This window comes from Callionymus lyra, chromosome 4 (genome assembly GCF_982586985.1).
Source record: "Callionymus lyra chromosome 4, fCalLyr1.hap1.1, whole genome shotgun sequence".
NCBI classification, from domain to species: Eukaryota; Metazoa; Chordata; class Actinopteri; order Syngnathiformes; family Callionymidae; genus Callionymus; species Callionymus lyra.
In genome coordinates, this window is record NC_141821.1 from 27,615,224 (window position 1) to 27,687,312 (window position 72,089).

Genomic DNA, 72,089 nt, shown 5'->3' on the forward strand with positions numbered 1-72,089 from the left:
AGACCAGCTCCTTGGTCTTTGAGGTGTTCAGCTGCAAGTGGTTCCTCTCACTCCAGTCCACAAAGTCACGTATCAGACTCCTATACTCGTCTTCGCTGTTGTCCCTGATGCATCCAACAATGGCAGTGTCGTCAGCATACTTCTGACGAGACTCAGCTCTGAGTTGTAGCAGAAGTCTGAAGTGTAGATGGTGAAGAGGAGAGGGGCCAGTACTGTCCCCTAAGGTGCTCCTGTACTGCACACCACAGTGTCAGACGTGATGTCCTTCAGCCTGACATACTGTGGTCGGTCAGTAAGATAATCCGTAATCCAGGAGACCAGACCAGGGTCCACATGCATCTGTGTCAATTTGTCCTGCCGCAGAGTGGGCTGGATAGTGTTGAAGGCACTAGAAAAGTCCAGGAACAGGATCCTCACTGAACCGCTTCCTTTATCCAGGTGGGAGTAGGTCCTATGCAGGAGGTGAAGGATGGCATCTTCTACACCAACTGCTGGCCGGTAGGCAAACTGCAGGGGGTCCTGCGCGTGCTGGACTTGTGGCCTAAGATGTTTGAACACCAGTCGCTCCAGTGTCTTCATCAGCTGCGAAGTCAGTGCCACCGGTCTGTAATCGTTCAGCACGCTCGGTCTGATCTTTTTTGGGACTGGAACAATACAGGAAGTCTTCCACAGAGTTGGTACTTAGTACCTAGGCTACCTTGGTACCTAGCCGTAGACTGAGGTTGAAGACATGCTGGAGTGGCTCAGCTAGTTCAGCAGCGCAGGTCTTTAGCAGTCGAGCAGACACCTTATCAGGACCAGCAGCCTTCCCTGGACGAATCCTCCAAAGTACATCCTGTACCTGGAGTGAGGTGAAGCTGGGAAGTGGTTGTGTGGAGCTGGGGGGGCACAAGAAGGTGGGGCAGGTCTTGAGGCGGGCAGCAGTGAGTGTGCGGTGACCTGCTCAAACCTGTTGAAAAAGTTGTTTAGTCCATTTGTGTCCTCCACCGTGTCCACTGCAGTCAGAGAGGCCTTGGTCTTGTGTCCAGTGATGGTTTTAACACCATCCCAGACCTCTCTTATTTCTTCTCGGCTCAGCTTCTCCTCCAACCTCCTCCTGTAGGTGTCCTTTGCCTCCCTCAAGCATCGCTTCACCTCCTGCTGAGCTGATCTCATGGCGTCCCTGTCCCTGCTCCTGAAAGCCACTTTCTTCCTGTTAAGGACATCCTTGACCTCCTTTGTTACCAACGGTTTATTATTAGGGTGACAGCGGACAGTCTTAGTAGGTTCAAGCAGAAATTTAAATAATCCGTTAGACAGTGTGTCTGTCCCTCGATGTCCTCACCATGAGACCTCAGCAGCACATCCCAGTCTGTTGTTTCAAAGCAGTCTCTGATGGCGTCCTCCACAGCTGGTGTCCACTTTCTGATTGTCTTAGTGGTCACAGTCTGTCTCTGCACCAGAGGAATGTACTGTGACTGAAGGTGGACCAGGTTATGATCGGACCTTCCAAGTGGAGGAAGAGGTTTGGCTCTGTAGGCATCCTTCAAGTTGGAATAAAGAAGATCAATTGTCCTGTTATTCCTGGTGGGACAATCCACGGCCTGATGGAAAGTAGGCAGAGTAGAGTCCAGGTTGGCATGATTAAAGTCTCCAGAGATGATGATAAATGCGTCAGGATGTTGATTCTGAAGTCGAGCTGTCATTGTGTGGATCTTCAAAATCTTGACAACACAAGACTTTCTTCACAGTAACGTGTCCCGGGCTACACCAGCGTTTATTCACGTACATGATCAGACCTCCTCCTCTGCGCTTCCCACAAGCGTGTGTGTCTCTGTCCACTCTGACGGTGCTGAAACCAGGCAGCTCCACGTGTGAGTCCGGAGTCAGCTGAGTGAGCCACGTCTCTGTGAAGATCGACAAGCTCCTCTCTCTGTAGATCCGCTGGTTGTTGAGGGCAGACAGCTCGTCGATCTTATTTGTCAGTGAATTGACGTTCCCCATAGTGATCGTTGGGACAGTGTTGCCAGTGAGGGCAAGCTCTGCAACTGGTAGATGAAAAGTTTGTCTTTAAGGTGATGCCTCAGACTTTCAGCCAGGTCTCTACTCTCCCATTTCTGAAGGAATCCAAGATCCTCCTCCTCCAGTTCACGGTGTAGCATCGAAAGCAGGAGGATAACTTTTGATCCCGACACCCTTTTTTCTTCAGAAGGCTATCCAGTTGCCTCATGGAATGGAGACAACACCTAGATAGACAGATAGATGTAAGATAGAGTAAATAATAAATGAAAGTGAATTGGGTACCTTAAGACATTCTGCTATAATTTAACTGCTTTCTGAAGAAATTGGTTGGATATCGGTAATGCCCACCATCAGATCATATATCCTTTGGAGCATCTGGTAGGTGCTGTTCCAACGGGTGTCCACCCCTTGGATAAGCTTTAGGTTTGGACGACACATTTGGTTTGTCACCGTTACCAATCTCTCCAAAGAACTAGACAATACAAAAAGTCATTTTTTCAAGCACAACTGCAGCAGCAACTTAAACAAATAATTCCCCAGAAATACATGAGTCAGATAAAGAACTCACCTTTGCAGTTGTGCTGCTCTTGAAAAAACACAATTCTGAGGGATTGTGCCCTGATAGCGCAAAGCACAGGGTTTTGCTCCACCACTTTCTTCACACAAAGATTGATGCAATGTGCTACACAATGTGAATGCTGCACATTTAGTGCCTTTGCCCATGCACCTATGTTTCCTGCACCATCTGTCACAAGGCCTGTAACTTTTCCAGTTATACCCCATTGTGACATCAGTGCTGATTTTACTGTAGCCAAATTTAACGTTGTATGCATGTGAGGGAAATGCTGCACCCCTAAAACAACAGTTTGTAGCGAGGTGCTAGCATCTATAAAATGGAATGTCACAGCTAGATATGTGTCAGTGTTCAGGGAGGTCCACTTATCTGCAGTCAAGCCTCACTGCTGTGGCTTGTGAGACGAATAATTTGGCCCTCTCCATCGACTTCTCATATCTATCCTCCACCTTTTAAAGGCTGAGGAGGGAACTTTAAGGTTAAATATTGGAATATTGGGGAAAATGCTTAGTGTACTTATATACATACCTGCCTAGTTGGGATAACATAATTCATCTTCATCCTCCACAATTGTGAAGGGCTGTGAGTCCTCAATGATCATTTGACCCACGACTCATCCAGAGCACTCCACCTACGTCACCAACACACGCCTTGATACAATTTCTGGAAAATCTTCCTGGATAACTTGATACACGCTTCGAAGCATCGACAAAGTCGTACACATAACTAATGGTAACATTTTTTTCCCGTGATACAAACATACATAAACAAAACCAGCAAATATTATACATTCAAACAATGCTGATGGGAAGAGGTGAAAAATAGAGCATTATTTTCTTATGAAATTGTAAACAAGTACAAAAACCTAAAACTATTATACATTCAAACAGTTCTGATAAGTTGCCTTGCTTCCGGTTAGTGTTGCCCGACTTTTACAATAAAGTAAAAAGTACAAATTTAATTTATTTCAAATAAGATGCATTTTTGCTTACAAGTCCGGAGGGAGGCACCTTGTGACTTTTCTACGTGGAGTTTGTATGTTCTCACAGTTTTGCATGGGTTTACCCAGGGAACTCCGGTTTCCTCCCACAGTCCAAAAACATGCAGAGTTTGATTGGGAACTAGGTGCAATTCGTATGTGTGTGTGCAACAGACTGGGGGTCCTGTCCAGGGTGTCCCCTGCCTCTCACCTGAAGAAGCTGGAATAGGCTCCAACCCTCAGACCCCCCAGACTGAGGCAAAACACCTCTGAGGAAAAGGGAAAAATACAACAAAAATTGTCACTGCGTAGGGAAAATAAAATGGCAATAAACTATACTACTCTGGCAAATAAAACCTAAAAACATGAATAAAAATCGCTCCAGAGAGAAGGAAAACAAAGGCTATGAACAAAACTATTGAGCTGCTCTGAATGCGTCCTTAATATTTGAGAAAATCATGTCTGAAATGTCTCCCCTGGTTGCAAAATCCACATACTAGTGGAAATGTGGGAGAACTGTCTTCAGGTTAGCCTGGTTAAAATCCCCAGCCACAATAAAAACCCTCTCAGTGTGGACAGAATGCAGCTCACTGATGGTTTTGTACAAAACACTCCCTCCACACATGGCCTCCCTTTTATAAATAAAAAGCTCTGCAGTTTATCGTCAACAGTTCGATGTCGACTCGTCCTGATAGTACTTCCCACTGCAGATGATAAACTTTATTATCCAGGGAACGAACGTTGGAGAGGAAGATGGACGGATTGAGTATGGGTAAGCCTTGAGCTTCGCTGTCAGTCCACCTCGGAAATATGTATTTGAATTAGAGTTTCTTTAACAACTCTTCTACTGCGTACATTTGTTCTTGGTTTTAATAAACATGGCAGATTCACCCTCTTTATTTGGTTAAAGGCAGGTGACTGTTGTGGGAGAAGTGCAGAAGAGTATGTAAGACTGTGTCATTGAAAGGTCAACATTTAACTTCAAGCACTTGCATTTATTGTCTGTTTTAGTTTATTATTGACTTCTTAATCTAATATTGAGTCAGAGATAACTAATTCCAACCACGATTGTAAATTAAATTAGGTAAGTAGCACACCAACATAGCCGCCTGTTACACAAATTTAAAATGTTTAAAAAAAAAAAAAAGTTCATAGTAAAATAATGAACAAATAAAAGCTGTCATTTTTAATATCATGATCTTGCAATTTAAACATTATTTCCACTTATTTTATGTTGCAATTTTACTCATGTTTGATATTAATTCTATGGTCATTTTATGTAGGCTCATACACAAATCCATGGATATTATCATTATGGTCTTAATTTAATTTAATATTTCCACACGGAAACGGCTGCCTAAAGATAGACTTTTCCTCTTCCTCTCATCTCTCTACACTGGCTGTACCCAGAGAGAGCTGGACCATAGATTCAACATCCATTAAGCAACAGTCAGCCGAATTATTGTGACCTGGGTCAACTTTCTCTACAGCCTACTGTCCGCTGCAGCTGTGAAGACCAGTCTTCAACAGGACTTTCATGGCAGCTACACCAACACACATGTGGTCCTTGAATGCACAGGGTTACGCTTTATCTCTGCTCCTTCAGAGTGAGGTATTTTTCCACTACAAGTCTCATTGCACCTTCAAGGCTATGGTGGGGATGCCCCCCATGGAGCCCGATATTTGTGTCATCACTCTTTGAGGGATCCATGAGTGACAAGGAGGTGTTTTGTCAGTCAGGGATTAAATCACTCTTTACACCTGACATGGCCATCACGGTTGACAAGGGCTTCTTGGTGGATGACTGTTCAACGTCCTGCCTTCATCTCCAAAAGGACACAAATGTCAGAGTTGGATGTTCTGAAGACGTAGTCCATTGCTTGTTTAAGAGTGCATGCCGAAGAGTCAAAGAAAATGAACTTTTTGATGCAACAATCCCTCTGTCTATCTCAGGGAGCATTAACCAAATCTTCACAGTTGCATGTTTCCTCACAAACTTCCGTTTCCAGTAAGCCTTTGATCGGCCTGCTTGATAGTGAGCTCTTGCAATAAATGCCAAAAACAGTCGCTTTAACGACTACTTGTCCGGATATTATGCGCATATCACTAAAGATATGTCTCAAGCATCTCGGATCTATGATCGTGATGCTCTTTTCAACATCAGAGAGACTTTACTCGCGACAGTTACCAATGTCCCGTGAGTTTGTTTCTGGCTCCGCTTCAAATCGACTTGGACTCTGTGGAATATCCTTTGATCTCTCGAGTACCGGGCGATTTCCACAAGGGATCGAGTCGGTCTGGCGTAGAGGTCAGGATGAGACGCACAGTCGCGATCGCTCGGAACAACTCTGACGTCATCGTACGTCATCGATGTTTGATCGACGTTCCTCTCACTGAAGTGTGTGACAACACGTCAGCGCTGCCGTCTGCCCAGACCTCAACGAAAGGTGTTAAGAGTTTTTCATTTCCTCTCTTTAATTCGGCTTCTACTACCGAGTTGAACGTGAGTAACAGCTGTCACCCACGTGACCGCTGCTGTTCACTTCAAAAGATCCTGCTCTGCGCGCCTGTCAGTGACGCGGCGTCATCAGTGACGTCATCGGTGCTGAATGTAGGACTTCTGAATGTTCGCTCCATTACTAATAAACCCTTATTCTAAATGATCTTTTCACAGGAGTTAATTTGGATTTATTATGTCTTTCTGAGACCTCAGTAATTTCAGGCCTATTTCTAAGCTCCCTTTCTTGTCCAAGATCTTGGAGAAGGTGGTGTCTGAGCAGCTGTCTTTGTTCCTGGATCAGAGTGACATCCATGAGAAGTTTCAGTCTGGCTTCCGTAAACATCACTCTATGGAGACAGCTTTACTGAAGGTGTCCACACATGACATCATGATATCGGCTGACTCTGGTAAATTCACTGTTCTGGTTCTTTTGGATCTGTACTCAGCCTTTGACACAGTTGATCACCAGATCCTGCTGAAAAGACTGAGGGATGAAGTGGGACTGTCTGGGTCTGTGTTAGAATGGTTCTCATCATACCTTTCTGGGCGCAGTTTTAGTGTATCTGCCAATCAAATGAGGTCTGAATCGGCAGATCTGATGTGTGGAGTCCCTCAAGGTTCTGTTTTGGGTCCTTTATTGTTTTTGCTGTACTTGATTCCCCTCGGTAAAATCATTCAGAGATTTCCTGATGTTTCTTATCACATTTTTGCTGATGACATCCAGCTCTACTGCTCTTTTGATTCAACTGAGCCCCAGAGGCTGAACAGCTTTGTCAATTGTTTGCTAGAAATCAAACAATGGCTGAGTGAAAACACTGCAGCTAAATGTGGATAAAACTGAAACTCTGGTGATTTCTCCTGATGATAAGGTTCCAGGGTTGAGTCAGTACTTGGGTGACTTAGGTCAGTCTGTCAAACTGAGCCTGAGAAACCTGGGTGTTATATTTGATAAAGACATGTATCTTGTTCGACACTGCAGAAAACTGACCAGAAACTGTTTCCTTCAACTGAGAAAAATCTCTAAACTTAGGAAAATGTTGTCGGAACATGATCTGGAGCTTGTAATCCATCCGTTTGTTTCTTCTCGTCTGGACTATTGTAACAGTTTGTTTTCATGTCTTAACAAGAAGGAGCTGTCTCGCCTGCAGTTGATTCAGAACTCTGCAGCGAGAATTCTGACCCGCTCAAGTACAAGAACTCACATCTCTCCGGTCCTTAAAACTCTTCACTGGCTTCCAGTTTCTTTCAGGATCAACTTTAAAATTCTGGTTCTTACTTTCAGAGCTATTCATGGTCAGGCTCCTCCTTACATCACTGATCTGATCCAGCCTTACACCCCAGCTCGGGCTCTGAGGTCTGTGGATCAGAATCTACTTATGGTTCCACGCACACGGCTCAGGACCAGAGGAGAGAAATCTTTTCAGGCTGTTGCTCCTAAGCTTTGGAACGATCTTCCTCTCTCTTTGCGCTTGATGGACTCTACTGACTCCTTTAAGAAACATCTTAAGACTTTTCTATTTGTTCAGGCTTTTCCTTGAATTTCTCGAACTCCTGTGTTGTTCTCAGTATTATCTTTATCTTTAAAGTATGTACTTTTTTGAGTATTGTTTTGATTGTTTAAGCGCTTTGTGACCCTGGTCTCGAAAAGCGCTATATAAATAAATATTACTTACTTACTTACTTACTTAAAAGTGATTCATTGAGTGATTAACATTCTGACTAAAATTTTGGTTTGTGCGCTTTTTGAAGAGCCCATCATCAACGTTTCTGTAACTCAGCCAATCATACACATCGGTCGATCCCTGCTCTTAGTTTTACTATTTTTAAAATTATTATTATGATTTTATTTGCAGTGTCTTTGTGTATGTTTGTGATGAGTGTGTAGAAAGTATCTCTGATGTCCTGGTGCAGAGGACAGATTGTTAATAAGTTTGCTTTAAGTTTTTTTAATAATTTGATTTATTTTGTATGATGTATGAAATAGTTTAATTCAAATGAATTTTCATTGGTATCTTAACAAGGAGCATAATAAACATTATTATTGATCATTAGCAGTCAAAGTGTTGATTTCCACATGTAATTTATATTGTCCAAGTTTATTGTAAGACTATTTTCGTATGATTCTATCAATGGTATAGGCAGGGAAATGTACTGGAAAAGACTCTACCTAGAATATTTTTCACTAATCTGTTCCATCCCAGATGCCTGATCCTGGACAATGTTCTAGAGTCCCCTTTAAATCATTTGGGAAATAATTATGTGTATCACTTGTCTGTGTTTCATCTATGATGCCTGAAAAGATGACAGATAAAATAAGATGTGTTATTTAAAACAAACTAGATTCTCAAGGTAAACGACATTCATGGAACAGGTTTCTTAATCGGGGAGGAACTTGAAGCAACTTCTTTTTGTCATGAAGTCAGTAAGGTTGTCTTATTAAAGTAAGGTGTGCACCTTTTAAATTATATGATTGCAAAACAGACTAGGACAGGGAACAGGTTACACCCAGGACAAATGGGAGTGACAAAATTGCTTTAAGCAAGAAGAACAAATAAGTTGCTCAACAACATACTTATGTCTACCTATTGTGTCTCTACAATATATTGATATTTTGAGAATGTTTTAAAGATCAGAAAACATTTACTACAAAAATAAAATTCTGATATTGAATATTATTCAGATACAAACCAACACACTATTACTATTATTATTTTTTTTAAATGCCTGAATACCTTATGTAATAAATGCAATACTGTACATTCACAACAATAATCAATACAACACATACTTTTCTTAACTTGGAACTAGAAACTGATATTTAATCTCAACTTTTAGCTCATTGATCTGGAGGGAGAGACATGAACATCATATGTATAGTATCACCCAACACCATGGAGACAGAAATATTAAGCATCAGTTAACAATAAGACAAGCAAAACCAAAGGAACTGTGATGTTAAAAAAGGCTCTTCTGTTTGAATCACAAGCTGTTACATTTATTTTCTGTTCAAATAAAGTGTTTCCAAAAAAACCCCAGAAACGCAAAAGCTTTCGTGCCATGGCTGACCTAATTACTGTCTCAAAAATAACAATGTGCTAGCTTGTTGGACTCCACCCTTTAGATTATTTCTTGTCTTGCCTTCTTGCCTCGTGTTTAACCAGATTTTAGTGGATTTCAATTTTCTTATTTTGGCCTGTTTTTTGTTTAACCTCCACATGTTTCTGTTACTCCTCCTTGGACCTTCCCAGGATAAATTGGTGGAAGTTGTTGAACAAAGAAAGTTTTTTCTGAATTCTGAATAATTGGACTGGGGAAGTACAATTGAGGGGAAACTGCTTATTTCCATTTTTTAAATCTGTGTTATCAAGTGAAGGATGTAAGAGTGACAAGTGTGAAACAAAGATGGAAGGAGTACTTCTGAGTACTAAAGAAGTAATGAACAGAATGAGAGCGAAAGGGAGGAGTTGGTTGCGTGGTGGTAGAAAAGGGTTTTTTGGTGCCCGACTTCAATGGGGATGCGTAGAAATTCACCAACTGTACAAAAAGACCTTGAAGATGTAGGAAAGAGAAGTAGAAAAACTATATTTTGGTCGTTGACCATCATCATCTTTTTTAATAAATACTTTTGATGGCTTCGACGCAAAAACCTTCTATATACCAGCCACTGACATATATAATTAATATATATATATATATATATATATATATATATACTGTATATATATATATGTCAGTGGCACGTACAAACAATTTTGCCCTTACTCTAAATTAAAGCTTTCACATGTTTATTGGGTAAAAAGTAAATGAATCAAGTTGAATTATTCACACTCATTTACATCCCTGTAAAAGGAGAAATGTGTTATTTCGTTAAATGATGACAAGTAAGAATATCAGAAAAATAAATATTGATTTAATTTTTATGATTGACGGTTTGAAATGGCATTGGTATAAAACTACTGTTTGGGTTAAGGGTTAAGGGAATCATGTTTTTCTCTTTCTGTCAAACATGTATCTAATCAATGTGAATAAAAAAAACAATCTTTTCAATGCATAAACAAATATGTACTCTTTAAAAAACGAAAATATGTCAGGTGTGTAAATTACATTAAGTTCCTCCCACAGTCCAAAAACATACAGAAGTTGATTGAGAACTTTAGGAAATTATCCATAGGTATGAGAGTGTGTGTGAATGGTTGTCCGTCTTTGTGTGCCCTGCGACAGACTGGCATCTGTCCAGGGTGACCACTGCCTCTAGCCCTATGATACTGGGATAGGCTCCAGTCTCCCCTTGACCCCGGTAAGGGAAAAAGCGGTTGAAAATAAATGAATGAATGAATAATGCGTCACTTGGTCTTGGTCTCTGTCATAAAAAGTCTTCCAATGACGTATTGCACTTCCTATGACAAAGGGAATCATTTATTGTCCAAGTGACAGATGAAGCCTGTCTTTCCTGTTTGATAAATGACATGGTAGAAGATCTAAAAATAAATGATGTTTCTTCAGAAATACATTGAAAAAAAAAAAATTAAAACATAACACAAATACTGAAAATCAAATACGCAGCGTATTGAAGTAGAAGAGTATTTAAATTTAACAATCAAAGTGCAACTTTCCAAGTGTGAGGATATTTCAAGTCCTGTAAGTTAAGTTAAGTATGAATTATAATACCAGTAACTTGAAAATATAAGATGCATGATCAAAACCAGGACCAAAACCGAGTAAAAAAAAAATAACTGAAAAAACAATAAAACTGTCAAGCTTGAAGGCAGGTTATGTCACAACACAAACATGGTTCAAGTGCTGCAAATGTGTGCTCTTATCTGAAGTACATGGAAAGGAGAAAAAAAGGGGAATTCAAATTTTTTGCCTTTCCTTATTCCACAAATTGACAAAGGGAGCTCCACAATTTAGGGTTATTTCATACCGCTTTTCTAAGAGTTTGTCTTCTATAGGTCATATAATAAAGTATATTAGATATTGGTGTAAAGGCCTTAGTGACCTCTGTCATTATGAAAGTCATACATTGTTTTCGATTGATGCTGTACTACTCAGATGAAACACAAGACTATGAACATAGACAATGAACACAGTAAAGAACTTAAAGCATCATAAGAATCAAGAGTAAAGAAATAAAATGTTTAGAAAAACACAGAAAAATACAAAAATAAGAATAAAGAATGAAACAAAGCAAAACAAATGATGAGACTGAGCCAGACAACTAGCCATGAATATGCTCACAACTCTATCTAGTCTTTGTGAGTATTGTCTTTTTTTTAAACACAGGTTAGCAGACAATAAGCATGCACTGCAATTATGAACTTAATTTGAATAGAGGCACACACAAATACATGCCCTTACATGTATCACTAAACTGGTTCTTTCAGATTTCTTTGAAATCACTGAAATGATTTTGGTTTTTGGTTATGTTTTTTATCTTTTGCCCACAATCAACTATAATCTTATTCTAATTAAGTTCTAAAGATTAAAACCCTGCTTGCTTGACAACAAATTTGCCCAGATTTGGGAGACGTCCAATTGAGAAGAATGTGTTGGGTTTGTTTGAGTGGAATCATTATTAAGGGTAAAGTGCTTTTTAAAATGCAACAAACATAAAACATTCTTGGTCTGGACACACTGTTAGACGATGAAAAAGCGTGTTTTGTCTGTTTGAGTCAATCATTGGGGGAAGTGTCTTGTTTATTGACACAAATATTGGTGACGACACACAGAAAACGCATTTTTAGGTGGGATTGAACCGGCAACCTTTCAGTAAACCTCTTTGACGGGTACCACTCTAACTGATAGATTTTCCTTCAAAGTTGATGATCTGTCTTATATAACACTAGGACTTGAATAACCATCATTAAACGTAGAGGTTACACTGCCAAGAAGGTTTTGTCATATTGGGTGACTTGCCCAACGGCAGCTGGAACATGGTGGCTCTTGCCCAATAGGTCAAAATGGTACAAGAAGATCACAGTTATGTATTTGCACTCCACCCTTATTACTTTAACAATGGTGGGTGGAGAGCTACCAAAGATTTGACGCATTGTATTGTGTTGTTGACAATGCCTGTGCGCTATTAAAAAAAAAGAATGTGGATTTAATGGAGTGAGGCCAATATGCCGTCACATTTCTATGTGTCATCTTCGTTTTTAACTATGTGTTTTGTTCGTATAGCGTCAGCAGCCAGTATATATAGAGAGTCCTGTGTCAATCAGCAGTCAGAACAGGTGAAGCAGCGAACAGAACAAGAGGGATCTTACTGGAACTTGAATCATCAAATATCTAAAAACATTTTTTAACATTCGAGGATTAGCAGAAGTTATTAAAACTCGTTTTTAACATTTTTAACAAGAGGAGTCACTGCACATTTTAATTCCTTCAATCACTTTATTGGGTGAGTTTTTTTTTTTGTTTTACATGTTTCCAAAAGTGTTGTTTTTAATATGAATATCGTCTGAATAACGCTTTTTTAAATTGATTTCCTAGGTCAGAAAATCAGAAAAATGAGAGTCATGTCGATTACTGGGCTTTTCCTAATTTTGTCAGGTAAATACTTCCACGTACATTCATGTTACAATTAGTGTTCACAAAATAACTGAAGTTTCTTCCAAAATGGTACGACAACAGTTGCAAAATTGGGCATGCCGTTTGGAACTAAAGAAGACGATCATCATTACACTGTAAACTACTGTGTCAATGAAAAGTATAACACCGAACTCGAAAACGAGAATGGCGACGTATTCAAAGCTTTTGAAACGAAACATGTGGCTTGGGTGAGAGCTTTTCTTTGTTTTGTCTAGAAAATTCTTAACATATATTAATTATTCACTGTTAATCTTTTCTTGTTGTGTTCAATCCACAGTGCGAGGGTCGTTTAGAAAGCTATACCAAGATGGGAAATACTGCCAACTGTGATTTAAAACAAACAGGGTAAATATATTGAATTTAAAACTGTTGCTTATTTTGTTGGTGTATTTATGCATCGTTGTTATAAGACTTAAAAAAAATATTATAACAATGAATGAAAAATTAAATGATTGTATGATCATTTCTAATCCAGGACAGACGGAAAGTGTTCACCAGAAACTGAGAAATTTCAGGTGGAGTTGCAGATCGTATTTCCGGCGTCCATTAATGTACAGGATCTTCCATCTGGCACCAAGATTAAGGAAATTCTAAGAGACACCAGTGCTTCACCACCAGCTCCTTCAAACGTTGACGTCAATACAATCAGTCTATCAGGTAAATTGGCACAAAATGGTTTTAATTTGATTTTCTTTTCAATATTAACACAATCACATTTTCACCTCAGAGGATCCAACAGAAACTCTTTCGAAGGTTTATAAGATTGATTGCTGGGTTCATAATGCTGACAGTCAAGGAACAACGCAGACAGATGCTGAAGATTGGGTAAGAAAACATTTGCTTCCCCAATAATTTTGGATCTGTTTGCATCTTAACCATTTCTCATATGACCTGTGTTCAATTCATAGTGCAGAAAAGCTTGTTCAGGTTTGGACAACTTCAAGGACTGCAAAAACGTAGTAATTGGGTACGAAAGATTTTTATTCTGGAGAAAAAGTTTCTTTCTTATTTACTGTATTTTCAATGCATTACTCTAGTTTCAGTGTGTTAGTATAACTAGGCTATTTTGAGCATCACATTTTTCTAATAATCTTTCTTTTTCCTTTATGCAGGGAAGAAAATGGAAACACTACGGCATCGTTTGATGTCATATTCACCGGACTTCAAGATGAAACTAAAGTAAAAGAGGCCTTAGATAAAACAACCCAATTTACTGTGAAAAAAATCGAAAAAGGTCAGTAAAATATGTATCCATTTCATACATTTGGCTTGTTTAATGGCTCAATTGTTGATATAACAAGATTCATGTTTTAAACTGAGCATTGGTGAACTTTTCAAAGTTCACTCTTTGTTTTCTTTTGCTCCAAAATGAGCGTCAAATCCTTGCATTAGGTCTGTATCATTGAACATTCAATGTGATCCAACACTATCGGTGAAATTAATTGATGAAAGGATCAGCGAAAAGTAACTGTTATGATATATGTGTTACAGCTACACTAGCCACGGGTTCAACAGTCGCACCTTCTACTACTAAAAAAACCAATTCAGGATCATCAAATATTGCAGCAGCGTCCCACACAACAGGTAAAAATATGAATTTGGGCATAAACTGGTTATGTTCTTTTTCTCATTTCAATCGATTGTTTTAAAAAAAACTACATATATATATATATATTATTGTTTCAGGTGTCCTGAGTCACAAGATCACCCTCCCCTCTGCTTTCTGCCTGATCGCTTTGTCATGGTTGATGACAAGACAACACTGTGGATGATTCTCTGAACATGTTGATGCATCAATGTATTCTAATTCAATGATTCCAATGACCTATGTAATGATTACATTCTTTTCATTTATGTCGCACCTTATACAGCCATTGGTCCAGACAAGCTTTTTAGGTTAATAATACAGTAAAAAAAAATTGGTTCTGAAAAGACCACTACAATAGGTATTTAAGAAATTTACAGTATTTAAGAAATGTTATTGGCATATGCATCATTTTAATGTGTGGGACCGAATATTGACTCCATGAAGGCGACATCATCATTTTAAATGTATTTATTCTTGCGTGTGGTATTTATATGCACTATATTTATTAAATTACTATTCTGTAAGTGTAATCTGTTCTGAAATTCATTCAATGGATCAAATAAATCATTTCCGTCAATTCGCTGCCTCTTGAGTTTTTGTCAATCAAAATTGTTGGTACCCTTTGGTTAATAAAAGAAAAAGTCACATTGGTCACAGAAAACGAGTTGGATTTGACATAAGTAATAATAAATAAAAATCCTATGAAATGTATCCAATCAAATTCAGGGATTGGTTTTCAATCATGCTTGACTAGAATTGTCACAAAAAAAAGAATTTAACAACAAAACAATACACAGTATTATAAAACACTAGGACTTGAATAACCATCATTAAATTTAGAGGTTTCACACCCAAGAAGGGTTTGTCATATTGGGTGACTTGACAAAGGCAGCTGGAAGATGGTGGCTCTTGCCCGATAGGTCAAAATTGTACAAGAAGATCACAGTTATGTATTTGCACTCCACCCTTATTACTTTAACAATGGTGGGTGGAGTGCTTCCAAATATTTGACGCTTTGTATTGTGTTGTTGACAATGCCTGTGCGCTATTAAAAAAAAGAATGTGTATTTTATGGAGTGAGGCCAATATGCTGTCACATTTCTATGTGTCATCTTCTTTAACTATGTGTTTTGTTCGTATAGCGTCAGCAGCCAGCATATATAGTATAGAGTCCTGTGTCAATCAGCAGTCAGAACAGGTGAAGCAGCGAACAGAACAAGAGGGATCTTACTGGAACTTGAATCATCAAATATCTAAAAACATTTTTTAACATTCGAGGATTAGCAGAAGTTATTAAAACTCGTTTTTAACATTTTTAACAAGAGGAGTCACTGCACATTTTAATTCCTTCAATAACTTTATTGGGTGAGTTTTTTTTTTTTTTACATGTTTCCAAAAGTGTTGTTTTTAATATGAATATCGCCTGAATAACGCTTATTTTAATGGATTTCCTAGGTCAGAAAATCAGAAAAACGAGTCATGTCGATTACTGGGCTTTTCCTAATTTTGTCAGGTAAATACTTCCATGTAAATTCATGTAACAATTAGTGTTCACAAAATAACTGAAGTTTCTTCCAAAATGGTACGACAACAGTTGCAAAATTGGGCATGCCGTTTGGAACTAAAGAAGACGATCATCATTACACTTTAAACTACTGTGTCAATGAAAAGTATAACACCGAACTCGAAAACGAGAATGGCGACGTATTCAAAGCTTTTGAAACGAAACATGTGGCTTGGGTGAGAGCTTTTCTTTGTTTTGTCTAGAAAATTCTTAACATATATTAATTATTCACTGTTAATCTTTTCTTGTTGTGTTCAATCCACAGTGCGAGGGTCGTTTAGAAAGCTATACCAAGATAGGAAATACTGCCAAATGTGATTTAAAACAAACAGGGTAAATATATTGAATTTAAAACTGCTGCTTATTTTGTTGGTGTATTTATGCATCGTTATTATAAGACTTAATAAAATAATTGAATGAAAAATTAAATGATTGTATGATCATTTCTAATCCAGGACAGACGGAAAGTGTTCACCAGAAACTGAGAAATTTCAGGTGGAGTTGGAGATTAAATTTCCGGCGTCCATTAATGTACAGGATCTTCCATCTGGCAGCAAGATTAAGGAAATTTTAAGAGACACCACTGCTTCACCACCAGCTCCTTCTAACGTTGACGTCAATACAATCAGTCTATCAGGTAAATTGGCACAAAATGGTTTTAATTTGATTTTCTTTTCAATATTAACACAATCACATTTTCACCTCAGAGGATCCAACAGAAACTCTTTCGAAGGTTTATAAGATTGATTGCTGGGTTCATAATGCTGACAGTCAAGGAACAACGCAGACAGATGTTGAAGATTGGGTAAGAAAACATTTGCTTCCCCAATAATTTTGGATCTGTTTGCATCTTAACCATTTCTCATATGACCTGTGTTCAATTCATAGTGCAGAAAAGCTTGTTCAGGTTTCGACAACTTCAAGGACTGCAAAAACGTAGTAATTGGGTACGAAAGATTTTTATTCTGGAGAAAAAGTTTCTTTCTTATTTACTGTATTTTCAATGCATTACTCTAGTGCAGTGGTTCTTAACCTGGGTTCGATCGAACCCTAGGGGTTCGGTGAGTCGGTCTCAGGGGTTCGGCAGAGCCTCCGCCGCTGAGGTCCGGACACACCCGAATTATCGTGTTAAATTCGTGATGACACGCCCAGCTGGGCCATCACTGGCTGCAGATGATCACGCTTCACTGTTTGGCCAATCCGTGCTGCGGGGAATTTAGTCCTCAGTAGTCAACGTGCGACTGTCGTGGTAGTACGTCGTGTGATTTCTTTGTTCATATTTAAATCCAAACTCACTATGTCGGGAAAAAGAGGAAAGTGGTCGGACAAATATGTACAACATGGATTCACATGTATCACGGAATGTGATGGGAGTGAGCGTCATATCTGCATGATTTGCAACGCCAAGTTGAGCACCGGTGTAGCTACAATATCGTGTCCACTTCCTACTTGATGACGTCACACGCTTCATATGCAAACTCAAATGTTTGTATTTCATTGTACAGTTGTGTGTTATTATTAGTTAAACAGCTACAGCCAATCAGAGGCTTCGTCACATGTAGCGCAGACACTTCCTGTTAGCGTCAAAGTCACATGATCGTCAGACCAGGAAATGAAAGAAAGTGATTATGTTGACGAAGATCGTCTTCTTGTAAATATAAATGTTTTATGTGGTGAAAAGTATCATGTAAACGTTTTGTTGACGTTTCTTTAACCCATAACAAATATTTTTTTGACGTTTGCATATGAAGCGTGCGATGTCATTACATAGGAAGTGGGGGACGATATTGTACCTACACCGGGAAAACTGAAGTAACACTTATTGTAGCTGCGTGGAGACGGGGAATACAAGAAATCTTATTTTATTTTTCACTAAAGAGAGGTTCGGTGATTTCGCATATGAAACTGGTGGGGTTCGGTACCTCCAACAAGATTAAGAACCACTGCTCTAGTGTCAGTGTGTTAGTATAACTAGGCTATTTTGAGCATCACATTTTTCTAATAATCTTTCTTTTTCCTTTATGCAGTGAAGAAGATGGAAACCCCGTGGCATTGTTTGATGTCATATTCACCGGACTTCAAGATGAAACTAAAGTAAAAGAGGCCTTAGATAAAACAACCCAATTAACTGTGAAAACAATCGAAAAAGGTCAGTAAAATATGTATTCATTTCATACATTTGGCTTGTTTAATGGCTCAATTGTTGATATAACAAGATTCATGTTTTAAACTGAGCATTGGTGAACTTTTCAAAGTTCACTCTTTGTTTTCTTTTGCTCTAAAATGAGCGTCAAATCCTTGCATTAGGTCTGTATCATTGAACATTCAATGTGATCCAACACTATCGGTGAAATTAATTGATGAAAGGATCAGCGAAAAGTAACTGTTATGATATATGTGTTACAGCTACACTAGCCACGGGTTCAACAGTCGCACCTTCTACTACTAAAAAACCCAGTTCAGGATCATCAAATATTGCAGCAGCGTCCCACACAACAGGTAAAAATATGAATTTGGGCATAAACTGGTTATGTTCTTTTTCTCATTTCAATCAATTTAAAAAAAACTACATATATATATATATCATTGTTTCAGGTGTCCTGAGTCACAAGATCACCCTCCCCTCTGCTTTCTGCCTGATCGCTTTGTCATGGTTGATGACAAGACAACACTGTGGATGATTCTCTGAACATGTTGATGCATCAATGTATTCTAATTCAATGATTCCAATGACCTATGTAATGATTACATTCTTTTCATTTATGTCGCACCTTATACAGCCATTGGTCCAGACAAGCTTTTTAGGTTAATAATACAGTAAAAAAAAATGGTTCTGAAAAGACCACTACAATAGGTATTTAAGAAATTTACAGTATTTAAGAAATGTTATTGGCATATGCATCATTATAATGTGTGGGACCGAATATTGACTCCATGAAGGCGACATCATCATTTTAAATGTGCTTATTCTTGCTTCTGGTATTTATATGCACTATATTTATTAAATTACTATTCTGTAAGTGTAATCTGTTCTGAAATTCATTCAATACACCAAATAAATAATTTCCGTCAATTCGCTGCCTCTTGAGTTTTCTGTCAATCAAAATTGTTGGTACCCTTTGGTTAATGAAAGAAAAAGTCACATTGGTCACAGAAAACAACTTGGATTTGACATAAGTAATAATAAATAAAAATCCTATGAAATGTTCAGGGATTGGTTTTCAATCATGCTTCACTAGAATTGTCACAAAAAAAATAATTGAACAACAAAACAATACACAGTTAAAAATACATACAAATGTCCATGGTAGTTTCACTAGAATTGATTATTTCCTGGTGGACTCAAAATTAATTTCTAAAGTGTCCAGCTCAAAATATAATAACATAATAATATCCGACCACGCTCCAGCTACAATGAAAATTGACTTTAAACTACCAGCTCGCTCTTACAATTGGAAATTTCACCCCTCACTGAACACTGACAAATCTTTTCTTGAATATATCTCAATCCAAATTTCAGACTTCTTCCTTTTTAACGATAATGATTCAGTCTCCGAAGGAACTTTGTGGGAGACATTTAAAGTGGTAATGCGTGGACATATTATTTCATATCAGTCAAAACAGAAAAAGGAGAGATGTAAACGTTATAAAGAAATTGAATCTGAACTTGGGACACTGCAGTCTGATTATCTTAACACAACATCTGAAAACACCCTAGATGCAATGCACAAATTAAAATATGAATATCATACGATATCTGCAGAACAAGTAAAAAACTATATACACAAACTAAAACAAAAGCATTTTGAACTGAGTGAGAAAGCTCATACACTCCTCGCCAGGCAGCTGAAAGGTGTGCAAGCAGACAGGGCTATCCATAAGATTTCCTCTGCTGCGGGAGAATTGATCACAAACCCAAAGTCAATCAACAAGTGTTTCCGGGACTATTACTCTGACTTATATTCATCTAAGACAAAGGCCTCTGTTGATGACATCGATGCTTTTTTAAACAAGCTTGATATTCCCAGACTTGGTAACGATGCTCGTCAGGAATTAGAATCTGAGATCTCATTGGATGAAATCAAAGCGGCTATCCGCTCGTTTCCCAGTGGGAAGGCATGTGGTCCGGATGGGTTTGGGATTGAATTTTATAAAGCAAACATAGATGCAGTCTCACCCTTGTTACTGAGGATGATAAAGAGTTCGGTTCGGTAAAGACCAACATCTTCCCAAACTCTATCTATGAGGCAAACATCTGTTTACTCCTCAAAAAAGACAGAGATGCAACAAAGGTGTCTTCTTATCGTCCCCTGAGCCTCTTAAACAGCGACCAGAAGATAATTGCCAAAGTTTTGTCTTCTCGGTTATCAAAGCACATCTGCAATCTAATTCATCCTGACCAAACTGGATTCATTCCTGGCCGCTATCCTGTCTCAAATACTCGGCGTCTTCTAAATATCATGTACTCATCAGAAAAACCACAGTCAGCAGTAATATCATTGGATGCACAACAGGCCTTCGATCAAGTAGAGTGGACATTTATGTTTGGAGTGCTGAGGAAGTTTGGATTTGGCGAAAAATGTATAACTATTTTAAAACTTCTCTATGCTCATCCTAAATCCTGTATCTTGACCAACTACGATAAATCCACTCCTTTCGATCTTAATCGAGGGACCAGACAAGGGTGTTGTATTTCTCCGATGCTCTTTGCTTTGGCACTGGAGCCCCTGGCTGTGGCGATCAGATCCTGTCCCCAAATATGTGGAATAGAATGTGGGAAGGTAACATCTAAAATTGGCCTTTATGCTGACGATGTGGTGTTGACAATTTCAAAATTAACAGAGTCTCTACCATCCCTTCTTGATCTCATTAAAGAGTTTGGCCAGCTTTCTGGATTTACCATTAATTATGACAAAAGCACTTTGATGCCCCTCTCGAAGGACTTGGATCCAGATTATTTGACTAAATTGCCCTTCAAAATCAGTTCAGATTATTTTACTTATCTTGGTGTCAATGTCACAAGACAACCCAAGTTTTTGTTTAAATTCAATTTTTTAAATTTGATTAATGCATTAAAAAATAAAATAAACAAATGGAAGCTCCTGCCACTGTCGCTTGTTGGTCGGGTTAACATTATTGAGATGACTATACTTCCCAAATGTAGCTATCTCTTTCAAAATGTGCCTATTTTTCTCACTTCCTCATTTTTTAAGACAATTGACTCAATCAATATTTGGAATTACAAACCTCCTCGCATAAGTAAGGCACATCTCCAGAAATCCAAGGCAGATGGGGGTCTTGCTCTTCCAGTGCTCAGACACTATTACTGGGCATGCAATGCTAGAAACTGGATCTTTTGGAATCAATTTTCATCTGGGTTAAATCCAAATGACGCATCTGCCCCCTCATGGCCTCTTATGGAAACTAACATCACACTTTCTCATTTCAATACTTCTCCCTTTTCTATCTTACTCTCAAATGCTATTCCTCAGCTCAGAGTTCTAAAAAATGATTTCATCTTATTCAATTCCTTTAAAATATTTAAACAAATTAAAAATGTCCTAAACCTGTCAGAACACTCTGTTTATACACCTATTTGCCATAACACTTATTTTAAACCAGGACAGATGGATCCAGTGTTCAGTGAGTGGTCTGAGCGAGGTTTATGTTTCTTCAAAGATTTGTATTTTAGCGGTAGATTTGCTTCTTTTGCTCAATTGCAGTCAAAGTTCAATTTGCCGAACTCTCACTGGTTCAGATATCTTCAAATCCGGAACTTTGTCAGCAAATCATTTCAGTCTTTCGAGCGTTTGCCAAAAGAACATACTTTTCATCATACAATGAGGAAATCCTCCACCTCAAACCATTTAATTTCAATACTTGTGTCTCTATTTTACAAGGCGGTCCCTTCGTCGCACATTAAAGAGTCGTGGGAAAAAGATTTGGGCGAGAAAATATCAGACGATGTGTGGACGAGGGGATTGAGCCGGATTAAACTCTGTTCGATAAATGCAAGGCTTCAATTAATTCAATTTAAGGTCGCTCATAGACTCCACTATTCCAAAACAAGGCTAAACAGAATCTTCCCTGCCATTCCATCCTCATGTGATCGCTGTTCAACGTCAGAGGGTTCACTCGGACATATGTTCTGGTCTTGCTGCAGGTTAAGAACTTATTGGTTGAAGTTTTTCAATTTTTTCTCTAAAGCATACAAGGTGAATGTGATCCAGACCGGTGCTTTGGTTGTTTTGGGATGTTCTGAATAAACCTCTAATCTATCCAGCACTCAGCAACAAGCTCTAGCTTTCTCTCTGGTTGTTGCAAAGAGAGTGATCCTGAGTGAATGGAAATCACCATCTCCACCTTCCTTCAAAAAATGGCTCAATGATATGGTTTCTCTCCTGTATCTGGAACAAATTAGATACACAATGTCTAATTTACACTTGAAATTTGTCAAGATCTGGGGACCGTTTCTGGACCTTATCAGGAAATGACAATGAAGCATATGCCACCTATTGTTGCTGTTCCTCTAGAGGGAGTTTTGTGAGCTCTCTGACCTCCTTGTAAATACTTTTTTTTTTTTTTTTCTGCAGCATTAACATTTTTTTTTTTTTTTCTTTTGTGGTCTGGCACTTGGTTTTTCTTGTTTTGATGTTTCTTATTGTCCTGTTGGTTTTATTTTTTCTGTCTTTTACATATATAATATAATTTACTATATATATATATATATATATATATATATATATATATATATATATATATATATATATATATATATATATATATATATATTTATATATATATATATATATATATATTTATATATATATATATATTTTGTTTGTTTGTTTGTTACTCTGTACTGTTTTTTTTTCTCTGAAATGAAAATAAAATTTGTAAAAAAAAATAAAAATAAAAAAATACATACAAATTAAAAATAACTTTAAAAGGCCAAGACAACAGTATGACAAATACGGCAGCCCCGAGATAATTAAGAAGTAGCCTAAACATGGACATTATGATGAAGGACTTATTGAGACAATATACAACATTGAGCAATGCAAGCAGCTGATGTCTCCCTCTGTCTGTACCAGAACCGCTGTGTGGCATTATGAGGTCCTGACAATGTCATAAAAAACACAAACAAGAGACAGACACAATATTTGTGTTATTACAGCCTGAATAATAATTATTGTAGTTGTTGCTTGTATCTGTATTTTTATTAATCCTAGAAACAACATAACGTGTACTTTTGCTTGGATGATGTCATTGTTGTGCTGTTATCTCTCCTTCAAGTCCTTCAAGAAACACAAAAATGACATTTTAAACAAATGTCTCACGTAGTTTGCAAGTTTATTTGGACTCATTAGCAGTGTGACTCCCATCCACTCCGAATTATGCTCAAAGCAACTCTGCATAAGGCCGTTTATTGAGCGTCGAAAACTACATTAAAAAAAAATCAAAACAAGAGATAGAAGTACAAACATTCTCATTTCATACCTGCGGCGGTCATGCATTTAACACGCAAACGTAAACACGATAATGACAAAGTTAAAAATATAGAATCACTTTACCTCATTGGCCGCCTCGATGGGATCAATGATAAAGTTGAGTAAATCCACACCAACAAGAAAAGATATGCAAATGTTTTTATGTAAAAAAAAAAAAAAACGATTTTTGATTAGAGTAAAAGTTATCGTTAGCATCTTTGCAAAAATGACAAACAATTTACACTCGTATTTATTAAAAAAAAAACTTTAATCCATGCTCTTTCTTGCCCCCATCCTTCACAATGGTCGTACATTTGTGTAGTTTCTGGGTAAATCCATTATACATGTTTGTTTCAACTCGGACCTCCCTTGTTTTTAAGCTGACCCTCCGTCATACCCTTAGCCCTTCATCCAACAGAGAATTGTGACACCCCTCTGTCTCACAGGCACAGACGGAAAAATGCATCTGGCACAGAATGTCTTGAATCTGCAGGGTACAATAAAATCTCAAGACTATCAAGCGATTATAGAGAGAAATGTGCTGCCCAGTTTCAGAAACCTTATTCTCAGTCACAGGTCATGGGACTTGCAACAGGTTAATGAACCAAAACACACAGTTAAAAACAGCCAAATATGGCTAAGAGGAAAACATTGGACTATTATAAAGTGGCCTTCAATAGGAACTCACTAGTTGTGGGTTGATGGGGCCTCATGAGGCAGCTGATAGTGTATCATGATTCAGTTCAAAAGACCACCCGATGGCACCCTTAGTGAAAATGATGCCAGGTTTCATTGAATTAGTAGATCAGAGCCAATTATTATAAACCAGAGAGCACCATCTAGTGGCTATTAAAGGTATCAGCACTGCATTAATTAACAACCCATGCAGTATCCTGACAGCATATCAGCCCTTCACTAGAACTAACCTTAATCATATTGCACATCTTTGGAAGAAATAACCCTTTAAACATGAAATGACTGGAGCAGTTTGCTCATGGAGAGTGGGCCATTGAGGTAAGGTAAGGTAAAACGTTATTGATCCCTCAGGAGGTCTCCTTCGGGAAATTGTTTACAGTTGACAGTTGACAGTTACAGGAATAATTTTATTGCCTCAAAATATTAAATTAAGGGTATAATCAGTTTTGTCGAGGCCTGTTTCATGATTATTGTTTAAATAATTCCGTTGAGGCATAGTTTATGAGGAAAGGTCTGACTTTATTTGGTTCAATTTCATGGAGTTTTAATATATTATTACTTTTGTCAGATTGAAGTTATTTCCGTGACCATTGTTTCTTTCATTAACCAAAGGGTACCAACGATAGTGTTGTTCAAATCCCAAAAAAAGAAAAATGATTCTAGATGAATTCAAGGTTTTAAATATAACAGATAGCTTTAGAAATGTCCTTCATTGCACTATAAGATTACATGTAATTAGCTTATATGTCGTAACATCACACAACTTGCAGTGATGCGTTGACGAGGATGATACAATGTTTTCAGTTGGCATTCTTGGTTTGGAAATAACGTAAGGTTCGATTATATTTGTGGTTTAGAGCAAGGATTATAAAGCAGAGTGTGCCATCAAGTGGCCTTTGAAAACAAGGACAGTGTTTTGAGAATAAGAAGATGCCTGGTTTAGAATAAAAAGAGCAATACATTAAATTTAGTTATTATACTGATTAATCAGATTTCATGTCATGCTAACAGGAATGAATGAAGTGTGTTTGTATATATACAAAAACATATAATCATGCAGTTCATGGTTACTAAAGTGGTTAGAAATGCGAGTCAACTGGACTGTGTAGAGGTCTATATAAACGCTTCACGTCTTATCCGAGAAATAACCTCTCAAGTGAGCTGGAGTTAAGAGCCAGTATTTGTTTTTCTATTGCTTTTTTTCATCTTATTGTGTTCCTTTATTCTGTCCTGAAGCCACAAAAAAATCCTGTGTTTGTGTTCTGATTTGGATTCCAATACCCTGCCAGGGGCAGGAACGGAGAGCTTGGGCTAAAACCCATCAGAGTGCTAGCCCTGGTGAGAGTCATTACCACCTAGAGAGGGTCACACCTCACAAGTCCAGTGAGGTGTGACCCTCAAATGATTCCAGTTGTGGAATTTTGGAGACCTTTCCTAGAGCTCAACACTGCATTGTAAGTGGTTGAGAGAGTATGCCTGAGACCCCCACCTCTGTTCAGAGAAGGATTCTCCAGCCTAGTGATAACGGTTTCCTGAACTCCTCCTGAATTCCATTGCTCCCTGCTCAGAAGTGTTTTTTCCCTCTCAAGTGGGGAATTTAAATTGGAAACAAATACGTTATATATATATATATATATATATATATATATATATATATATAATCTCAGTTTTAGATTTCCAGTAGGTGGTGTTTTTTTTTGTTTTTTTTAGAATCCCTTATTAGTCCCGCGAGGGGAAATTCAACCATTCACACATACTGATGTGAGTAGGCTGCACACTTGCGCCAAGTTCACCATCAGGAGCAATCAGGGTGAAGTGTCTTGCTCAGGGACACAACGACACAAGCTTGTCTGGAGCTGGGATTGAACCTGCAACCTTTTGGACTGCAGGCAACCACTCTACCATCTGAGCTATGTTCTTGGTATACCTATAAAGTATGGTTTAAATAAAATGTATTGTTTTTGCAAGGAAGAAAAAAAAATGCTACTACAAAATTGTTTTACTCTGAACATGTTAGAACACACAGTATGTGCCTCTGGAAGGTATGTACCTGCACCTTGTTATTCAAGTTAGTGGTTCAAAACAAACACACCCCAATAAAAATAAAAGGACAGGCTGAGACAGATAATTGCCAGTTTTGACGTAACAAGCAATTGTTCTAAATCTGGGCTGTTGTTTGTCCGAAGTTTATCCGTCTCATTTATGTATCTTTAATATATTTTCATATTGTGAAAAGCTCAAGTTTGTTAATCATAGCTCGTCACTATTTATATATAGAGAGAGAACAAGCTCAATAGAATTTTTCATGCATCATAGGATGCAACGAGTTTTAACTAAGGACAAATTGGTTTGACTCACCTACAGACTATGTTTTGGAAGGGTGTATTTGTTTCATCTTTGTTTTATGTATTGTGTGTTATTTTCCTCAGAGTCAGCCGACAATCACACTCTATGTAAGTACCTACTAAATTGGGTAGTCAGAAGACGGGAGGGTGTAAAAGACAATAAATGTAATTTTTTTTGTTTTTTTGAGCATTTAATTATTCCTTTATTCCTAATATATTATTGGTTAGTAAATATCTATCTCTTTGATCGCTATTGATATATACCTTTTAAGGAATTATGCTAGAGTAAATTTAAAGTAAATAGTGACAAGCAACAAGATGAAATAAAATTGCTAGAAATAGATTCAATTATTTTTTTCTTTTCAAAATCTGGATAATACAACTGTATTTTTTTACATTTTTAGGATTAAATAAGAATGGATTTTAAGTGGATATCATGTCTTTTCCTGATACTTTATGGTAAGTGTAAACACACACCAAGATTTGTTTTTCTTTCAACCCTTCTACCTGCGATCTTATGTGCCAGTGTATGAGTATTTGATAGTGTGTGAGATAGATCTTTCAAAATAATGTTTTTTAATTACAGAAGCTTAGAGCTGCCAAAAGGGTAGACACTGTGTGTGTCTATTTAGTCATTATAGCACGAGCACAGCATAAATCACTGCTGGACTTCTTACAACAGTGTATGTGAAGAATGGATTCAACACTTGGAAGATGAGCATGTAAGATGTTTTTATTATCATAAGCACTTGTTGTGCAATAATTTACTATTGCAGAAATAGTATTGCTATCATTATGCAAGTTTTTGCATGTTTCCGGTCAGTAACTTGTGCTACAACAGTGAAAAAGTTTTGCGGTTCTGTATAAGTTTGTTCCTGCGGTTTATGTGACCAGGTTGGATCTGAATTTGTACGTGAAGAAGAACGTTTTGTACAGTAACATCATGTGCTAGTTGAATATTATCAGAGTTTTCATATCGAGACAAGCGTTTATGTTTACATGATGCTCCAAGTCGACTGAATTCCTAAATCTATAATTCTTTCTCCAAAATAGAAACAATATGAATCTGGCCCTCTGATCTCCAAACGTCTCCACTCTAAATGTTTGTTTCTAAAGTTTTACTTCCTCCTCCTTGCTTCTCATTCCTCTGTCTCTCTTCCCTCTCAGTCTCATCAGAAATAATGGATCTAAAATAGTATAAATGATTTTACAGATCTAAGCTTGCAGTTCTAATATTGACATGTGACTTCAACACAAAAAACTAAAACATAGTAACAAAATAAAGTAAAAAAAAGTATGAAAACACAACAGGTTACTAGGCCATGCAACAGGAAGACTATCTGGAGGTGACACATTTGCGAAATACTCTTCTGACGTAGACCGTGCCACATTCATTTGGCGGCTTGGATCATCTCAAGATTCTTTCCGTAAAACGATGAACATTTCCAAAAAATCATTCAAACAAAGAGGACCTCATGCCTGTGATGTAGTTTCTATCTGAGTTGTGCAGTGAGGAAATAACATTTATTAGTTCCAGACACAAAGGCAGATCATTTTTGGAGCTGTCTTACAACAACATGACCAAATTGCTGTTATTTCTACACAATAAAACATGGAATGTTTCGAGATTGATTTGTTCCAATACTTTAAACTCTAATCCATCAAACGGGACCGCTTGCAGCAAAGTGAGGCAATCTCATGAAGCACAACATATAATAACTAAGAAAATATAGTGTTAATATGCACAACGAGGACTTATAATAATAAAACAACTTACATGGTTATTTTTTCCAAGCTTTGAATTCATTCTTCAGGCATTGTTATAAAAAATCCAGCAGTGATTTATCCAGTGCTCGCGCTGCAAATACTGAATAGTAGACAGTTTGATAGAAGATATGAGAGAGTTTGAGTTTGTTAGAAGATGTGAGAAAAACTTAATTCTGTCTCAAACGGACCCTCATACAACACCATTGCTCAAACAATTCCACTTACATTCCACATGTTCAACAGTAATCGAAACAGGATTTTGGTTCATTTTCGTATCGTACAAATGTTAATATAAAGTACAGTTATCTAACATCCATTTAAAAAGTCATACTACAAACTCCAATACACACTATCTTCTTACACCTGAACTCTCCTGACTAAGCTCTCTCATATACTGTACACACAGTTTAACCCCAATATAATATTGACAAAATATAACACATTTAAAGGTATTGAAATTTGTTTTTCGACACTGTTTTGGCTTGCAATTTACGCACCAGAACCTTTTAAAAAGTCTTTTGGTTTTTGGGATGAATACATAAATGGAATACAAGATAAAAAAAATATGAGTTTTGCAAAGGAGGCACACTAACACTTAAAAAACAGCTGCACCATTAAACAACATCTTTACACACAATTGCGGTGATCATGACATATTTTCCATTAACAAATTCTGTTCCAAAACAGGGGCACACACAACATCCACTGCTTCAACAACAGTTGCTGTGACAACGGACACACCAACGACTGCTGCTCAGACAACAACACTCTTGCCCACAACATCCACTGCTTCAACAACAGTCGATGTAACGACTAACACACCCACAACAGCTTCTCAGACAACAACACTCTTGCCCACAACATCCACTGCTTCAACAACAGTCGATGTAACGACTAACACACCCACAACAGCTTCTCAGACAACAACACTCTTGCCCACAACATCCACTGCTTCAACAACAGTCGATGTAACGACTAACACACCCACAACAGCTTCTCAGACTACAACAGTCTTGCCCACAACAACCACAGCTTCAACAACAGTTGCTGTGACAACGGACACACCCACAACTGTCGCTCAGACAACAACAGTCTTGCCCACAACATCCACTGCTTCATCAACAGTTGCTGTGACAACGAACAAACCCACAACTACTTCTCAGATTACAACTGTCTTGCCCACAACAACCACTGCTTCATCAACAATTGATGTAACAACTAACACACCAACAACTGTTGCTCAGACTACAACAGTCTTGCCCACAACAACTACTGCTTCAACAACAATTGATGTAACAACTAAGACACCAACAACTGTTGCTCAGACTTCAACAGTCTTGCCCACAACAACCACTGCTTCAACAACAGTGGATGTAACAACTAACACACCCACAACTGTTGCTCGGACAACAACAGTCTTGCCTACAATATCCACTGCTTCATCAACAGTTGCTCTGACAACGGACACACCAACGACTGCTGCTCAGACAACAACAGTCTTGCCCACAACAACCACTGCTTCAACAACAATTGCTGTGACAACGGACACACCCACGACTGCTTCTCAGACTACAACAGTCTTGCCCACAACATCCACTGCTTCAACAACAGTTGCTTTGACCACGGACACACCCACAACTGCTTCTCAGACTACAACAGTCTTGCCCACAACAACCACTGCTTCATCAACAGTTGATGTAACAACTAACACACCAACAACTGTTGCTCAGACTACAACAGTCTTGCCCACAACAACCACTGCTTCAACAACAATTGATGTAACAACTAACACACCAACAACTGTTGCTCAGACTACAACAGTCTTGCCCACAACATCCACTGCTTCAACAACAGTTGATGTAACAACTAACACACCAACAACTGTTGCTCAGACTACAACAGTCTTGCCCACAACAACCACTGCTTCAACAACAATTGATGTAACAACTAACACACCAACAACTGTTGCTCAGACTACAACAGTCTTGCCCACAACATCCACTGCTTCAACAACAATTGATGTAAAAACTAAGACACCAACAACTGTTGCTCAGACTACAACAGTCTTGCCCACAACATCCACTGCTTCAACAACAGTGGATGTAACAACTAACACACCCACAACTGTTGCTCAGACAACAACAGTATTGCCCACAACAACCACTGCTTCAACAACAGTGGATGTAACAACTAACACACCCACAACAGCATCTCAGACGTCAACAGTTTTGCCCACAACAACCACTGCTTCAACAACAGTGGATGTAACAACTAACACACCCACAACTGTTGCTCAGACTACAACAGTCTTGCCCACAACAACCACTGCTTCAACAACAGTTGATGTAACAACTAACACACCCACAACTGTTGCTCGGACAACAACAGTCTTGCCTACAACATCCACTGCTTCATCAACAGTTGCTCTGACAACGGACACACCAACGACTGCTGCTCGGACAACAACAGTCTTGCCCACAACAACCACTGCTTCAACAACAGTTGCTGTGACAACGGACACACCCACGACTGCTTCTCAGACTACAACAGTCTTGCCTACAACATCCACTGCTTCAACAACAGTTGCTTTGACCACGGACACACCCACGACTGCTTCTCAGACTACAACAGTCTTGCCCACAACAACCACTGCTTCAACAACAATTGATGTAACAACTAAGACACCAACAACTGTTGCTCAGACTACAACAGTCTTGCCCACAACAACCACTGCTTCAACAACAGTGGATGTAACAACTAACACACCCACAACTGTTGCTCAGACAACAACAGCCTTCCCCACAACAACCACTGCTTCAACAACAGTGGATGTAACAACTAACACACCCACAACTGTTGCTCAGACTACAACAGTCTTGCCCACAACAACCACTGCTTCAACAACAGTTGATGTAACAACTAACACACCCACTACAGCATCTCAGACTTCAACAGTCTTGCCCACAACAACCACTGCTTCAACAACAGTTAATGTAAAAACTAACACACCCACAACTGTTGCTCAGACTACAACAGTCTTGCCCACAACAACCACTGCTTCAACAACAGTTGATGTAACAACTAACACACCCACTACAGCATCTCAGACTTCAACAGTCTTGCCCACAACAACCACTGCTTCAACAACAATTGATGTAACAACTAAGACACCAACAACTGTTGCTCAGACTACAACAGTCTTGCCCACAACAACCACTGCTTCAACAACAATTGATGTAACAACTAAGACACCCACAACTGTTGCTCAGACTACAACAGTCTTGCCCACAACAACCACTGCTTCAACAACAGTTGATGTAACAACTAACACACCCACTACAGCATCTCAGACTTCAACAGTCTTGCCCACAACAACCACTGCTTCAACAACAGTTAATGTAAAAACTAACACACCCACAACTGTTGCTCAGACTACAACAGTCTTGCCCACAACAACCACTGCTTCAACAACAATTGATGTAACAACTAACACACCAACAACTGTTGCTCAGACTACAACAGTCTTGCCCACAACAACCACTGCTTCAACAACAATTGATGTAACAACTAAGACACCAACAACTGTTGCTCAGACTACAACAGTCTTGCCCACAACAACCACTGCTTCAACAACAATTGATGTAACAACTAAGACACCAACAACTGTTGCTCAGACTACAACAGTCTTGCCCACAACAACCACTGCTTCAACAACAATTGATGTAACAACTAAGACACCCACAACTGTTGCTCAGACTACAACAGTCTTGCCCACAACAACCACTGCTTCAACAACAGTTGATGTAACAACTAACACACCCACTACAGCATCTCAGACTTCAACAGTCTTGCCCACAACAACCACTGCTTCAACAACAGTTAATGTAAAAACTAACACACCCACAACTGTTGCTCAGACTACAACAGTCTTTCCCACAACAACCACTGCTTCAACAACAGTGGATGTAACAGCTAACACACCCACAACAGCATCTCAGATGTCAACAGTCTTGCCCACAACAACCACTGCTTCAACAACAGTTGATGTAAAAACTAACACACCCACAACTGTTGCTCAGACTACAACAGTCTTGCCCACAACAACCACTGCTTCAACAACAGTTTATGTAAAAACTAACACACCCACAACTGTTGCTCAGACTACAACAGTCTTGCCCACAACAACCACTGCTTCAACAACAATTGATGTAACAACTAACACACCAACAACTGTTGCTCAGACTACAACAGTCTTGCCCACAACAACCACTGCTTCAACAACAATTGATGTAACAACTAAGACACCAACAACTGTTGCTCAGACTACAACAGTCTTGCCCACAACAACCACTGCTTCAACAACAATTGATGTAACAACTAAGACACCCACAACTGTTGCTCAGACAACAACAGTCTTGCCCACAACAACCACTGCTTCAACAACAGTGGATGTAACAACTAACACACCCACAACAGCATCTCAGATGTCAACAGTTTTGCCCACAACAACCACTGCTTCAACAACAGTGGATGTAACAACTAACACACCCACAACTGTTGCTCAGACTACAACAGTCTTGCCCACAACAACCACTGCTTCAACAACAGTTGCTGTGACAACGGACACACCCAGAACTGCTTCTCAGACTACAACAGTCTTGCCCATAACATCCACTGCTCAAACAAAAGTTGATGTAACAACTAACACACCCACAACAGCCTCTCAGACTACAACAGTCTTGCCCACAACAACCACTGCTTCAACAACAGTTGATGTAACAACTAACACACCCACAACTGTTGCTCGGACAACAACAGTCTTGCCCACAACAACCACTGCTTCAACAACAGTTGATGTAACAACTAACACACCCACAACTGCTTCTCCTCAGACTACAACAGTCTTGCCCACAACAACCACTGCTTCAACAACAGTTGATGTAACAACTAACACACCCACTACAGCATCTCAGACTTCAACAGTCTTGCCCACAACAACCACTGCTTCAACAACAGTTGATGTAACAACTAACACACCCACAACTGCTTCTCAGACTACAACAGTCTTGCCCACAACAACCACTGCTTCAACAACAGTTGCTGTGACAACAGACGAACCCACAACTGTTGCTCAGACAACAACAGTCTTGCCCACAACATCCACTGCTTTAACAACATTTGCTGTGACATCAGACGAACCCACAACTGTTGCTCAGAGAACAGTCTTGCCCACAACAACCACTGCTTCAACAACAGTTGATGTAACAACTAACACACCCACAACTGTTGCTCAGAGGACAACAGTCTTGCCCATAACATCCACTGCTCAAACAAAAGTTGATGTAACAACTAACACACCCACAACAGCCTCTCAGACTACAACAGTCTTGCCCACAACAACCACTGCTTCAACAACAGTTGATGTAACAACTAACACACCCACAACTGTTGCTCGGACAACAACAGTCTTGCCCACAACAACCACTGCTTCAACAACAGTTGATGTAACAACTAACACACCCACAACTGCTTCTCAGACTACAACAGTCTTGCCCACAACAACCACTGCTTCAACAACAGTTGATGTAACAACTAACACACCCACTACAGCATCTCAGACTTCAACAGTCTTGCCCACAACAACCACTGCTTCAACAACAGTTGATGTAAAAACTAACACACCCACAACTGCTTCTCAGACTACAACAGTCTTGCCCACAACAACCACTGCTTCAACAACAGTTGCTGTGACAACAGACGAACCCACAACTGTTGCTCAGACAACAACAGTCTTGCCCACAACATCCACTGCTTTAACAACATTTGCTGTGACATCAGACGAACCCACAACTGTTGCTCAGAGAACAGTCTTCCCCACAACAACCACTGCTTCAACAACAGTTGATGTAAGAACTAACACACCCACAACTGTTGCTCAGAGGACAACAGTCTTGCCCACAACATCCACTGCTTCAACAACAGTTGCTGTTACAACTGACACACCAACCACTGCTGGTCGGACAACAACAGTCTTGCCCACAACATCTACTGCTTCAACAACAGTTTCTGTGACAACGGACATACCCAAAACTGTTGCTCAGACAACAACAGTCTTGCCCACAACAACCACTGCTTCAACAACAGTGGATATAACAACTAACCCACCCATAACTGTTGCTCGGACAACAACAGTCTTGCCTACAACATCCACTGCTTCAAGAACGGTTGCTGTGACAACGGACACACCAGCGACTGCTGCTCAGACAACAACAGTCTTGCCCACAACAACTACTACTTCAGCAACAGTTGATATAACAACTAACACACCCACAACTGTTGCTCAGACAACAACAGTCTTGCCCACAACAATCACTGCTTCAACAACAGTTGGTGTAACAACTAACACACCCACAACTGTTGCTCAGACAACAACAGTCTTGCCCACAACAATCACTGCTTCAACAACAGTTGGTGTAACAACTAACACACCTACAACTGTTGCTCAGAAAACAACAGTCTTGCCCACAACATCCACTGCTTCAACAACAGTTGCTGTGACAAAGGACGAACCCAGAACTGTTGCTCAGACAACAACAGTCTTGCCCACAACATCTACTACTTCAACAACAGTTCCTGTGACAAAGGACAAACCCACAACTGTTGCTCAGACAACAACAGTCTTGCCCACAACATCCACTGCTCAAACAACAGTTGATGTAAAATCTATCACACCAACAACTGTTGCTCAGGCAACAACAGTCTTGCCCACAACATCCATTGCTTCAACAACAGTTGCTGTTACAACGGACACACCAATTACTGCTGGTCGGACAACAACAGTCTTGCCCCCAACATCTACTGCTTCAACAACAAGTTCTGTGACAACGGACATACCAACAACTGTTGCTCAGACAACAACAGTCTTGCCCACAACAATCACTGCTTCAACAACGGATGCTGTGACAACGGACACACCCAAAACTGTTGCTCAGACTACAACAGTCTTGCCCACAACAACCACTGCTTCAACAACAATTGATGTAACAACTAACACACCCACAACTGTTGCTCAGACAACAACAGTCTTGCCCCCAACATCTACTGCACCAACAACAATTTCTGTGACAACGGACATACCAACAACTGTTGCTCAGACTACAACAGTCTTGCCCACAACAACCACTGCTTCAACAACAATTGATGTAACAACTAACACACCAACAACTGTTGCTCAGACTACAACAGTCTTGCCCACAACAACAGTGGATGTAACAACTAACACACCCACAACTGTTGCTCAGACAACAACAGTCTTGCCCACAACATCCACTGCTTCAACAACAGTTGCTGTGACAACGGACACACCCACAACTGTTGCTCAGACAACCGCAGTCTTGCCCACAACATCCACTGCTTCAACAACAGTTGCTGTTACAACTGACACACCCACAACTGCTTCTCAGACTACAACAGTCTTGCCCACAACAACCACTGCTTCATCAACAGTTGCTGTGACAACGGACACACCCAAAACTGTTGCTCAGACTACAACAGTCTTGCCCACAACAACCACTGCTTCAACAACAATTGATGTAACAACTAACACACCAACAACTGTTGCTCAGACTACAACAGTCTTGCCCACAACAACAGTGGATGTAACAACTAACACACCCACAACTGTTGCTCAGACAACAACAGTCTTGCCCACAACATCCACTGCTTCAACAACAGTTTCTGTGACAACGGACACACCCACAACTGCTTCTCAGACTACAACAGTCTTGCCCACAACAACCACTGCTTCAACAACCGTTTCTGTGAAAACGGACACACCGACAACTGCTTCTCAGACTACAACAGTCTTGCCCACAACATCCACTGTTTCAACAACAGTTGCTGTGACAACGGACACACCCACAACTGTTGCTCAGACAACAACAGTCTTGCCCACAACATCCACTGCTTCAACAACAGTTGCTGTTACAACTGACACACCCACAACTGCTTCTCAGACTACAACAGTCTTGCCCACAACATCCACTGTTTCAACAACAGTTGCTGTGACAACGGACACACCCACAACTGTTGCTCAGACAACCGCAGTCTTGCCCACAACATCCACTGCTTCAACAACAGTTGCTGTTACAACTGACACACCCACAACTGCTTCTCAGACTACAACAGTCTTGCCCACAACAACCACTGCTTCAACAACCGTTTCTGTGAAAACAGACACACCCACAACTGCTTCTCAGACTACAACAGTCTTGCCCACAACATCCACTGTTTCAACAACAGTTGCTGTGACAACGGACACACCTACAACTGCTTCTCAGACTACAACAGTCTTGCCCACAACAACCACTGCTTCAACAACAATTGCTGTGACAACGGACACACCCACAACTGCTTCTCAGACTACAACAGTCTTGCCCACAACAACCACAGCTTCAAATACCCTTCCTGTAACAACGGGCAAACCCACAACTGTTGCTCAGACAAGCACAGTCTTACTCACAACATCCACTGCTTCAACAACAGTTGCTGTGACAACGGACACACCCACAACTGCTTCTCAGACTACAACACTCTTGCCCACAACAACCACTGCTTCAACAACCGTTTCTGTGAAAACAGACACACCCACAACTGCTTCTCAAACTACAACAGTCTTGCCCACAACATCCACTGCTTCAACAACAGTTGCTGTTACAACTGACACACCAACCACTGCTGGTCGGACAACAACAGTCTTGCCCACAACATCTTCTGCTTCAACAACAGTTTCTGTGACAACGGACATACCCAACACTGTTGCTCTGACGACAACTCTCCTGCCTACAACAGCCACTGCTTCAACAGCAGTTGATGTTACAACTAACACGCCCACAACTGTTGCTCGGACAACAACTCTCCTGCCTACAACATCCACTGCTTCAACAACAATTGCTGTAACAACGAACAAACCCACAACTGTTTCTCAGACTACAACAGTCTTACCCACAACAACCACTGCTTCAACAACAGTTGATATAACAACCAACAAACCCACAACTTTTGCTAACACAACAACAGTCTTTCCCAAAACACCCACAGCTTCAACAACAGTTCCTGTGACAACGGACACACCCCCAACTGCATTTCAGACTACAACAGTCTTGCCCACAAGATCCACTGCTACAACAACAGTTGCTGTAACGACGGACAAACCCACAACTGTTGCTCAGACAACCACAGTCTTGCCCACAACATCCACTTCTTCAACAACAATTGCTGTGACAACTAACAAACACACAACTGCTGCTCAGATAACAACAGTCTTTCCCACAACAACCACTGCTCCAAATACAGTTGCTCACACAACAATTCCTCTTACAACTGTCTCTTTGATTAAAACACAAACCACAAAGTATACTGCAACTACAACTGTTCCATCTAAAAGTTTTTTTCTAACAACCAGAGTTTTTCAGACTGCGAGAGTTTCTCACAAAACTTCCATGCACACAATGTATGTCACAACAACTGATACTAAAACAACACGTTCTACCAAAGTGCATTCCTCGAAACCAACAATTCTATCCCACACAACACCTGTCACAAGAGCAACTGCTGATTTAAAAACAACAGTCTTGCCTATAACAACCAATTCTCAAAAAACAGTGGCTGTTTTAAATATATCAACTACAACTGCTGCTCTGACAACAACAGACGTTGGCAAAACTGCCACTGCTCTGACAACACTTCCTTTATTGACCACAATTCCTTCAATTCTCCCAGCAACAACAACTTTCTTAACAACAATACAACAGCTGCCCACATGTCTACCAACATTTCCTCAGACGTTATTACCTCAGACAAATGCAGCTCTAACGTCATCTGCTTACACATCTACCGAGACAACAACCTCTAAAAATGATTTAAATAAATCTGATTTACTGACAACAGTCTTGTCTTTTACAAGTTTAACAACAAAATCAAAAAACACAATTGTGTTGCATCTAACTTTAAGCATTTGTAAGAAATACTCAAAAGGATTGAACAACCCCCAAAGCAAAGAATTCAAAGCACTTGTGGAGATGTTTGTCACCTGGGTAAGATTTATTTTATTCTTTTTGAATAGCTGAAAGTTAATGAATGAATTTTGTTTTTCTTCACAGTGTGAAAAAGCATTGTATGGAATGATGATTATGAAATGCAAAGTGATCAAATTCAGGTACACATCCTCCATCATTATTGCTGAGTCAAAACAATGCAATAATATAAATTTAACAAAATGTTTATTTTCCCAAGAACATCTCATAGCACATTTCCTAGATATATAACGGAGGTCAAGTTTGAGGTTGAATTCATTCAATCAAACAGTCAGTCTAAAAAAGACGTGATTCAACTGTTGAGAAAAGCTGCACGGAATCCTAAAAATTCCCAACTAATTATCATTCTTGGCTCGATACAAATGCAAGGTCAGAAAATATAAAACTGTTACATCAAACACATTTAACAATATTTAATGGCCATTTTGTAGTCATTACTAATGATGATTCTTGACCTGATTTCAGATGAAAACACAGAAATCCTATCACCTGTTTATAAAGTAACTTGCTCCATTGATGTAAAAATATTAACAAAAGAATTAAAGGACCGGAAAAGTCAACAATACATGATGCTTGAAACACAGTTTGTTTCCTGGGTAAGAATAATTTCAGTCTTCATTTTTGGAAAGGCAATGAAAGCATTAACATTTGAATTAATTAAATGAACATAAATGTTGTTTTATTTAAGTGCGAGAGTGCTACCAAAGAAAAATGTGGAACAAAAAATGGTCACTGTACACTGGTAAAATTGTGGTGAGTCGAATTGATGTCAGACACTGTAAAAAAAAAAAAATACTAAAAAGACTAATTTAATTTCATCACATGCTCTTGATTTAATCTAGGGAATCAGGAAATACGGTTGAAGTCGAATTTGAGGTTACATTGCCCTGGTTGATTCCTACCTCAGAACCTCCATCAAGGAAACAAATTGCTCAAATGTTAAAAAGAGCAGCAAAAAATTCTGATCGTTTTCTGATTTTCATCATTTCAAATTCGATCCAGGTAACAGGTGAGGACCTGCAATTTATTTTCTTACACCAGACAAAAACTTTTATACAACCTTGTTTGTTTTTTTTTGTTTCTGCTTGTTTTATTCTTAGCAGGTCCAGTTGAAGACACAGAAAATTTACCCAAAATACCTTCAGGCTATACACGTGTTTACACATTGATCTCAACTATTCATGAAGAGATTTTTACAGAAGAACTGAACGACCCCCGCAGCAGAAAATTCAAATATCTTGAAGAAAAACTTGTGACTTGGGTAAATCATTTTTCTAATAAAATCTTAGATGTAATTATTTTGAACACACCTCTCTTTCATTAATTTAAACCGACATCTGCTTCATTAACAGTGTGAGTGTGCCTCTAATGAAATGTGTGGAAATACAATCACACGTTGCAAACTGACGAAATTCAGGTACTGTTAAGTATATTGTTTACCTTTTAAACTGAGATTTTTTTGGAATCTATGTCCTTCATTCATTCAATGTGTTCCAGTTAATGGAAATGATGACAGCAATTAAACATTGTCACGTAGCAATAACACACATTTTATCTACAGGAGGTCTTCATGTTTCTCAGCTGGAGCCACGGTTGAAGCAGAGTTTGAGGTTGAATGGACTTGGTTGACTTTCTCATCAGAACCATCAAGAACACTTGTTGTCAAAACTTTAAGGAATGCTGCTGTCCATCCTGGATATTTCAACATTATTCCTAACTCAATCCAAGAAGTCGGTCAGTATAAAGAGCTTAGTTTTACTTTACAGTATTTTAGAAATGTGAATGAGATCAGTTTAATTAACACTATCAGTAAGTTCTGAACTGTGTGATCATGTCAAGCAAGTTATTGGTAGCTGGTTTGTTTTTGTCCACAGGAGGTCCAGTTGAAGAGCCAGACTACTCTTCAACTCTTTCACCTACTTATACTGCAATTTGCTCAATTGAAGAACCATTTACAAAAGAGTTGAATGATCCCAACAGCAGAGAGTTCCAGACCCTGGAATATAAACTAGTTGGATGGGTGAGGACAAGTCAACAAGTCTTTTATATTTGGCGACATTTTGTGATATATCTCAGTCTCTTTGGTTAACACAGAGTTGAATCTGATTAAAATGTAACATAGTAACTATAAACTGTTTTGGACTTTGACAGTGTGAAAGTGCCACCAAAAAAAAGTGTGGGAACAAAAATGGCCACTGTAAAGTGAAAAAGTTCAGGTAAGAGGTTTGACTCAACAATAAAACTCTCACTGAAAGTTGTGTTTCTGTTATGGACTCATTTGATCAGACAATTCAAATAAACCTCCTCATTAAATATAATACTTATATGTTAATTATTATCCAGGAAATCTCAGTGTGCTTCAACGACCAACACAGTGGAAGCAGAGTTGGAGGTTGAATTGCCCTGGTTGACTGCCTCTTCAGAACCTCCATCAGGAAAACACATAGCTCGAGCCTTAAAGAGAGCAGCAGAACATTCTTTACGTTTCAATATGATCATAGTTCCTAACTCAGTCCAAGTGACAGGTCAGTAACAATTGTCATATTTTTAAATTAACTATTTGTAGATTTTGGATTGTTTGTTTTCAATTCTGGATCGAACTGTTTTTCATCTATAGCCGATCATGTTGAAGACTCAGCAACTGAACCAGAAACCCCTTCAGGTCCTTCACTTGTTTACACTGTAACTTCCACCATTCATGACGAGACCTTTACAGCAGAACTGAACGACCCCAGTAGCGACAAATACAAAGATCTAGAGGAAAAACTTGTCAGCTGGGTGAGGACATTAAAAAAAATCTCTATTGCTTTTGAGAAAAAGAACATTTGAAAGATATTTTTAGTATTTAGTACATACAAACCAAAGTCTTCTTTGTTCCAGTGTGAGTGTGCCTCCAGTGAAAAGTGTGGAAACACAATCAGCCACTGCCAACTGATCAAATTCAGGTACATTTAATGTGAAGGAAAATCAAAATGTCAGTTATATGTGTGTCATACAGCATATTCCACTCCATGATGACAAGAGATTAACACACATTTTTGAATACAGAGAAACTTCTTGTACGTCCTCGGAAACCACAGTTGAAGCAGAGTTTGAGGTTGAATGGACCTTGTTGACTCCGTCATCCAAACCTCCTTCTAGAAAACATGTTGCTAAAACCTTTAAGAATGCAGCTGCAAATTCTGGAGATTCCAAAATTAATGTTATTCCCAACTCAATCCATGTAACAGGTCAGTAAATTGAAACATGCAATTCTATTTTTTTGGAATGTCCGATATTTAGGTTCATTCAGTTACTGAAGCAGTTTGTGAATAAAATATTTTTTAAAGTTTGAAATAACTGTTATTCTTTGATGAATGAAGAAACTATTAGATTTGTTGTAAAATAAATACTTTGTGTATTTCTGTGTCCACAGGAGGTGTAGAGCCAGAAAACTCTTCAACTCCTCCACCTACTTATACTGCAGTTTGCTCCATTGAAGAAGCATTTACAAAAGAGTTGAATGACCCCAACAGCAGAGAGTTCCAGACCCTGGAAGATAAACTAGTTGAATGGGTGAGGACAAGTTTACTTTTATATTTGATGATACATTTTAAAACACATCAATCTCTTATGTTAACACTTTTAAGTATGATTGCAACATTACATCATGTATGTAAACTGACATTTCCACTTTTATTTTGACAGTGTGAAAGTGGCACCAAAGAAAAGTGTATGAACAAAAATAGTCACTGTAAAGTGGTAAAATTCAGGTAGGAGGTTTAAATTAATCTCTTGCTGAAATGTCAGTTTTTTTTTTCTCACAATGACTTTTGTTGTGTTTCTGTTATAGACTCATTTGATCAGACGATACAAATAAACTTCCTCATTAAACATTATGTTTCTGTGTTAATTATTATCCAGGAAACCTCAGTGTGCTTCAACGGACAACACAGTGGAAGCAGAGTTGGAGGTTGAATTTCCCTGGTTGACTGCCTCTTCAGAACCTCCATCAGGAAAACACATAGCTCGAGCCTTAAAGAGAGCAGCAGAACATTCTGGACGTTTTAATATGATCATAGTTCCCAACTCAGTCCAAGTGACAGGTCAGTAACAATTGTCATATTTTTAAATAAACTATTTGTAGATTGTGGATTGTTTGTTTTCAATTCTGGATCTAACTGTTTTTCATTTATAGCAGATCATGTTGAAGACTCAGCAACTGAACCAGAAACCCCTTCAGGTCCTTCACTTGTTTACACTGTAACTTCCACCATTCATGAAGAGACCTTTACAGAAGAACTGAACGACCCCCGCAGCGACAAATACAAAGATCTGGAGGAAAAACTTGTCAGCTGGGTGAGGATTTTTTTTCTTATTTTTATTAAATTGAATTGTCTAATGGACTAGCTTTGAAACCACTTGGATAATGATGACCTCGATGGATGAGTCTTATCTGACATCTGCTTCACTTCACAGTGTGAGTGTGCCTCAAATGAGTGTGGAAATACAATCAGCCACTGCAAACTGATAAAATTCAGGTATTAGCAACTAAGGAGCAGCTAAACATGTTTTAAATTAAATAAAAAGATTTTTTTTATATAGTGTTGAGACAATTGTACAGGACTAACAATACATTTGACCTGCAGGATGTCGTCATGTACATCAGCTGAAGACACAGTTGAGGCAGAGTTTGAGGTTGAATGGACATTGTTGACTTCCTCATCAGAACCTCCTTCCAGTAAACTCGTTGCTAAACTATTACACAACTCTGCTGCTAATCCTGGTTTATTCAAAATAGACATCGTTCCAAGCTCAATCAGATTAACAGGTGAGTAAGATTTAGTTTCTTAATATTCAGTGTCATATAGTGTTTCACTCTAAGTGATAGCTCAGTGTCCTTAGTAGATAGCTTTTTTTTTACATTGATAACCAGAGTTACACCACTAGTCTTTGACAAACACACCTAAGCCCCCTTCTTTCAGATGTCCGTCGTTCAATTGGCCATCAGAAGTTCGAACCCTTCCAACAGCTGCGTCCAGTATTACTGCCGTTAGCCACAACTCTGTGATTAGCATCATGCCACATTACCAACCGTTCCAATTATCCATGTTTGCACATCGTATTGAGGAGGGATCAATCATTCTCCATAATAACAGACAGAAGTTCTATTCCTCTCATGGTGCCTGACTTCGGTAAAACTTCTTTACCATTGCTTTAGTTTAATTTACCGATTTTATACTGGGATAAAGTTTTCGAGTTTCACACCAATCATGGATATCATCACTCATTCAGCCAACTAAAATAAATTGTGGTTTGTTCTCAATTTTTTACGACCTATTGTTATCCTCATTGAACAACAGCGAACCATCATTTAAAGTCATTTTTAAGAGCACATGTATGTCATCTACAGGTTCACAGCTCCATGGAATTGATGCCTTTCATTCTTGAAAACAATCTCCGAAGTGATATTGCCAGCATTTTCCACCTTAATATGTTATACTTTAAATGGTTTGTGCTGTATTAACATGAATAAATGAGTGTTGTTGTTTTTATTATTGAACAATAAACTAATCTCTATATTTTTCTGTTTAAAAACAAATGTGATATATTTTAACACAAAGACAGCTTTTGTAAAAATCGGGATACTATCTGGCACAGTGGTGATCATAATAAGAATGTATTGGTTTATATTGGATTTGAGTCTTTTCTTACCTTGAGCTTTGTATTTGTTTAAGATGCGTAAATCCATACCGGATTTGGCCCATTGTTCCTAAGGATATTGGGTCAGAGCCATTTTACAGATTAAGACTAAATCCTTAGTTTTCTTTTTTTCTCTTAATACATATATTTCTCGGATTTTTCATATTAGCCTGAACATACACGGTTTTCAATAATAAAACAAACCCTTCCCACCCTCCCCTATGGTACAACTCCTCCTTACTGTTAGTATTTTACTCTTGCGTATAAATAATAAGGTAATAAAACAATGCGCTTATTTCTTCAAGGTATTAAAAATGAAATGTAATCATACCACCTATGAATATGTATCTACCTAAGTAGATAAGTAAACATTATCAAGAGAGAGATATGTTTTTATTATTTCATCCATTAAATGATCTGCATCCCATCTCTTAAACGACTATTTTTCAACATTTTTTGGCCAAGGTAGAGTTTTTTCATTTAAATAATCACGAGGCACACCACCAGCCGAAGTGTTTAAAATGATACTCTATATCCTCTATTTACAAGCTAGTGATATGGAGTATTACATGTTTACACTCCTATGGCACACAGATCTGACAGAAGTGGTTGAAAACACTGCCTTAAACTATACTTTTCAAGATTCCAGACGTTCTTTTTTAGCCTCCCATGAAAACAGATGTCGTTTGATAAAAAACAGATGATAAAAAACAGAAGTATAACACTTGTGCAGCCTCAACATACCAGAGGGAGATGGTCAAATAATCGAGACTTGACCCATGGACCTCGAAGCGAGCCATGCTAGACGTGTGAGACGTGATAAACCGCATGTCAGCCAGTAATGCCAGATTTCCACATTGCAGCCAGTCTTCTTCATGTGATCGGAGCTCACTCCTGAAACGCAAATTTCTATAAAAGCTCCATCGCCTCAACTGCGATAAACATTTGTACGTGAACTTTTATTCAATCAATTTATCAGTACAAATTGTACACATGTAGGCCACACATTAGTTCATCACTGGTTAGTGCTTAAGGCTACTGATTTACAGTTTTCCTCTCATTGTCTCCGTAAGCAGAGTATGTGTATAAGTAACCTGTAAACTGTAAAAAATGTCTTTGTTTTGGTCTGCACTAAATAATTTGTAATCCACCTAATTCTTACTCTTACTTAGATGACTTGCACTGACTAGACTTAAATGCTAAATGGACTGATAATAATTCATGATTGAGGGATGTGTGGATTTAATAATCTTCTGAAAAGTTAATTCTGACTTGGATAAAAAAAAGTATAAGGATATTGCAAGAGAAAGCAGCATATTTCCTCATATTTGGATACTTTAAGTTTGCGAATAACTTCCAAAAATGTCCATGAGTCCTGGCCTAAAGCCCTCTGTCAGCGTGTAGTGTCAAAATCTCATCGTCTCATCTGCAGACAAGTTCATGGGCATCATATCCTAAGAATTGCATTGATTTCCTACCAAAAAAGGTTGTACACTCAAACCCAGAAAATGATGCACACAAATATTCAGAGGTTTGAATCTGTGCGTCACACGCGTTACCAGACTTTTCCTTTGTTCATCGAAATCAATGTAGAATTCAGACGGGTTCATCCAGTTCCACTCCTTCATTAAAATATGCCTGTATGACCCCGAATCTCAGATTCTCCTCAGTGTGATCGCAAAAAAAACTAATTAAAACATGAATTCAAACTGGATTTATATTCATCAAATTGAAACTTTTCTGACATGGATCAAACGGTTTTAAATGAATTCAGACAAACTCCTGTGTAGATGTTGTATCCCCAGTTACTAGCAAGAATACTGTAGTCACAGAGGCTACCAGTGGCTTATTTAAAACATCTTCAGATGAATTTTAACGAGAATAAAACTGTCAATCGGAAACTTAATCTTCACATCATCATCACTACTGAGCGCTTTGTTTGATCATCTCTGAGCTTATTTAGAATTTGTACACATCTGTATTATTATTATATCGATAGGATAAAAGTGTTTTGTTTACAAATAGTCATCATGTGATGGTGTACTAATATAAGTGTGCTTTAAGGATGTATTTCTGATCACATGAGGTAAACCGGCTTTCATTTGAACCTGCAGCTGAGTTTGATAAAACTGCCGTGATGTTGTTTTTATGACACTGCGAGCTACGTCACTAAACATAGAGATACGTCACTGACGACACGTCTTCGGAATAGATACTAGCAAAAATATCTCAAGTGTCACTGTCTTACATTAGAGCAATCAGAGAAGTGCAAGATATGAGAGACAGTTGTGTTCTTAATAGAGAAATCACTTAAATAGAACCTGCCTGACAAAGAGAAGTCAACCAAAAGTGTGTAAGTAGTAAGTAAGTAAGTAAAGGTTATTTGTAAAGCGCCTTTCTAGACCAGGTTCACAAGGTGCTTTAACAATCAAAAACAATACACAGTTAAAATATGAACTTCAAAAGGCCAAGACACATAAGACAAACACAGGACTCTGAGAAAATCAGAGAAAAGCCTGAACAAATAAAAATGTCTTAAGATGCTTCTTAAGGAGTCAATAGACTCCATCAAACACAGATTTCTCTTTTGTTATTCAAATCATTTTTACAAAATGGAAACACCCCAATGAAAACCAACACACAGACAGTAGATGTCATCAGTCTATTGTTTGCTTTGTATGCTTTTACAAACTATTTTTGATCTCCTTCCTGGTCCATTGTTCGTTATTTGAATTCAAGACATTCCAAAAGTCGGGTGAACGGTGGTGCGTTCCATTCGTCTGGAAAAAAAAGATTTGCAAAATTAAAACATGCTGAGATCTAAATTATATCTAAAAGACCAATGAGAAAGAAAGCAATTTTATGGTGCTGTGTCTCAAATCAAAACACTCCTCTGAGTACTTCCTTTCGCAGTGCGCACATTTCGACAGGGCAGTACTGTCTCAACTCAAAGACGGCTGGTAGCACTCACCGTACATTTTTCCACAGATTCTTCTTCTACTACTTGTTAACATTTATCGCAACTGGAACACTATCGCGGAAACTTGACAGCGCTTTACGCCAATTGAAACAAGTTATTATATGTTTTTCATTGTTATTGTTGTTGTTGTGTTGTTTTTCTTGTAAAATGGGTGTTTGAGCACACTACATTTTCACACACTGCTTAGTGTGAACACACTTGTGTACTCAAAATATTAAGTGTAAGTGCAGATACACCATCGGTCTTCTGCAGCTTTGGGACTCAAGTGAACTTTCCCAGGAGTGGTCCGTCAACCAAAATTACCTCAAAAGCACAGAGAATATTTAACCAAGAGACTCAACCACAAAAGACATTTCTCAGTTTAAGACAAGCGGTCAACACTCAATAAGTGTGAAACACATGAAAACATTTTTTTTAAAAGCCACATATACTTGTTCTTCCTCAACATGAAGCAATGGTGACGGTTATGTGACTACAGTCATGAACTGAATTTCCTTTGTGTTATTCAAATCATTTTTACAAAATGGACACACCCCAATGAATACCAACACACAAAGAAGATGTCATCAGTCTATTGTTGTTAAACTTTGTCTGCTTTAACAAACTATTTTTGATCTCCATCCTGGTCCATTGTTATTTATCAGATGTCAAGACATTACAAAAGTTGGGGAAACGTTGGTGAGATACATTCATCTAGGTCTTTGCATTAAAATGTTTTGACATTTGTGATTATTATTTTTGCCCATATTGGACTTTTCTAGTCATTTTCTGGTCCTTGGTATTTGATTTATCCAAGGACTAAAGAATCCTTCAATTGTTATTTTTACATGTATAAGTTTGTGACGCGTTCTTCTTGCGTCATTAGCTGACGATTTGCTTCATGATAGCCTTTGTTCAATGTTCTAATTTTTACATTCCACCTCACTCTTTTTCATAGCTGTCATTTAAGTTTGACCGACACACCTACAAAAACATTTGGGTGGAACCAGATTTTGTAGAGCAGAGAATCTTCATTTTAATACATTATTTCCATCCACCTTGACATCACATTGGCAGGAACTGTTCATAAAGAACATCCTGAATGACAAGTCAAGAGGGGAAGATGTAATTAGAATTCCAGAGTCAGACTTCGAGTCATTTTCAGAAGGACCTACAGCTAGGACAAGCACGGAAATACAGGCACATTTATTTATTTATACAATTTTGGGGTAAATCTGTTTGTTTTAAGTTAAAAACTATTTTTTATTGATTTTGGTTGTTTACTTATTCAGTACAGCTGACTAGATTGATCAATAGATTTTGGTAAAAAAAAATATATATAAATATACAACAAACACAATGTATTCAATCAAATTTTCTAATACCTGAAGTTAGGGTTCCTCCTTTAAACCAGTATTGACTCTAAACATTAAACATTTATATCACCAAAAACACGTTCTTTGTCACTCAGATCATTTTCTGCCGATCCTCAGCCAGTCAGACGTGAAGGCTTCATATCCCCGTCTACAGAAGGTCTTGGGCGTCAGAGAAAGAAATACTGGGAATATTCATTCATTTTCAACCGCTCAGCAATCATTGTACTGTCAAGTTTTGAAAATATGCCTTATCTGCCTGAAAATATGCCTCAATATGCCTTTTACGGGAAATGATCCTGGATTACTCAGCCACCCGATTCGGGTGCACCAGCACACGCTTCGTAGCCTTGACACAGTAAGAAACATAACTACCTGAAAGTATATCACTGTTTACATGAACACAGTTAGTATACATTTATTATGCTACAAGTACATACATATACCATAGTATGCTTACTGTACTGTAGTTCAGTACACATGTTACATTAAACATCAAGTATAATATATTTTGCTTAGGTAGTTTCCTCAAATCCCTGATTTTAATTTGATTCACTTGTTCAATTCCTTTTTAGAAAAGCGCTCTACGAATATTACTTACTTACTAACAATTCAATTGTAACTGCAAAGTTCTGAACGGAGGCAATTTCGCCATCTGCTGGCGGGATATGTCATGGACGTTGTATACTGATGACGTCAGAGAGAATACTGTGTGTGATCAATGAGGTAGGTGAACCATATATTGAAGCAGAAGTTCAAAATAGACCTGGAGTGTGTGGAATACAAACGTTTGATTGCCTTACAGACCTCAAGGCACTTGAAGCTATCAACTGCCCAACCTTTAAACCATTTGCATAAAGTACTCTATGAGGCGCCGTTGAAAGACTTGTTTGGAGCTGGCCTGGAATGTGCACAATGAAACTGTGGAAATCCCTGAATAGTTATTTCTAAATCTATGTATGTATGTTTTTGTCAGTATATAGGTACAGGTTTTCATTTTCAGCTCAATATTCAGTTCAATGTAACTTATACTTAAACTATCATCGCACGCACGTTCTTTTACCTGAGCCAGAGAGACACGTCACTACAGCTACACCCACTACATGCGTCTGTTTCTAATACTTTACTTTATGTGAACATAATGTGACGTTACACTTATGTCATGTGACGTTACGAGATGCTTTCAGGGTAAATTCGAATATTAGAAATGAACGTTTATTTTTCCTTTACACTACAAGTCGAATGACACTGGCCAGAAGCAAGAGAAACTTTAGCCAAGAGTCACGAGTGTTTGAACGACAAATAAAATATGAAAACGTGTCTTTTTTATTTTTGAAGGCTGCTGTTAGAATCTATAAAATTTGAAGTGGATTTTATTTACACACTTATAAGACAAAACTGATCGAATTTTATCTCTGCTCATCAACACTGTTTGAATGGATAATATTTGTTGATTTTCTTATTTATTTACATATTTATAAGACAAAAGTTTCAGAAGGGTTGTTATTATACTTGATGGCTGCTCAACAGTGTTTGAATGTATAACAGTTTATTATTATAATTTTTTATTCAAGATATTTTTCAATTAATACATTTGTGTACTTCAAAGTAAATGATGAATAAATAAATAAATGGTATTGAAAAGTATCAAAGTATTGAAAAAATGTAGTTATACTGGTATCAACTACTGAAATATTGAAGCTGTGACACCCTACCTCATTTTTAATCACTCTGACGCACTCCAGAAAGGCAGCTATTTAAGCAGTATTCCAGGCTGTGATGTTAGGAATTTGTATTGACAATAAACTTATATACAATCAGGTTAGTGCCAATTTAAAGGATATGTATACATGTTCATATAAACACTGAATGGATTTCATTTCAAATAACAATTCTCCTGATCTGGCTGTCTCACCAGAATAGATTGGTTCATCCATGCTAATTGTTACTGGAACTTCACATAAAACTAAATAAAACATGGATACATGTTCTTGTGATTGTTTTTTTTTGTTTCTATATGTGCTGCTGCACAGCTGCGCATTACAGTAATTTTTGTTGATGGACACAAACCATCTTATCTTATATATGCCTGGTTTGTGAACATGTGTGTAGCACTGCTATGTGTGACAATAGAAGAGAAAATAAAAATCCTTGATGCAGTTCATTGAGATGGCTCACAGATGATGATTCTAAGGCTAATGGGAAACTATCACTGGCTCAAACAGCTCAAACCCAAAGAAGAATACGGAGTGCAATGCTGAACATCGAGCAATAAAAAAAGGAGATGCTCAGCGGTCTGAAGAGAGGAGTGAGAAGGTCTAAGCACGCCAGTATTTATTTCAATCTGATTTTGGATCAGGTCACAGTATGGTGACTGCACTTTTAAAGGTCACTAATGTCTTGTTTTTAGCTGGCGTGAAAAGGGAAATCATGATTTCAATTATTTTGTATTTGAATGCAGCCATCGACACTGTAGACCACAATATTTTAATATAATTAATTTCTTAACTCTTCTTAACTTCTTAACTAATTCTTACCCGCAATAATGTGTCTTATCATTTTTATACCAATATACCTGAGAGACTTGACGTCTATCTGCTGTTTTATTTTGTCTAGTTGACGTGACCAGTTGGATGGTTCCGAACTCTCCATCTTAATAAAACAACATCAGAAATCATTGTCTTCCACCCTCCAAATCCTACTCAGTTAAACCTCACCCCCCTCGGACACCTCTCAGAAAACATTAAACTGACAGCCAGAGACCCAGTTAGATTACTGTAACTCCCTCCTCTCTGGCATCCCTCAAAAATCCCTCTCTCGCCTCCAACTACTCCAAAACTCGGCAGCTAGACTTTTAACTGGTTTTAAAAGACGATATCACATCACCCCAGTTTTAGCCTCACTGCACCGGCTTCCTGTGCATTTAAGAATTGATTTTAAAATGTTACTGATTACTTTTAAAGGGCACCTGATTTAAGTGTCTCTTAAATTGTTTTACTACCTCTATAATACTCATCAGTATGTTTCTTTTTGCACAAAACTCTCATTTAATAAAGATATTTACATTAGGAAAATACGCTTAAGCCCCACCCACTTAAAATGCGCTGTTTCAGCTGAGACTAAATCTTGTCCAAGCAACCCATAGGAGAGTTGGGGTTTTCACATCAGGTGCCCTTTACAGTTCGCCGTGGTCTGGCTCCCTCTTACTTGCTGACACGCTGACCCCCTATGAGCTTGCTCGCAGTCTTAGATCCTCAGGCACGGCCCTGTTAGCTGTTCCAAAGTTGAGGCTCAAATTAAAAGGGGACAGAGCCTTCTCCATCAGGGCACATTGACTTGAAACGGCCTGTCCGAGGAGATAAGACTGGCTGAGTCTGTGCCTTCTTTTAAATATCTTTTAAAAACACAATTTTAAAGACTGGCTTTTATTTGATGTCGCCTTTTAACCCTTAACTGGATTAATCAATGGGCTTTTACTCTCCTTTATTTTCAGTGTTTTTTCATTTTATTTAATACTATTTTCCTTAATTGGAATGCAAGTTGTTTTATCTTGTTTTACTACTGTGCTGTTTTAATGTCTTGTATCCTTATTTTGCATTTTGGCACTTCGTAACTTATGTTAAAAAAGTGCTATATAAATAAAAATTATTATTATTATTATTATCATTAATATGACTAAATATAATGCAAATCTAACTTGTGATGTTAAAGTGTGGCATGAGGTTTTGGGTCATTGTAATTTGATTAATGTGCACAAATAATCAGAGCAGGTGAAGAGTTAAAAAACAAAAAAATGTAAACGAAATGCTAGATTCCATAGATTGCAACTTATGCAAACTTTACTGACAGCAATAACAGGCGTATGAGAAGGCTGAGAAGGCTGTTGAACCAGCATGTCCTCCAGGTCATAAATGTGTAATGGTATTTACATATTTCCTTTTTTTCTTTTTACAGATTATTATTATTATATCAGCATTTTTTCTTAAACATCAGGGACAGATATGTTTCAACCAATTAAAAATTCATTGACTTTCTACTGAAGGACTCTAAGGACTAAGGGTTGCGGTTATTTAAAAAAAAAAGTATTATTATTTTAGGTAGTCTGTTCCCTTTTAAGAGGAAAACATGTATGTCCATTTTAACGTAGCAACTATCACACAGTGGTCCTTGTCTTAATCCTCGTCCAAAAAGACACAATTAAAAACATCCAAAAACCTTTGTGGTGCTTGTCTGTAAGTGAGTGTTCTTGTATTGAAGCCTCCACAAGAGAATTTGTTCTAGACTTAATTAAACAAGTATATCTCAAGATTGTTTATAATGGAAGCTGCTAAGCCATAACACTTGCAATAGTATTTTAATGAGGTAATAGAGATTAATTTCATTTTTATAGCCTTATGTCAGCCCACTTTGGAAATAGGTTTTACAATAATACAATTAAAAATACAGCATATTTCATGATTAGAGGAAATAAACCAGCTATACCCAAAATGTTGGTGTTTGGATCAAAGTGTTACGTGTACAATCACAGCCAAAAGAAATGTATTGGATATAGCAGAAATATCCGTGCATATCCAGGGTACAAACCAGAAATGTGGAAGATTTCAAAACACAGACTTAAAATCCAACAAAAAGAGCCACAAGAAACCAAAGAGCCACAAAACAACAAACTCACACTGCTTTTTTGAACAAGAAGATGATGGAGATTAAATAAGTTTAATTCGCCAATTAGTGATAATCAAAAATAATCTAAACCATGTAGCAAAAGGATCAAATTAAACAGAAGGGATCCATTATTTTTAAACATTTTTACCCACTGCCACCTTAATTCTGTGAGACCACTTGTATACAATCCTGTTTAAAAACATCTCATTATTCATCAAATTGAAGTCAAACCAACACATTTGGATGAACCCGAGAACAACCAAGACAAAACCAAGACAAAAAAATAAATCAATCTATGGTTGTGATTATTATCATTTGGGCAGATGACCTTATACCTGAAAGTATCTTGGAGGAACTTTAAATAACAATGAAATTGTTTTTTTAGAAGGATTTGTGGGAAGTATAATTTGTATGTGATATATTCACTATAAGTAGACAGGACAAGAAATACAAATGTTCCAAACAAAATGAATTAGAAATTAAAAATGATTTGACAGGTTTAACATTTGACTGCAAACCTAAACCTAAAACTAAACCCTGAAAATCAATGCTGTTAGTCCCAGGGAATATTGTGAACTTGATGGAAGTTTGACTAATGAAACAACATACACTCAACAAGACGTCAGTTGAGTTTTCAGTAAACTTACATGAACGCTCGCCGAACCAGAACCGGGTGATCTAGTTGCTGCAAAGCGTGTGATGAGTTATTTAAAGAGAACATATGATAATGATCTACTGTGACTCATGCTCTGTAGACGACAGGTGTATTACGACACGCTATTGTAACCAAGGAAGAACACTAAACAGTATGGCATGCAATTCAAACAGTGACGTGCGATAAGGTTCATGGTTTGTGAGTCACTGACTCCTTTAGTTAGGTTAGTTTAGGTAGAATAGAATAGAATAGAATAGAAAAGCTTTATTCATCCCCACAGGGGAAACACACTTTCACAACAGCGCAGTTTAAAAAAATAAAGTGCAAGGAAAAAGAAATAATAAAAGAGATAATACAAAATAAAATAAAAACGATCTTAAGAATATACAATTATTTACAAAAATTAAACACTATTAACAAAATAAAATAGAATAAAATAAAATAGAATAGAAATAAAAACGGGAAAATAAAAATAAAAATAAAAAACACACAAGAAGAAAAACACTACGGATTAGCATCAGGATATTTAAAGTAGAGAGTTAAATATCCTGACACCAGTTGGGATGAAGGACCTTCTATAACGCTCCGTCCAACACTGGGGGTGCCTGAGCCTGCCACTGAAGGAGCTGGCCAGCTCCTCCACGGTCAGGTGCAGTGGGTGAAGAGCGTTGTCCCTGATGGAGGATAGTCTGGAGAGTGTCCTCCTCTCTCCCACCTCCTCCACCGAGTCCAGCGAGCAGCCCAGGACAGAGCCGGCCCTCGTGACCAGCCTGTTCAGTCTCTTCCTGTCCCGGTCCGTGCTGCCTGCTCCCCAGCAGACCACAGCGTAGTGGATAGCAGAGGCTACCACGGAGTCATAAAAGGTCCTTAAAAGTGTTCTGCACACTCCGAAGGACCTCAGTCTCCCCAGGAGGTGGAGGCGACTTCGGCCCTTCTTGTACACGGCGTTGATGTGTGTGGACCAGTTCAGTTTATTGTTGAGGTGAACACCCAGGTATTTGAAGCTGTCCACTAGCTCAATGTCCGAGCCCTGGATGCTCACCGGTTGATGTGGTGGGGACTTTTTCCTGAAGTCAATCACCATCTCCCTTGTCTTACCTGCGTGTAAGCAAAGGTAGTTGCTCTCACACCAGTCAACAAAGTCCTTGATGACTGACCTGTACTCCAGCTCGCCCCCCCCAGACACGCAGCCCACAATGGCCGAGTCGTCAGAAAACTTCTGGAGGTGACAGCTGCTGGAGTCATAGGTAAAGTCCGCCGTGTAGAGGGAAAAAAGGAAAGGTGACAGCACTGTCCCTTGAGGCACCCCGGTGCTGCAGATGGTCACCTCAGACCTGCAGTCCTGCAGCCTCACATACTGCGGCCTGTTGGTGAGGTAGTCCATCGTCCATGCTGCCAGCTGTGTCCCAACTCCTGCGTCCTCCATCTTCTTCCTTAGCAGCGCCGGCTGGATGGTGTTGAAAGCACTTGAGAAGTCAAAAAACATGACTCTCACAGTGCTACCGGCGGCTTCCAGCTGAGTCAGTGCCCGGTGCTGTTGCAAAAGTTGTAAAAGTGGTCTCGTTTTGTGCACAACGGCAACAAGATCCGACCACTCTAAATAAAAAATTAAAAAGACGCCAAAAAAAAGGAAAAAGTGTAATAAAAAGTAAGAAGAAAGAGGGAGCTGTTGTAACCAGCTGCTGCTCGTGCGGCGCCATCTTAATACCATTGATCCCTCAGGAGGTCTCTTTTCGGGAAATTGACCATTATTCATAAAAAATAAAAATAAGAACAAGAACAAAGAGAAATCAAAAGAAAGAACAAGATGACACAATCTAAGTCTAAAGATAGATCATAGATCAAAGACAAATAACAAAGCCAAAGGATACAGGAGCATTCGTGCACTCATTCTGCTTCTCTGCTCACTGATGACAGTGTTCAGAGGATGACTGTCATCATCCATGATGGACAGTAGTTTGTCTGCAACTGTTACCAGTGAGTCCAGCTTCATGCTAACCACAGAGCCAGCCCTCCTGATCAATATGTCTGTGAGAACCAACAGTTGATTAAGTGAAAAAACAAGGAGTAACACTAACACAGATGAAGTGAGCAGTTCATATCATTGGGGCAAAGAAAGAAAGAGTCAGCCAGCATCCTTTGCTTTTTTTAAAGCCGAAACCTTCAATTATACAGTAAAAACATTAATTATTATTACCAATAATCAATACCATTTCCATTCATCCTACTTCCTACATGATGACATCTCAAACTCTAATATCTTTTTTAAAGCTTTTTTTCCGAGTGAATTAAACGTTAACTGAACAATTTCAGTTCAGTTTGTCCCACAAATTAGACATTTACATTACCAAAAATATCCTTTTGACTCTCACCCCAATGTAACGTTTCAGGGCTACATGTGATGATTACAGTGATTGAATGAACTGTTTCCCATGCCACATTTCAAACATACAATAATCAATAAATTTACAATTATTTACATTTTATATATTTCTTAGTCACTTCAATGTTAATATTACTTGAAAGTCAAGTAAGTAAGTAAGTAATTTTTATTTGTATAGCGATGGTGTAACCCTGGACATGTGAGGATTAAAATTTCCACCTGCTGCAGGGACGTTGAACTCCTGGCGGTAAGTTTAAGACCGTATTACCTGCCCAGGGAGTTCAGCCACGCCATTGTTGTCATTGTTTACATTCCTCCGCGGGCTGACGCGGAGGCTGCGTGTGACGTCATCCACAGCGCTGTGGCTGAACTACAAACACAGCATCCAGAGGCTCTTGTGTTAATCTCTGGGGACTTTAATCATGTCACTCTGGACAAACACTGACTGCTTTTCACCAGTACGTGGACTGTAACACCAGGGGGAATAGGACTTTAGATCTGATGTATGCAAACGTGAAGGATGCATACACAGCCTCCCCCCTGCCTGCACTGGGAAAAGCTGATCACAATCTGGTCCTGTTAAAACCTCACTATATCCAAAGAGTGAGGAGGCTGCCTACAGTCACACGCACATTCAGGAAGTGGTCTCCTGAGGCTGAACTGGCCCTACAGGACTGTTTTGAGACCACTGACTGGGATGCTTTGCATGGATCCCACGATGAGAACATTGAGGAGGTTGTTGACTGCACAACTGAGTATATCAAATTCTGTATGGACGTTGTTGTTCCAGTAAGAACTGTACGCTGCTTTGCTAACAACAAGCCCTGGATTACAAGCAACATCAAGGGCCTTCTGAACCAGAAAAAGAGGGCCTTCAAGGATGGCGACACCCAGGAGCTCAAGCGGATACAGAAGGAACTCCGAGTCCAGCTCAGAGAGGCCAAAGAGCAGTACAGAAAGAAGATTGAACAAAAGATGCAGGAAAACAACATGAGGGAGGTGTGGGAGGGCATGAAAACAATCACTGGCTGAAACTCCAAGAGGAAACCCCCCATGGAGAGCGATGTGGGAAGGGCAAACCAGTTAAACCAGTTCTTTGACAGGTTTGATCACACCATCCCACTCACACCTATGAATGCCATCATCTTCCTGCAACACCGATCTCTCTCTCACCTGGACAGAGGCAACGGTGCTGTGAGAATTACATTTTTGGACTTCTCCAGCACCTTCAACACCATCCAGCCTCTGCTCCTGAGGGACAAGCTGTCGGGGATGGGAGTGGATTCACACCTAGTTGCCTGGATAAGCGACTACCTGACCGGCCGACCCCAGTATGTGAGACTGGGGGAATGCAGGACCCCAGTATGTGAGGACTGGGGGAAAGCCAGTGAAGAGTTTTTCAAAAAGTCTGCTAGACAAAGATTTAATTTAGTGAGGTGGTAAAAAAAAATTGTCCTTCAATCCCTCACCTTTAAAAAAAAAGAAAAAAATAGGCGTTTACAGCATTAGACATCATCACATAGGACCCAAATAGTAGAGTGAACCCGAAATGGTACAGAAGCATCTTGGTCATGCCCCTCTACTTGCTTCCAAGAATGGCTGCACCCTGCTGAGATGAAAGGAGAAACAGCCTAAAGAAAAGGAAAAGAAATTCACACACATTGAAAACTACCACAGAGTCGCAAAAGTGTGCAAATGGACAACTGGTCTTCAGTGGGAAGATAATCCTTGTAACAGAGCCAGAGCATTGTCATTAGCTCATATAGGACATTTCATGGTTGATGTTGCTTGAAAAATTCCTTCTCCTTTGGTGTCTTTGGTCCCTCAGGCACCACGTTGGTTACCTCTGATCTATTGGATGATTGATAGCATCACAGCGGGGAAGAATCAAGCACAGTTTCTTGTAAATATAAATAATTTGTGAAAGGCTTCCAGACAGCAAAACACCACAAATCAACCAGGAATGATAAACACTGAAACAGAAAGTAAAGTGCTGATTGAGAAAGAAGAGCAAAGTGCTCAGAAGTGACAAGATAGTACTTAAAGCAAGAACAGAACAGACAAGTTTTCAAAAGCCTTTAGCAAGACACAGCATGACGTTGTAACTCGAATGTAACCACAGCACAACAGTTACTCAGTTAACTCACAACATGGTAACATCTTGTAATTAATGCAAGGCTTCGGCAAGTGCCTACCCTTTTTAAATTTCAGTTTAAAAGAAACTGATTGTGGCATTGTTTTTGTCGTTTTTTTTTAAACTTAAATTGTGACTATATCCTTTTTAGAAAACATCATAATTTGCACTATGTTAAAAGGTCTACATGTGAGATTGCTGGGTATGTCAAGGAGTACTTGCACAGTTGGGATGAAGGATCGCTTTAACATTAGCTACAGTATCATTTAGTAAGAAGGGCACAGACTTTTGTCGTTAGACCATCCAAAGACACACACAAGACAAATCTGCATATGCTTCTCTGTAGAATCATTTACACAGCCACATGTGTTTTTCTTTCATTAAGGATACATTCATTTGGTTATGGCAAAAATATGCATTCATTGGGTTTGTCACTGAGGACATTCAGATTTTTGACTTTTTAAAGAAGAGCCACAAATCTTGCCATGACAGCATTTTTTCATTACATGACCCTTGTCACTCAGCATTGCTGCATAATTATTTTTTCTGTGTCACAAAAATGTTTTTCAAGATCAAGTTATTCCTTCAAGCGAAAAGACAGCAGTGAGTGAGACACAATCAGCAAGAAAACATATTGAACCTTTTTCTTTCCTAATTATTTTCAAGAATGATTTTTTTTGCATTAAGGTAAGTTTATGTTTAACGTTCTTATTATTATTTTGAATGGTGCTTTTAATGTGTGAAATTATTTATGTTTATGAATGTATATTTCTATTACATTATGCAATGTATTTTTTTGGACACTTTAATGTTTGCTGATGTTTTCTGATGAATGGACAACAAATAATTGTAAATGCATTAAAAAGGCTTTTCAGTATTTATTATTTTTTATTAACAGTGACATCAATACACTTTACTAAATTGAGAATAAATCAATACTTCTACAGTAAAAATACATTAAACTTTGTTCACTTATACTTCAATACCTACTGAACATGAAAATAAAGTCTGATCCTTGTCAACTAGTAAGGTTTTCTTTATAAGAATTCATATATATCATGCTTGATTAACAGTGACATTAATATACTGTATTAAATTGAAAATAAATCAATATTTCTACAGTAAAAATACATGAAACTCTGTTAACTTATAATTCAAAACCTGCTGGACATGAAAATAAAGTCAGATCTTTGTATTTTTTATAATAAAATACATTGTGCACAAACAGCTTTTTAAGCAAATAGAACGTCATAAGTCAGTACTTAAATTATTTCAACAACCGTAAATGAATTATTCTGCAAGAAAACAAAAGAAAAAACAGGAAATTATAACAGATCAGCAGAAAATATTTCCACAGCTTTTCTTCCAACAGTCTGACACATGTCTACAGACTCTAGTGTCATCACGCAAGTGTTGCTTCAAATCAAGAACAGAAGTGTCTCTGGAATCTGTTGAGAGAAAAGATACTTTATTGTCACCATATCAGAGCATTTTTGAGAATCTATCAGCGTATGACTTCTCTCTCACTACCGTAACACCTTCACATATGCGCAAGTTTTTTTCAAGTTGGGGCTGGATCGCGACTCACTTGACCGCAGGGCTGGCACTGTTATGCTGAATTTAAAAGGCTTCCTTTTTTTTTATATTGAAATAAAAAGGCTATGTATTTTTTTATTATTGAATTTAAAATGCTTCAATTTTTTTTATATTGAATTTAAAACACTTCGAATAGTTTTATATTGAATTTTAAACGCTATGAATGAAAACAATTTGAGTAATTGAAATTAAAATATAACAAATATTGACTAATTTAAATGAATTCAACCTTTCAATATTTGAAAAAAAATAATTCAACCATTCAATATTCTGATGGCATTGATTTACTTCCATAGGTGGGGTTTCAGCACATTTTCTAATGTAAATAATTTATTTAAAGAGAGTTTTGTACAAACAGACACATACAAATGAGTACAATAGAGTTCCAAGATCCATTTAAGAGAGACTTAAATCAACACACATTAAATACATTAGTTGTCCTTTATTTCCACATTGTCTGTGGAGTTCCCATTGATCATCAAATATATCATATGATAATAACTTTCACACCCTTGATGACATAATGACAGAGTTGGTTGGTTCTTAAAATGACAAAAAAAACTTACAATATTACAATCATTTACTTTCCATTGCCACAGGAAAAAAGGCAAACATTCTTTGGTTGGCTATTATTTGACATTTTGAAAAGTTGTTTTGTTGTTACAGAGCCTACAATGATTTTGTTTTTTAAATGTAGTGATCCATAATTATACGTGTTTAGCATATCGCCTAGCTATAGTACAGAAGGAAATATTTTAAAACCCATGCCTCCCATCCTTCTTCTTCCCCTTTATTAAAAAAATATTATTAAGGAAAATCTTTAAATGACTGAAGAAGATCTCCAGATGGATTAATAAAGTCAATCTAATTAAATCTTTTTTGCTATACATTTCATTTCAATATTTTACCCATAATTTCCAATTATAATATTTTATTTTTGAAATATGTTATTTTACAAATATCACACAGCTTTAATAGGTTCAGGATTCTTAATTGACTATAGATATTTTTTCATTTTATTTTACGACATATCAACACTTCAGGAACAGCTACAGCCCTGCCAGCCCAAATGAGCGCATTATTATATGAATGGTATGCTTTATTTAACGATAAGTGACTATTTAAAACAGCTATCATATTGCTATGAATTTTAAAACCTACTGATATACAGTATATATATATATATATATATATACAAAGGTATAATTGTTCATAAATAATGTATAATGAACACACTGTTTACATTTTATTTTCTCAGCTTTGTCTAGTGATGAGTGTCTATTTGAAACAGATAGACAGTCATTATTTAACGTATCTTGAACATTACAGTTGAAACCAGAAGTTTACATACACTGTACAAAAAGACACATGCATATTTTTTTGGTAATTGTTTGACATGAAATCAAAATAAATGTTTCCTGTTTTAGGTCAATTAGGAAAAACAATTATTTATATTTGCTTAATGCCAGAAAAAAGACAAAGATAGACAATTTTTCATTATTTTCTTGAAAGTCAAAAGTTTACATACACTAAGGTAACTGTGCCTTTAAACAATTTGGGAAAGCCCAGATGATGATGTCATGTAGTTGGACCCTTCTGATAGGTTTGTTGACAACATTTGAGTTGATTTGAGTCACACCTGTGGATGCATTTTAACGCACACTTGAACCTCACTGCTTCTTTGTGAAAATATTATGGGAAAGTCAAAAGAAATCAGCCAAGACCTCAGGAAGAGGATTGTGGACTTAAGTCAAGTTCATCCTTGGGTGCAAGAAGGTGTCACGTTCATCTGTGTGGTTGGCAATATGCAAATAAACTCAAGAACAACAGCTCAAGATCTCGTGAAGACCCTAGCTGAAGCTGATAAGAGTGTGTCATTATCCACACTGAAACTAGTACTGCACAGGCTTGACTCTGCCAGGAGGAAACCACTACTACTGTTTAAAGAAACATAAAAAAGCCAGATAACAGTTTGCAAATGCACACATGGAAAAAGATCTTAATTTTTGGAGACATTCTCTGTGGTCTTTCGAAACAATAATTGAACTTTTTGGCCATAAAGACCATTGTTACATTTGGAGGAAAAAGGGGGAAGCTTGCAAGCATGACAACACCATCTCAACCATGGGTTTTTCTTGCTGCAGGAGGGACTGGTGCACTTCACAAAATAGATGGCATCATGAGAAAAGAACATTATGTGGAAATACTGTAGCAACATCTAAAGACATCAGCCATGAAGTTGAAGCTTGGGTGCAAATGGCTCTTCCAAATGGACAATGACCAGAAGCATACTGCCAAACAGGTTACCGAGAGGCTTAAGGATAACAAAGTCAGTGTTTTAGAGTGGCCATCATGAAGCCCTGACCTTAACCCTATTGAAAATGTATGGGCAGAGTTGAAAAGGCATGTGCCATAGTTCCTGCTAACTACTGTGAGAAGCTTGTGGAAGGATATCCAAAACTTTTGGCCCAAGTCATAAAGTTTAAAGGCAATGGTACAAAATACTAATGAGCTGTATATAAACTTATGACTTTCAAGAAAATAATGAAAAAAATGACTTAAAAATTATCTTTGTCATTATTCTGGCATCAAGCAAATATAAATAATTTTGGTTATCCTAATTGAACTAAAAAAGGAAACTTTTATTTTGATTTCATGTCAACAATGACAATGTGTATGTGTCTTTTTATACATTGTATTTAAACATATTTTTTCATCTAAAATCTGTGTCTAGTCCGTCTCCTTATTGTTTTTCTTTCTCTGATGATATTGATTATTTCAATAACTACCGAAGATTTATGTAGGGGAAAGAGTAAACCATCCATAGTGATCCAACGCACTCGTGAATTTTGTGAGGTATATCGTCCACTGTAGGCTTCCAACATTGCTCGCTCTGACTAAGAAGCAAATATTTTAAAGTCCTAGGCCTCTCCCAACTCTTTATTCCCCTTACAATTGATAAATAAATTAAAACGTATTGTTTTGATGTGATGAAAAAGATAAATTAACAACTTGAATTATTTTTCTCTAGTCAAGGCATCTTGACCAAACAAAAACATGCAATTACTTACAATGCTTTATAACAATACCCAAAAACATTTTTTTTTTATTAGGAGAAAAGATGGCCATTCTGTGTACAACATCAATTTTACTGATTTCAACAGGTAAGTCCTGGATATTATTGAAGCCTTTCAACAGTTACACAGGTGGTTCATTTCTGTTTTAGCAAGTGCTACAGCTGAGTTAAAACAGGTAAAGGAGCAGTGTCGTGCGGTGAGGTTCATGGTTGAGGAGGCGCTGACTGCTTTAGGGTCAGTTTTACAAGTATATTAACGTAAGTGAAACGTTTATTTTCATGAAAAGATGTATATTGAGTATTTAATGGGTCAATACAAGTGCGAGAAATATTTTATTAAAGGCCAAAATTTCGTTTAAAAAAAAATCAATTACATTGATTTAATTCCTGTGTAAGAAAAAGACACAAACACTTGACTCGGCTGCTTCCCACATGCTTGCTGTTCATCGAATGAATCTAGAGCTGAACGGACAAATCTTTAACATTACACTTATTATCAAACCTTCCATTCTCAGTCTCACCATAAACATTCACTCACAACATTCTCACACATGCTCATATACAATACATACTTCTAATTTAAATACAATAACTCGTCTCGGGTAATGCACAAACAACTATCACACTTTCCGCGTATCACTGACATTTCATTACCATTCGCGTCACTCTTGTTAACTTTCTAATACTTTCACCCACCTGTAATAGAAACACACAAACACTTGCCTTTATCTGTAGATAAAGTCCATTCACTTTTCCTTCGCTACACAAACCTCTGTTACTTTGTTGTAAAAGTGCACCTTATTTCCTTCAGTATTACAAGTCAATGGAGACACTTTGACTTAGTTTGAGGAGGCAAAGTGGTGCGTGCCTCAAACTTTGCCTTTTCACTGGAGTTGTATTTCTGATCCGCGAAACTAAATAAGACCCTTACAAACATTAAACTTTAATGGGTCAAGACATCATTTAGACTGTGGAATAGCAAGGCAGATAAACTTATCTCTAAGCATTATATTAGTGACATTCAGAGATACAGCAACCAGCTCGTGTCAATCGCATGTATCAACACAGTTTGTGATGGATTGCACAAATAAGAGGAGCTGCCTCATCTGCCTACCCTGACCGCACGTGACTGTAAAGATTTTTTTTTTATAGTCAACAATTAAAAGAGCTTTTGAATAAAAAGGTTTTCAGAACTTTTTTAAAGGAGTTAAATGAGCGTTTAATTGTGTGTGCTTTCCACCAAAGCATTACATTACTGCTGCTGGGAAACATATAACCTTTGATGACACGTTGGCAGCACATTATTCTCATGTTAAGAGGAGATAATCAAGAATAACTAATTAATAATAATAATAATAACTTGTTTAAAAATGAACGCACCCACATGTATGAAATCACCTGTGTACATGTTAAAGTATTCACAGACGCAAAAATCAGATTTTCATTCCCAACAGTGATGATTCATGGTATCCACTAGTGATAGGTTGCTGAGGCCTTGTGATACTGCATCAATTGTAATATTGGATTTTGATCTACAAATTCAATTAAACCTAGCATCATTTGGGGCAACTCTAGGTCTTTCACAATACAGCATCATCTGTGTCACGACGCCTCCTCAACCAATCACTAGTTTAACCCTAAGTCACAGTACAACGTTTTAACTTATTTTACTTCTTCTTCAACAGTTTTTGCTACAGTACATTCGGATCAATCATCATTAATATTGCCGTCTACCAGTGGACTGTCAACAAACATTGTTCCAACGACAACATTTCTCTTTGCAGACACCACCACAGTGTCAAGAACCCCCTTTGCTAAGACTACCACTGCTGCTTTGTCAATGACAGATGGTCCAATGACAGCCCCTGAAAAAACTTCAACAGAATCTCCAACTTTATTTTCTCCTATTATAACAGAAAGTTATGCTACAATATTGGATGAAACAATCTCCTTACCTACTTCAACAGTTGACCAAACTGGAAATTCACCTGGAACAACTGAAAGTCTCAGTAGAGTGAATGCTCCAATTTATTTTCCAACAGCTCCTCCTACGCAATATTATGAACCACCACCAGAAATATCTACTGGGGGTCTGTCAAAAAACATTGTTCCAACTCCAACATCTGTCTTTACAGACACCACCGTACAAACTACAAACTATGAAGTGGAAGAAGAACTTCTAGGCACAACACTTGATCCAACAACATATTTTTCTCCAACATCGACAACCGCTCCTGCTACAACAGTTGAATTGACAACATTATTTGATCCTTCTTCAACAAATATTCAAACACAATCTGTTACACCTGCTGCTCAACAAATTGCACAGAATCCTCCAGCAACTTTTGTTTCCAGTGCAACATATTTGAAGACAACAAAATCCATGGATCCTACTACAACAAATGTTCTCACAACCAATATTCCATCAACAACATCTATTCTCAAATCCACTATTGCTTTCTTGGAAAAAATTGGTATTGTTAAAACGACTGGATCTTCAACAGCCTTTTTTTCAACGTTCCCTCAAATCACAACAAAAGTACACAGTACAACAGTTGCTCCAACAACATATTTGTCTACAACACCAACAACAGCTGTAACTTCAGGGGCTGTTGTTGCAACAACAAATCATCCCCAAAAAACTGAAAGTCTTAGTACAGTGAATGTTCCAACATCTTCTCCTACAGTATATTCTGATCCAACACCAGAAATATTAACATCTACAGGGGGTCTGTCAACAAACATTGTTGAAACCACAACGTCTCCTATAACAGACACCACCAATATGTTTACAACACCCTACACTAAGACTGCTGCTCTATCAATGGCAGTGGGTCCAATAACGTCACCCAGAATTACTTCAAAAGCATTTCCAACAATATTTGATTCAATTTCAACAGTGGGTCAAACTACAACGTTTGATTCAACAATGTCTTCACCCCTTTCAACAGTTGACCAAACAAGTGAGGACTTCACGTTGCGCTATGATCAGTCAAAAACTTCCCAAAGTCCAAGTGATGGTCAGACAACACCAGTTACTCCGACTGTACTATTATCCTCTTCTATTCTCAAATCAACAAACTATGAAGTGGAAGAAAAACGTCTAAGCACAACAATTTCTCCAACAACATTTTTTTCTCCAACATCAACAACAGCTCCTGCTACAACAGTTGGATTGAGAACATTATTTGATCCTTCTTCAACAAATATTCAAACAAAAACTGTTACAGCTGCTGCTCTACCAAGCACACAGAATCCTTCAGCAACTTTTGTTTCCAGTGCAACATCTTTGAAGACAACAAAATCCATGGATCCTACTACAACAAATGTTCTCACAACCAATATTCCATCGGGTACATCTATTCTCAAATCCACTATTGCTTTCTTGGAAAAAGTTGGTATTGTTAAAACGACTGGATCTTCAACAGCCTTTTTTTCAACGTTACCTCAAATCACAACAAAAGTACACAGTACAACAGTTGCTCCAACAACATATTTGTCTACAACACCAACAACAGCTTTAACTTCAGGGGCTGTTGTTGCAACAACAAATCATCCCCAAAAAACTGAAAGTCTTAGTACAGTGAATGTTCCAACTTATTTTCCAACATTTTCTCCTACAGTATATTCTGATCCAACACAAGAAATATTAACATCTACAGGGGGTCTGTCAACAAACATTGTTGAAACCACAACGTCTCCTTTAACAGACACCACCAATATGTTTACAACACCCTACACTAAGACTGCTGCTCTATCAATGGCAGTGGGTCCAATAACGTCACCCGGAATTACTTCAAAAGCATTTCCAACAATATTTGATTCAATTTCAACAGTGGGTCAAACTACAACGTTTGATTCAACAATGTCTTCACCCCTTTCAACAGTTGACCAAACAAGTGATGACTTCAGGTTACTACATGATCATTCAAAAACCACCCAAAGTCCAAGTGATGGTAAGACAACACCAGTTACTCCGACTGTACTATTATCCTCTTCTATTCTCAACTCAACAAACTATGAAGTGGAAGAAGAACGTCTAAGCACAACAATTGCTCCAACAACATTTTTTTCTCCAACATCAACAACAGCTCCTGCTACAACAGTTGAATTGACAACATTATTTGATCCTTTTTCAACAAATATTCAAACAAAAACTGTTACACCTGCTGCTCTACCAAGCACACAGACTCCTTCAGCAACTTTTGTTTCCATTGCAACATCTTTGCAGACAACAAAATCCATGGATCCTACTACAACAAATGTTCTTACAACTAATATTCCATCAACAACATCTTTTCTCAAAACCACTACTGCTTTCATGGAAACAGTTGATATTGTTAAAACGACTGGATCTTTAACAGCCTTTTTTTCGACATTCCCTCAAATCACAAAAAAAGTACACAGTACAACAGTTGCTCCAACAACATATCTGTCTACAACAACAACAACAGCTTTAACTTCAGGGGCTGTTGTTGCAACAACAAATCATCCCCAAAAAACTGAAAGTCTTAGTACAGTGAATGTTCCAACATCTTCTCCTACAGTATATTCTGATCCAACACCAGAAATATTAACATCTACAGGGGGTCTGTCAACAAACATTGTTGAAACCACAACGTCTCCTTTAACAGACACCACCAATATGTTTACAACACCCTACACTAAGACTGCTGCTCTATCAATGGCAGTGGGTCCAATAACGTCACCCAGAATTACTTCAAAAGCATTTCCAACAATATTTGATTCAATTTCAACAGTGGGTCAAACTACAACGTTTGATTCAACAATGTCTTCACCCCTTTCAACAGTTGACCAAACAAGTGAGGACTTCACGTTGCGCTATGATCAATCAAAAACCACCCAAAGTCCAAGTGATGGTCAGACAACACCAGTTACTCCGACTGTACTATTATCCTCTTCTATTCTCAAATCAACAAACTATGAAGTGGAAGAAGAACGTCTAAGCACAACAATTGCTCCAACAACATTTTTTTCTCCAACATCAACAACAGCTCCTGCTACAACAGTTGGATTGAGAACATTATTTGATCCTCCTTCAACAAATATTCAAACAAAAACTGTTACAGCTGCTGCTCTACCAAGCACACAGAATCCTTCAGCAACTTTTGTTTCCATTGCAACATCTTTGCAGACAACAAAATCCATGGATCCTACTACAACAAATGTTCTCACAACCAATATTCCATCGGGTACATCTATTCTCAAATCCACTATTGCTTTCTTGGAAAAAGTTGATATTGTTAAAACGACTGGATCTTCAACAGCCTTTTTTTCAACGTTACCTCAAATCACAACAAAAGTACACAGTACAACAGTTGCTCCAACAACATATTTGTCTACAACACCAACAACAGCTGTAACTTCAGGGGCTGTTGTTGCAACAACAAATCCTCCCCAAAAAACTGAAAGTCTTAGTACAGTGAATGTTCCAACTTATTTTCCAACATTTTCTCCTACAGTATATTCTGATCCAACACAAGAAATATTAACATCTACAGGGGGTCTGTCAACAAACATTGTTGAAACCACAACGTCTCCTTTAACAGACACCACCAATATGTTTACAACACCCTACACTAAGACTGCTGCTCTATCAATGGCAGTGGGTCCAATAACGTCACCCGGAATTACTTCAAAAGCATTTCCAACAATATTTGATTCAATTTCAACAGTGGGTCAAACTACAACGTTTGATTCAACAATGTCTTCACCCCTTTCAACAGTTGACCAAACAAGTGATGACTTCAGGTTACTACATGATCATTCAAAAACCACCCAAAGTCCAAGTGATGGTAAGACAACACCAGTTACTCCGACTGTACTATTATCCTCTTCTATTCTCAACTCAACAAACTATGAAGTGGAAGAAGAACGTCTAAGCACAACAATTGCTCCAACAACATTTTTTTCTCCAACATCAACAACAGCTCCTGTTACAACAGTTGAATTGACAACATTATTTGATCCTTTTTCAACAAATATTCAAACAAAAACTGTTACACCTGCTGCTCTACCAAGCACACAGACTCCTTCAGCAACTTTTGTTTCCATTGCAACATCTTTGCAGACAACAAAATCCATGGATCCTACTACAACAAATGTTCTTACAACTAATATTCCATCAACAACATCTTTTCTCAAAACCACTACTGCTTTCATGGAAACAGTTGATATTGTTAAAACGACTGGATCTTTAACAGCCTTTTTTTCGACATTCCCTCAAATCACAAAAAAAGTACACAGTACAACAGTTGCTCCAACAACATATCTGTCTACAACACCAACAACAGCTGTAACTTCAGGGGCTGTTGTTGCAACAACAAATCCTCCCCAAAAAACTGAAAGTCTTAGTACAGTGAATGTTCCAACTTATTTTCCAACATCTTCTCCTACAGTATATTCTGATCCAACACCAGAAATATTAACAACTACAGGGGGTCTGTCAACAAACATTGTTGAAACCACAACGTCTCCTTTAACAGACACCACCAATATGTTTACAACACCCTACACTAAGACTGCTGCTCTATCAATGGAAGTGGGTCCAATAACGTCACCCGGAATTACTTCAACAGCATTTCCAACAATATTTGATTCGATTTCAACAGTTGGTCAAACTACAACGTTTGATTCAACAATGTCTTCACCCCTTTCAACAGTTGACCAAACAAGTGAGGACTTCACGTTGCGCTATGATCAGTCAAAAACTTCCCAAACTCCAAGTGATGGTCAGACAACACCAGTTACTCCGACTGTACTATTATCCTCTTCTATTCTCAAATCAACAAATTATGAAGTGGAAGAAGAACGTCTAAGCACAACAATTGCTCCAACAACATTTTTTTTCCCAACATCAACAACAGCTCCTGCTACAACAGTTGAATTGAGAACATTATTTGATCCTTCTTCAACAAATATTCAAACACAATCTGTTACACCTGCTGCTCTACCAAGCACACAGAATCCTTCAGCAACTTTTGTTTCCATTGCAACATCTTTGCAGACAACAAAATCCATGGATCCTACTACAACAAATGTTCTCACAACCAATATTCCATCAACAACATCTATTCTCAAATCCACTATTGCTTTCATGGAAACAGTTGATATTGTTAAAACGACTGGATCTTCAACATACTTTTTTTCAACGTTCCCTCGAATCACAACAAAAGTACACAGTACAACAGTTGCTCCAACAACATATCTGTCTAAAACACCAACAACAGTTGTAACTTCAGGGGCTGTTGTTGCAAAAACAAATTCCCCCAAAACAACTAAAAGTCTTAGTACAGTGAATTTTCCAACTTATTTTCCAACATCTTCTCCTACAGTATATTCTGATCCAACACCAGAAATATTAACATCTACACGGGGTCTGTCAACAAACATTGTTGAAACCACACCATCTCCTTTAACAGACACCGCCATTATGTTTACAACACCCTCCCAAAGTCCAAGTGATGGTCAGACAACACCAGTTACTCCGACTGTACTATTATCCACTTCAATTCTCAAATCAATAGACTATGAAGTGGAAGAAGAACGTCTAAGCACAACAATTGCTCCAACAACATTTTTTTCTCCAACATCAACAACAGCTCCTGTTACAACAGTTGAATTGACAACATTATTTGCTCCTTCTTCAACAAATATTCAAACAAAAACTATTTCAGCTGCTGCTCTACCAACTGCACAGACTCCTGCAGCAACTATTGTTTCCAGTGCAATATCTTTGCAGACAACAAAATCCATGGATCCTACTACAACAAATGTTCTCACAACCAATATTCCATCAACAACATCTATTCTCAAATCCACTATTGCTCCCATGGAAACAGTTAATATTGTTGAAACGACTGGCACTTCAACAGCCTTTTTTTCAACATTCTCTCAAATCACAACAAAAGTATACAGTACAACAGTGGCTCCGACAACATATCTGTCTACAACACCAACAACAACTCTAACTTCAGGGGCTGTTGTTGCAACAACAAATCCTCCCAAAAAAACTGAAAGTCCAGTGTATGTTCCAACTTATTTTCCAACATCCTTTCCTACAGTATATTCTGATCCAACACCAGAAATATTAACATCTACAGGGGGTCTGTCAACAAACATTTTTGAAACCACAACGTCTCCTTTGACAGAAACTACCATCATGTTAACAACACCCTTCGCTGAGACTGCTGCTCTATCAATGGCAGTGGGTCCAATGACGTCACCTGGAATTACTTCAACAGCATTTCTAAAATTATTTTCTCCCATTTCAACAGTGGGTCAAACTACAAAATTTGATTCAACAATGTCTTCACCAACTTCAACAGTTGGCCGAACAAGTGATGCCTTCACGTTGCTCTATGCTCAGTCAAAAACTTCCCAAACTCCAAGTGATGGTCAGACAACACCAGTTACTCCCACTGTTCTAACACACTCTTCTGTCCCCAAATCAACAAGCTATGAGGTGGGGAAAGAAAATCTGAGTACAGCTATTGGTCCAACAAGCCTTTCAAAATCAATTTTTCTTCGCACTACCACATATGCTCCAATAACATCATTTTCTCCAACTAAAACACATGATCCAGGAGGTCCATCAACAAAGTCAGCTACTAGTAGCTCTATTGCTCTAAAAACGTTGGGTTCTACAACAACAGATAATCAAGGAAGAACTTTTTCATCAACAAGCTCTACAATATCTTCTAGAGCAAGAAAAGATACAAGCACAACTATTTATCCTGCAACAACATCCTCCCTTAATACTAAAAGAGCTACTCCATCAAAAACCTTTTCTTCAACAAAACCAAATTTTCTTCGCACTACTACATATGCTCCAATAACATCATTTTCTCCAACTACAACACAAGATCCAGGTGGTCCATCAATAAAGATAGCTACTGTTACCTCCGTTGCTCTAAAAACGTTGGGTTATACGACAACAGATAATCAAAGAAGAACTTTTTTATCAACAAGCTCTGCAATATCTTCTAGAGCAAAAACGGATATGACTACACCCATTTATCCTGCAACAATTTCCCTTCTCAATACAAAAACAGCTACTCCATTGAAAACCCTTTCTCCAACAAACCATGCAAAATCAACTTTTCTTCGCACTACTACATATGCTCCAATAACATCATTTTCTCCAACTACAACACATGATCCAGGAGGTCCATCAACAAAGGCAGCTACTGGAAGCTCCGTTGCTCTAAAAACTTTGGGTTCTACGACAACAGATAATCAAGGAAGAACTTTTTCATCAACAAGCTCTGCAATATTTTCTAGAGCAAAAACGGATATGACTATACCCAATTATCCTGCAACAATTTCCCTTCTCAATACTAAAACAGCTACTCCATTGA

The 72,089-nt window shown here is 38.1% G+C and overlaps 1 protein-coding gene and 1 long non-coding RNA gene across 2 annotated transcripts; both read left to right on the forward strand.

Moving 5' to 3' along the window:
• The first annotated feature begins 12,326 nt into the window (after window positions 1-12,326).
• LOC148082321 (uncharacterized) lies at window positions 12,327-14,792 on the forward strand. Its single transcript, XM_087788163.1, has 10 exons — window positions 12,327-12,454; window positions 12,547-12,606; window positions 12,688-12,833; window positions 12,923-12,990; window positions 13,121-13,302; window positions 13,373-13,470; window positions 13,554-13,612; window positions 13,758-13,879; window positions 14,137-14,229; window positions 14,332-14,792. The coding sequence occupies exons 2-10, from the start codon at window positions 12,564-12,566 to the stop codon at window positions 14,415-14,417; spliced, it is 897 nt and encodes a 298-aa protein (XP_087644289.1). The 5' UTR covers window positions 12,327-12,454; window positions 12,547-12,563; the 3' UTR covers window positions 14,418-14,792.
• A 26,052-nt stretch (window positions 14,793-40,844) lies between these two features.
• On the forward strand, window positions 40,845-41,348 carry LOC148082322 (uncharacterized). Its single transcript, XR_015710838.1, has 3 exons — window positions 40,845-40,967; window positions 41,070-41,134; window positions 41,238-41,348. It is a non-coding gene; the product is annotated as an uncharacterized LOC148082322 (long non-coding RNA).
• Window positions 41,349-72,089: the final 30,741 nt, after the last annotated feature.

Coding starts and splice junctions, on each gene's coding strand:
- LOC148082321 (XM_087788163.1), top strand. CDS start 12,564: ATGAGAGTCATGTCGATTACTGGGCTTTTCCTAATTTTGTCAG. Junction 13,303..13,372: donor CAATACAATCAGTCTATCAG/GTAAATTGGCAC, acceptor TTTTCACCTCAG/AGGATCCAACAGAAACTCTT. Junction 13,613..13,757: donor TGCAAAAACGTAGTAATTGG/GTACGAAAGATT, acceptor TCCTTTATGCAG/GGAAGAAAATGGAAACACTA.